General features: G+C 34.5%; 4 protein-coding genes across 5 annotated transcripts; 1 reads left to right on the top strand and 3 right to left on the bottom strand.

Moving 5' to 3' along the window:
- Positions 1–6219: 6219 nt before the first annotated feature.
- Positions 6220–10500, bottom strand: LOC117924192 (putative E3 ubiquitin-protein ligase LIN). The gene is made up of 7 exons (XM_034842772.1): positions 9303–10500; positions 9057–9204; positions 7989–8959; positions 7756–7903; positions 7293–7556; positions 6882–7191; positions 6220–6694 (listed from the first exon to the last, which is right to left on the bottom strand). Exons 1-7 carry the CDS (start codon positions 10385–10387, stop codon positions 6507–6509), a joined length of 3114 nt encoding a protein of 1037 aa, XP_034698663.1. The 5' UTR covers positions 10388–10500; the 3' UTR covers positions 6220–6506.
- An 11312-nt stretch (positions 10501–21812) lies between these two features.
- On the top strand, positions 21813–23138 carry LOC117923917 (probable 3-ketoacyl-CoA synthase 21). Its single transcript, XM_034842406.1, has one exon. The coding sequence runs from the start codon at positions 21813–21815 to the stop codon at positions 23136–23138; it is 1326 nt and encodes a 441-aa protein (XP_034698297.1).
- Positions 23139–23336: 198 nt separating this feature from the next.
- Positions 23337–44607, bottom strand: LOC117923441 (eukaryotic translation initiation factor 2 subunit gamma-like). Of its 2 annotated transcripts, none has more exons than XM_034841724.1 (9): positions 44502–44607; positions 29661–29852; positions 29439–29500; positions 28847–28959; positions 28657–28759; positions 25296–25523; positions 24988–25206; positions 24280–24540; positions 23337–23957 (listed from the first exon to the last, which is right to left on the bottom strand). In XM_034841724.1, exons 2-9 carry the CDS (start codon positions 29764–29766, stop codon positions 23655–23657), a joined length of 1395 nt encoding a protein of 464 aa, XP_034697615.1. In that variant the 5' UTR covers positions 29767–29852; positions 44502–44607; the 3' UTR covers positions 23337–23654. The 2 variants fall into 2 exon arrangements, with proteins under 2 accessions (XP_034697615.1, XP_034697617.1); XM_034841726.1 differs by lacking the exon at positions 44502–44607 and adding an exon at positions 44227–44251.
- Positions 44608–50826: 6219 nt separating this feature from the next.
- Positions 50827–56028, bottom strand: LOC117923813 (protein argonaute 2-like). The gene is made up of 3 exons (XM_034842280.1): positions 55259–56028; positions 53237–54425; positions 50827–52602 (listed from the first exon to the last, which is right to left on the bottom strand). The coding sequence occupies exons 1-3, from the start codon at positions 55854–55856 to the stop codon at positions 51159–51161; spliced, it is 3231 nt and encodes a 1076-aa protein (XP_034698171.1). The 5' UTR covers positions 55857–56028; the 3' UTR covers positions 50827–51158.
- Positions 56029–72089: the final 16061 nt, after the last annotated feature.

Raw genomic sequence — 72089 nt, 5'->3', positions numbered from 1 at the left:
AAAAATACAATTACAGCTATTACATGATATTTTGCCAAATTCCTAACTTAAAAGCTAAGGAAATCTATCATTGGAGACCTACAAGGAGAATTTAGGCATTTAGGCAACAAAAATCTAAAGAAAAATATCTCCAAGTGTCGGTTACAAATATCGGGAAGCACTCAGGACCACTTCGCAGGAGAAAAGTGAGGTCTGCGAAATTTCGCAGGTGCACAAGAAGGGCTGCGAAATTTCTTCATAGCAACCAGCTGCTTCAACACCTTCATAAAGTTGACTTCCATCTTGTGGTGCTTGGCTTCCATCGCGGCGTGAAGCTTCAGGGGAACTCCATAGCACTGTGCAAAAAGGCTGCGAAATCACTTTGCAACAAAAATGGTGATTCCGCAGCACTTTTCTGAAGCCTTCCTTTCTTCAGCTTGGAGCAGTTATCTTCCAAAGGCTGTAACTTCCTCATTTCAGCTCTAAATTGCACACGGCTTGAGGCATTGGATTGTTGACTTCCCAAGCTTTCAAATGACATATTGTATGCATAATTTGGACTCCAGGAAGTGCTCCAAAAGTGGCTGCAGTGACTGTCATCAAGAGAGCTCCATGGCTGATTTCTCTTTGCTTCCCCTTTGCATTTCCACTTTGCTTATGGCAAAAGAGCTTCAAGGCTTTGATTCTTCATGCCTCTGAGCTTCCCATAGCTTTCCAAGGATTCCATATAACTCTCCTCAATCTTGGATTGCTTTGGTGATCAAATTACTAACAAAAACACCAAAACTTACACAATTTGGTTAGAATTGATTGCAAGGGGCCTTAACATGCTAATTGGGTTAAAAGGCACTAACTACTACTCAAAAGTGTTTAAAAGGATCAATTACAAGCTATAAAATAGCACTTTTTGAGTAGTAATCAATAGGGGTATGTGAACAAGTAATCAATTATGCCCCATTTTGGGTTAGATTAAGTGACCCAAGCCTCTAGTGAGCTCAAGTCACTTAAGCCCAATAGAAAACCCTATAAATATGCCTTTAAGGATTTGGACTCATATAGTTTTTTTCTAAAGAGTTGTATTCCATCTGTAGAAAGAGAGAGAAAGAGTCATAGCCTCCATCCTCGCTTCTATTCCCACCAGAAGTGTGTCAAGATCAAGGTTCGAGTCATTGGGTAGAAGACTTCGGGTTTACAAGACTTTTGTGATTTCGTTCTTCATCTTCACCACATGGATTTGATTTGGGAACATTCGAATTTGAGGTATGGTTTTCATTAGCACTTTCTGAATCCCTTTAAAGTTTAAAAATGCAAATTTTCCGTTGTGCATAAGGATTAGAAAAGGCTTAGGATAGTTATGCATGTTCTTAACCTGATTTAGGCTTGGGAAACCGAGAGATTCGAGTTTTTTCTGTTAGTGTTCTTTTATTTGATCAAAGGCATGACTGGATCTCTTCTAAGTGATCAATTTCGACATAAATAACTAGAGAGTAAGTTGTATGCCCTTGAAAATCAATACTTATGTTTCTATGTGGGCTCTCTTATACATTGATTATTATGTATTAGGTTTCAAAACTAAAATTATGATTAACTCTGACCTTTGAACTGAAACCTCATTCTTAATGGATTGGTGTATACGATCTAAAGTAACTTACTTGATTTATTATTGATTAAACTAATATTGAGAGTTTTTGAACTGATGATTTGCCTGAGTTGAGTGTTCATCATTTTTACTTGTTTCAAATTGATTACTCTTAAAATTCTAATTCTCTTGGCTTGGTTGATTCTTCCTTTAAAATTGTCCTTAAGCTTCAAGCACTCAAGCGTTGCTCCCAACACTCAAATGCTCCATCTAGAGCTCCCCACACTCAAGTGCTAATCTACATCGAGTGTTCCAAATGGCTATACAAGGGCCATCAAGCGCGCCCAATTCATTTCCAACCTCTATGTTTCTCTTCAAGTACTCTAGGTTACTATCTTTTACTCATTTGAGGTTAATTTGCTTCTCATTTCTCACTTTCGTTCGTATAGAATTGTTTTGCACATCAAGTTTAGTGTTTCTAGTGGCTTTGTTTTTCTTCGTTTTTGTTTTAGTCTTTTTTGTACTTTGTGACCTTTCATATTCCACATAGTAGTTATGTCTAGTTGTAGACGTCAGAGGAAGGTGACCCTCTTGGGTCACTTGAGCCCATCCAAGGTGTTCCATTCTAGGGTCTTTTTGATCTGGATGCACTTCCAGATGAGTGTTTCCATTGCCAAGAGGCGCGTGAGCGTTACTATCACTCTTTCTATGACTATCGAGTTGAGAGCGAGTGTGTCGTTAACCTTTGATCTTTCCAGGACACCGTCCTTCCTATTATTGTTTGAGATAGGGGTTAGGAGACCTTGTTTTCTCTCTAGGGGACTTACTATCACTATTCAATTCGCATGTTCTATTCGAACATGCATTTGGTCATGTTTGTGGTCACCTTTTAGGTGACCATGTATTGTTAGTCTTTCTCGGTTTCTTCTCACTCTATTCGACGCGTACTTGGCATGTTAAGATTAAAGGCCCGTGTTCCTTTCGTCTTGAGCTGCACATGAGACTTTTACATTTGCCGACCCGATTGCCCGAGAGTCACAAGATTCCATGGCCCTCATCCATCAGAGGTTAGACTCTCAGGACCTCCAACTCCAAGAGATTAAGGGACATCTCAATTACAAAATCGCTTGGATCCACTCTTAAGGCACTTCAAGCTCTACTCCTCTATCACCATCGGATGCATAGTTGTTTAGTTTCTTTATCTTTATGTATTTTTGTTGATTTGGATTGTTTTCATATTGCTTATTTGTGTATCAAGAATCGATTCTTTTAATATATATATATATATATATATATGTGTGTGTGTGTGTGTGTGTGTGTGTGTGTGATGCTTGCATTTCTCCTTATTTCTTGTGTGTTTTCTCGTGTTTATAATTCATTTATTTGGCCATTTTTGTGACAAAAATGGGGAGATCATTGAATATTTAATTTACTTTAAAAGAGGGAAAATATAAATAAGAGGAGATGGGGTGAGCATAGGCATGCACTATATTTTAAAAGAAACTCCTTAACATTTAGGGTACATTTAGGGGAGTTAATATTTTTAAATTCTTTAATTCAAATTCATACATTCATTAAGGGATTTATTAAGGGAATTTAATTGAAAAATTGAAGGAAATTAAACTTGAGACATTGGAGAAAACCAAATCAACTTATGAAAGTATAACTTAGAAAATTTAGAGAGATATCTAACAAGAATGTTTCCTACAAGATATTTATGTTTGAATTAACTATCTCTCTAAAACAATTCTGAGTCACAAAAGCTTCTTCCCATGTTTTCACTGCCTATTTTCTGGTTGGAGATAGACCTTTAGGCATCATTGTTGATCTATTGTGTCTTATCTAGCTTTTATTATGTATGTTTAATTTGCATACATCTATATTCCTCTCAAGATTTGCTTTGTACTTTGGTGTCATTATAGGAATTTGTTCTTTTTCATGCTTTCATAAATGCATCAAGCAAAGTCTGTAACTAACCTGTTCTGTTACTTTGATCATAGCTTATCCCACACATTGCTTTAACATTGGTATAGTTTTCTATATGTGTGCAGGTTACAAGGTTGGAAGAAAAGTACTACAAAGTAATGCAAAGCATTCCCTTAGTTTTTTTTTTTTTTTGCATTATTATGTGTTATGTAAACTCCTTTATGATAGTTTGGGTGGGTTTGTGTGACAATATTTTGTCACAAAATTGCCAAAGGGGGAAATTGTTAGGATAGTAAGTCTTGTATAATTGTTGAAAATTTTGTTCTTTTTTAAGTTTGGTCATAAAAGTTTTTTTAGATAGTGACTGCTCTCCATTGAAGATCAAGGGTATCTATTCGTCCAAGTGGGAAGTCACAGGTACATTTAAAAATGTTTGACTTGTAGCAAATTAGGCTATGTTAAGGTATTAAGAGGATTGGTTTTCGTTTTGAACTTAAAATGGTTTTAAATTGGATTTTTAAATTGAGTAGGACTGCTCAAGAGGGCCATGTCGCTCAAACACTCAAGGCACTCAAGTGGTTCATGAGTTGACTTGAGCGGTCATGCAATTTCTACCGAGTTTTTTCACTCAATTTCGATTGAGAAACCTTCCAAAACTGAGACTTTTCAGGTTTTTGCCTATAAATACCAACCTAATAACCCTAGAGGGGTAGAAATTTGGGTAAGGAGATTGGAGAGATTATTGAGAGACCCTTCATTTATGACAAAGGATCTCCTAAAGAGAAAGTCTAAAGTACCACATCATTTCCGATATCTCATTCAATGATTAGATCTTTGAATCTTGGGTTGAAGACCATCATCCTTTTGGACTGGCTAGAGGATCTATTAGGCAGTAATAGGAGGTTGTTGCGTCACAAACGTCAAGTTATAGGTATTAGAAAGTAAGTCTTTAGGGAAAAATGGTCAAGTAAATCTAGGTAACTTGATTTTAAATAATGAATTTAGATCAACGGTCTTAAACTTCATGATTTTTTTATCTTGATAGTTAGTGTGAGGGTTTTTCACGTAAAATCTAGTGCATCATTGTTCATATTTGTTTATGTTTGGTATTCTGCTTGAATTGGTTGTGATCCTTAATATCTTACAGGTTATTCCTAAGTAATAAAAATCATATTTTTGTATACCTAAAGATTTTCGGTATAATCCATTGATTATATTGAGTCTTCCTTATATCTCTTGGGATTAAAGAATTTGGTATAATATATAAATATTTATTTAAAATTTTTAAATCACCTATTCAATCCTAGTATTCTCTATTGGACTTTGAGTGGTTTTTCACTAACCTCTCCCATTTTTTAATTTGAAGAATAATTTATTTTTGACATAAATACCCTTCAACATTTCAATTATTTATATGTGTTATTTCAAAAAAAAAAAAAAATACAACATTTTTATCTTACATGAATATTTTTTTTTATGATGAAAAAAGGAGTGGAAGAATTTCAACCCCTTGAATCAAATAACTCTTACATTTTTCCTTGAAAGATTCTTCTTAACACGTTTCTTATCTAGGTGAATTTTTTACAAGGAAGTGGGCCCCGTTTCCCATGTTCTCCTCAATTCCAGGTCATTCCACATTCCCTGTCTCGTAGAAATGTAAGATAAGCTTCAAAAAGAAGTGGAGGAGACTGTAGGAAATTCTTTGGATTCCATTCTTTTTAATTTTTAAGAAAAAACGGTTAGGTCTGTGAAAGTGTATATATATATATATATATATATGCTTCAATGTTATATTAAATCCAAAATTGGAGGTTTGTAATTTTCGAATTGGTTGAAACTGTGGTCCATTTCTTGGAAGATGCAATATTGGAATATTTTAGATGATGCCAGAAATCTTTATTTTTGGCAATTTGGAATCCTAGACAAGCTAAAAGCATTGAAGGAAATATTAAATCGAATAATTGTAGTTCTATATATATTTATTTAATTAATGGACAAAATTCAATGTTCCAATGGTTTTTCACTTAAATATAATGCCCTAATTTCTGATTGTGGAAGTATTCAAAATTAGAAGCTGCAGGGTAATATTTAGTAGCCCATAATTCAAAGCCTATAGTTAGGAATTTGAGGTTTGCATCACGTATAGCCCTTGGATCACTCCCAACACTACAGGCCCTGGGATTTGTTTCCATCCCAGAACTTCTGCTGCGAACAGAGCCTTGATTGTATTCTTTCAGGTCATTAGTACACGATGGTGCCTACATTGTCCCCAATGAAACTGCTGAGACTCGAAAATACTAAGTACTGAACACAGTCCGGTCAGTTGATGCAGTCCAGATAGTCTGAATCCGATAAAATGCAAGTTGCCTGAACACCCAGCTACATGATTTTCTGGGTTTTTTTCCTTGGGTATTCAGTCTTTAGGTGAAATGGTGGAGCTGAAAGCCAACTAGGCCAACTGAAACTGCGCTAAAACATTACGGCCAAGTTCAAAAATGCTATTAGCTGCTACGTTTCTAGCGAGCCCTGTTGCTTCGAAACAGCAGAACACTGAAAATTCTTCTGATCCAAGAATGAAAAATGACCTCAATACTCTCTTTAGATCTCCTGTATGAATTCTTGAGTTGTTCAATGTTATAGCTTATTTGTTTGTGGAGACTGACTAGACATTGATGAGCAACAAGAACGTCCAAGTCAAACAAAATTTTGAGGGAGACAAGCACTGTAGAGGACACTGTAGAAATTCATTTTTTGGGTTACATAACCTTATCTGGATTTTTATGAGATGTACAATACAGGATTTGGGAGATTTGGCTGCAACATTACACTTGTACTCACATAACGCTCTAAAACAACAATTGAGACTAAAAAAAGGGAAAATAAAAGAGAACTATGGCGTATACTTGCATACAATAAAACCCAAAAAAAATGGAAAATTCCCTTTGAATGAACATGTGATGGCAATAACATGAGAAGAATCGCCACCCTTAGTAAAAAGAAAAAGAGAGAACAATTGGGGAATTTAGATTTTAGATGACTCCTTTCTACTTTTCGAACTTGGCACGGTTTCTCGGTCAGGAAACCGATGCCTTGGCCTGCTTGTGATGATTGACATAAGCTCGTTGGCTGTCCATGTGACTAACGATAGATTGCGAAGAGAGTTGACCAGCTCTTCATCATGATCCAAGGATGAGAGCTTTGAAGTGCATTCTGTGAAAAATATGAACCCAAATAGATCAATAAAGATGACTATTTTTGGTGCAAATTAATTTGAAATAAATCTCAAAGAAGAACAATTCTGATAAAATGTTTCCTATGCCAAGTTTATAATTTATAACATCTTCCTGGGAGTAATTCTTCTTTGAAGTTACTGATGATATGTAGTTGCATATTTTACCTGAATTCTTGGCAAGATTCAGCAATGAATATGAAGCAATCACTCTTTCCTCAACATCTCTGTTGTAACTCAACAACTCTATCAACTGTGGGACAAGGATTGAGCATGCCATCCACCGAAAACTTTCATCTTCCATGGAACACAAAAATTTGCTCATCCATGAAACTGTGACCAAGCTTGCTCGGGCCAAACATGGAATGCCATTGGCTATGGAATCTGAGAGAGCAGACAAGAATCTCTTGTTGCCGCTTCTGAACAATGCAATGGCTGCCTTCTTCTGCCAGTTTTCTGTTGCTTCTTCCTCGTCATTCTGATCATTGTTGCACAAAATTAGATGTGGGAGATTCAATTGAGAAATTTAGACCCACTCAGACTACCAAATGGAACTACAGTAATAGCCTAGCAGCGTACCTCAAGGCTTCCAGAGTTCATAATTTCATTGACAAATATTTCGGTGTTGTGGAGTGAATCTTCTGAGATCTCTTCTAAACCAGCTTGCTGTAAGAGCCATTTTTCTGCTGATGCCTCTCCTGTGTTAGAGAATCGGCCTCCCAATATCATGAGAGTTTTTGATGACTGTTGTTGGACCTTTTCATTACATGTTTGACAGTCCAAAGCTGCTATAATTGTCTCGACTGCTTCTTCTCTATATACGCTGCTCTTTGAAGGATCTCCCTGCAAAATAACTGCTACTCCATGTGGGGGCTGCTCAAGAGTCTAAAACCAGACTGTTTTGAACTAATGCATGCCCAGGTTGGTTCCCAAGAGAATTGAGGAAAAGGAAAGAAATTTTGAAATCTCATGGCATCCATTTCTTCAAATTCTCAGAAATCAAGTGGGGCACAAGTGAATGAACGACTAAAATTAGACTTACCAGAAGATCAAGCTGTAACAACAGAGCTGCAACTAATGGGCGTTCTTCAGGTGGAGCCCTCTGCAGATAGACTAACAAGATGTGCATTGTGTTCAAGTGAGCACCTCCATTCTGAAGACCATCTAAGAATTTCGTAATCTGAGTTCTTCTGTAGAGCGAAGCAAGCTTCTGACAATTACTTCAACTATTGTTGAAAGCGAAAGAAAGAAAGACAAGAGAGAAAAAATCGATACCTATTGAGGCATATCAACTCAGTCAATAAAGCGAAAGCACAAGAACTGGAATTCTTTTGATTGCCTAGAACAAGGAGTTCAAGAATGGAAGCCTTGTTCAGATTGTTCGCCAAGTAATGTCGGCAGCTTCCATCAGCCTGAATGCAACAGGAAATGATGGAAGCAGCATTGTTCCTTCCGCAGGCATCTCCAGTCTCTATTCTTTTCACCAACAAGCTCAATCCTCCAATTGAAACAACTTGTCTGGCATTCTCCAAGTTTTGGTCTTCATTGAAGCCCATAAGAAGTTGGTCTAGGAAGTAATATGCTGCCACTTGAGGACTGCATCTAACTGTGAATAAGGTCTGCAGCTGGTCCCCAAACTCCAACACCCGAAGGACCAATGGAATCCACTCAATTGATATCAGCTGTTTGGCCTTTGGCTTCAATAGATAAAGCAAAACCGCAGCTTTTAGAAATAGACTACTGCTTCTCAGGAGTCTCATAAAGATCTCAAGTTGTGGATCTGAACTCAATATTATCTGCCTATTTGCCTCCTTTCTCCATACAAATTCTGCTAAAATTGAGATCCCCAATTCTAGAATTTCATCGTCATTGGAAGCAAATAGAACTTCAAGAATTCCCTCTATCACAGGTGCCTTTGACAATGCAGATTCAGTGACACGATCGCCATGTGAGTCCAACCAAGCTTTTGTAATCACCCGAACTGCTCTTTCACAGTCAGTTAGGCTGTCTGATGAGGAAATGGTGGTAATTGCTCTAGCGAGATCACATGCAGGAAGGTAGCTATTTTCTTCCTTTCTGATTGAATCATTCCTGACTATGAAATTGCCGTTCACCAAGCATTCTGTCAGCTCCCTTTGGCAGGTAAAGAACCGAAAAAAGTCTATTCTCTGTGTCTCGGACCACAATTCATCTTTTGTGAATCTGTAATGTTGGCTTGGCGATCTTCTCTGAGCTCCTAATCCATTCTGCCAAGGGAAAAGAACAGATGAAATTTGGGAAATTTCTAAGTAACAGTTGCCTTATATAAAATATTCACCATCCTGAGGAGACGGAGTTACTCACATGAACATAATGATGTCGGGCGTCGCTATCTTCATTTGTACAAACTTTTTCTTTTTCCTCCACACTCCATGTATCAATTTTAGCTCCAGTTCGCTCACCATGTTCCATGGATTGCCGCTCAGAGGTGGGACCGAAAACAGCTTGATACCTTTCAAGATAGAGCAATGATGAAACAAATCACACAAACAACTTCAGGGTAATTTTTTAGAAGATCATGGAAAGTGATTAAAATACTTTGAAACTTACAAGTTTTTGTTGATGGAGAGATTCGAAGAGAAAGAGTCTGATGATCGCCTCATTGAATTCCCATAACTTGGCCTTGATGGTAAGGGCACAGAGGGTATGGGAGGTGCTTTGACCCCAACTTTGAGCCAGTCCTTATAGTAAAACGCAAACTGCCTAGTGCCCATGTCCATTTGATCGTTGTAGATCTTGCTCAAAGCTATAGCCCTCTTCTCTTTGTCCCCAAAATTTGGGGTTGACAGGAATTCAAGCTCATTAGCGTACCAAACCTTGAGATGGAGAAGATGGGGAAGGAAAAAATGCTCCCAAAGATCAGGAAGCAAGGCAGTCCGGGCTAGAAAAGGTGCATCACAGAACACTTGAAGCAAGTGCCTAGCTGAAATTCTATCATTTTTCTCAAGCTTATAGACTATGGACAAGTAGAGCTGAGCGCAGGCTGAGAGGTGGGAATTGGGAATCCCACAAGTAGAGCCGTTACGGGATGTTTCAGAATTAAGTGAGGCAACGATGCTCAAAAGCCTAATGGAGTTCCTCAGGGATTTCATCCTCAACTCCATGTGTGTCCCAGGGCTCCCAAGTACCAGCTGCTCAATGCTCTCAATTCCCAACTCCATGTTTGCAAACACCCCATTATCCGAATCCTTTTTCCTACTCTCCAAACAAGCGTAATACTTTTCCCTGACGCTTTCCCGGAAAGTTTCATCCTTGAGGTACCTCCCAATGTATCCACTGAGTATTGAAATCACAGCCCTGATGGCCACTTCATCAATGGCAGGCCCATCCCTCCTTGCACCCTCAGAACCACCCAAGGACTTAGAATTGGCCCTCTCTGAATCCGAACTAACTCTTTTGGAGGAAAGGAGGCCAGGGGCGTTTCGGGTGATGGCCTTGTCGGCCTTGTGCTTGACGGAGTGGAAGTTTCTTCTGTCATGGCAGATGTAGATGGGGAGAGCAATGGAATCATCTCGAGCAAGTCTGGGGTCTCTGTTGGGCTTGGAGAGGTGTGGAGGCTTTCGGGAGGTTTTGTGGTGGTTTTTCGTGCGCTCAAAGCCTTCTTCAACAAGAAGGTCGTGAAGAGACGCCATCATTTGTGAAGATGGTGCCGTTGGTGGGGAAGGTGGTGGTGGTGTGGTGGTGGAGCTAGCAAAGGAGCGATTCTGAAAAGCTTCACTGACATTCTTTCAAAACCTAAAGATAACAAAACAATAGCACACACAAGAAGAAAAGGAGAAAACAATGAGATGAGGACAATATTGCTTGGCCGTTCATCTTTTTTGTTAAATTATTATTATTATTATTATTATTTTAAATCATCTGCCTTTTTAAAATTTTCCTCTTAAAAACAAATGATAGGAATTGATAATTAGACAATATTAAGCAATTGAACCGAATCAAAGAGGAAGGGGAATGTTTTTTCCCATCTTAAGATGTCATTAGTGGGTGAGAAAAGGATAATAAAGAGAAAATTGCATTGGTTTTTGAGACTAGGATGGATGGATTAGGAGTTATAATTTTAAAAATATAATTTTTATATTATAATTAAAAATTCTTTTAATAAATTTAATTTAATTATATTAATTGATATTAATAAATTATTTTTAGCTGAATAGAAAAAATAAATTTTTTTTTTGTTAAGTCACTTTCCTCCCTAAATACCAAAAAATTTTGGTAAACCCGTTGAATTGGACTGGTCAGGTGATATTATAAAATATAAAGTTTTTAAGAAAAATATCAAACAGAAAAGGTTGCATTTAAGTTTGGGAACTCAGAACATGTGCCGTGCTTAGGTGAATGGGGCACACTAATCAGCGCATAGAGATTGCGAGATTCTTACTCCAAAAAATAATGTAAAAATAATAATAATAATAATCATATTCGGATGATATCATCTACATGCCACCGCAGCATAACCAACCAGGACCCGCTTGGATATTCTTAGGACTTTCGTTAATCGTGACGTCTTTTGACGTGGAGTACGTATTACGGTGATCGACTAGAATGTGAAATGGCGCAAATATCCAAGTCTTTGTTTTGAAGTGGAGAAGAGTGTCAAATGGTGCATAGATTGTGGAAAATTGTGGAGCATAGGGAAGACCCGCTTTAATATTGTTAGGACTTTGGTTAATCGTCACATCTAAATCCTATTTTGATGTGGACGATCTTACGGTGATTGAGCAGAGTGTCAAATGGTGCAAATATTGCAGAAATTTGCGCTACGGAAATTGACAGTTGGATGGTGTCCCTTCCCCTCTTATCAAAATTGGAGATGTGGAGTAATTTTTTAATCCAAAACTACTAAAATAATAACTTTTATTTTATAGAACAAAAATACTACATCGATGAATCCTTATTTTTTTATGGGTCATTGCAAATAATTTTATTATTTTTTTTTCATATATTTTTACCCTAATTTTCAACATATTATATGCCATTTTATTATAATAAAAAGTGAAATATCAATATAGGAAAGATAAAATCTTACATACTCATTATGTTTATAATCTTCTATGAAATAAGAAAAAAAATATATGTTAATATTTTATTTTATTATAAAAAATATAGAAAAAATTTAAATATAATTAAAATTTTATATATTTTAAAATTATTTAATTTTTATATAATTAAAGAAAATAAGTGAAATAAATTTGAAAAAACAATAAATTAATTTATTAATTTTAAATTTATCGAAAATTGAAAAAAAACAATTGTAATAATTAGTATTTTTTTTATTAGATGATTTATAAGTGTGAGATAATAATCGCTTCAATGATTTCTTTTATGCTGCTAAAAATTAGTCCTATTCTTTTTTTTTTTAGTGGGTAGTTAACCTTCCAAAAGAAAATAAAACATGTGTTAAATTGTATTTGGCATTAATTTCAATAAATCTTTTTAGATTTTTTAATATTTAAATAATAAAAAATTTTAAGTATTAGAAAGGTTTTTTAGAATTATTGTTAGAGTTCTTAATCTTTTTAAATTAAAAAAAAATCACAATTTTTTTTAGAAATTTCCGGGGAAAACCAGCCATGAAATATGGTTAGAGTTTAAAATTGGGAAATGAAAATAAGAAATGTTTGAGAAATGGGCGTTGAAGAAGAGCATGTGTAAGGATTTGAATTTGTGGGCTCACGCAGTGGATGGTGGCTCCGTGCCAAATAACAGGTCAAGGTATAAAACGAAGGAGAGGGGAAGGACATTGGGGCTGTATAGATATATTCAAGTAGGCCTTAACGTTTTCTGACCTTGTTTCTTCTCTCCTTCATTCTCCTCCTCTCATTTTTCGATGCCCTCTCTTCTCGTCTTATTCTTCTTTGCCGCTGCCAATTACTTTAGTTGGTGTCTTACTTTTTACCTAATTTGAACTCATGCTTCAATATCTTCTCCTCACACTTACCCTAAAAAGTAATGAATAATTTAATTAATATCCAAATTATTATATTCTAAAAATATATTTTATAATGATTTTAAAAAATATTTTTAGATTAAAATTGGATTATTATTTTTTTTTGAAAAAAAAGGTATTTAATGAAATTTATAAATATTTTTTAAAAAATCTCTATACAGTATATTTGATAATAATTTTAAAAACCATTTTTTAAAAATAAAAAATTTTAAATATTAAAAATACTTTTTAAAATCACTTAAAAAATAATCAATATTCTTTTTTTATTTTAAGAAACAATCAAATCATAATTGGAATGAAAACATCCAAAGGAGGAAATGAGAGATGTGCATAGGTGTGTTGGCTTTCTCATCTTTCCTTCTTTTATTTTCTATTTTGTAATTTTTTTTTTGTCTTTAATTGAAATTAATCGATTTCATTTCATGCATATCTTTCAAGGAATCTCGGAAGCCCGTGAGCTGTTGACTGCGACAAACATTGGTGGGTATGTGCGTTGGAAATTGGGTCACCTTGGATTGGAAGAGGCATATGGATTCCACCGAAGACTTTTTCTGTCCCTTTCTTTTTATCATTCTAATGATGCAATTATTATTAAAAATTAAATCCATGTTGAAAAAATAAATGAAGGGATTTTGAAAATTAAATATAACAATTTAAAAAATAAATTTTAAAATATGACAATTGAAAATTTATTTCGAATTTCCTGTAATTTATTAAAAATTAAATAAAATGTGATCTTCCGAAGAAACAACAACAATTTAAATATTAAATTTTGAAAAAAAAAATTTTAAATTTGAAATTTATATTGAAATTGGTTTCAAAAGACAATTTGTAAATATAATTTTTCAATTGTTATAAATCTCAAATTATCTCTCCCCTACCATATTTTGCAAATAGTAATTTCAGAGTGAAGAGAGTGATAAAAGTAGAAAAAAAATCCATAAATAAATATTAAAGATTATAGATTCAATATGATGGGGGGGGGGGGGGGGGGGGGGGGGGGCGGGGGGGGGGGGGGGTGAAGCAACCACATGATGTTTGGGAGTTAATTCTCTGGATCTTAATTCTAGATTGTTAATATAAAGTAGATTTTATATATTTTATTAATGTTTATTTTCCTATTAGCTCAAGTTGTTTTGAAGGTAATCATCTTAATCTCAATTGTAAATTATTAATATAGAGTAGATTTTGTATATTTTTATTAATGTTTATTTTCTTCATCTAAATTACATTATATACAAAAAAAAACTATTAATAAATTATTTTACTTTATCATAGTGAAAAGTTATGCACAAATAGTATTTGATATCATTATAAGTAGAACTTATGTGACAACTATTTTAAATTTTCTTATAACAAAATATATATATATATATATATATATATATATAAATAATTTTATAATTTATTATAGCCAGAAGTTATAGTAATATTATTAACCTACAAATTACACAAGTTTTATTTTATATTGAAGCATACTTTTATAATGATAAATACTATTTATGAAATTTTGTTGGTTACACCTAATTAGTAATATAAATTTAAATATTGTTTGGTAATATAGTTTTGAATTTTTGCAATTGATTCTAATAATATTATTTTATTGCATGTGAAAAGTTTCTAATAATGTTGAATTTCACAAAACTTGAATGTGTTATTTGAAATTTCAAGAAAAAAAAACTATTTATCTTGGATCCTTGATGCTGCAATATATCTTGAATATGTGAGATCGGTAATTGGTTTTTCATTACTTCTCGTATTCTTTTGGAGATATGTCTTAAAGATTATGTAATACTTCTTTTTCTTAAAGGTATATTAGTTTATGAGATATCCAAGATAATTTCAAGGGTCACTTCCTTTATAGTCAAGATCATTAGAAGATGTTTGATATTACAAATGCCAGATTTCTTATGAAGATTATATGATAAGGAATAAGGTAAAGAGTAATATAGATTGGAGAATACACTAGAAGATAATCTTACATTGCACAGGATACTATGAATCTAGAGGTATAAAGACATATCATTCATATGACTTTTAATATACCACTATCTCATCATAGTGGGGAGTTTATATCCCACAGATTATGAGGAAGAAGTGAGCAGTGTTTGTTCTCACTTATGGCAAGGTGTTATGAAGGGATAGTTAAAATCGATTCATGGATTTGAGAAATTTAGTAGAGACTGTAGCACACTACCTCCTAATTAAAGGAATGACTTATCTTGGTTGTGGGGATGAGTTTCCCATGGTGAGTGCATTAGTGTATTTAATGTACATTGGACAAGACCTATGGTGAATCATGATATGAGGTAATTAATTGTCATGATTCACCAAGCTACTATGTTGTATTGACTCTCAACCTTGAAAGGATATTGAGCTTGTGCTGAAATTAATAAGAGACTTTAACCTATGAATGAGACCTTAAAGTGATAATATATCTCTATGGATTAGGTAACTATTGATGAATGCATGTAGCAACAAGTATTCTCAATAGAGGCACCATGATATCTCATGGGATTAAAACAGTATGTCCTTTTAGGTGATCCAAATAACATGTGATCAAAAAAATTGTAATTGTAGTAATTCCTTTGGTGGAATTTGACATATGCTCCTTAGAGGTGGAGCATGTCAATTGATCACATAATAAGTGAGATTTGTAACTCAATGATTGAAGATGTAATCTTAATAGATGATAACACTACCTTGTTAGATTGCGAACATCAGTTCATGAGGAGTTTGCATGTAGTAGACAGTAGGTCACAAACCCGAACTTCGTCTTAATTTTATTTACATAGGATATTGGAGTGCAGTTAATTATCTCTAGTGGGATGTTGAAATAACTTTAGAATTGGATTATGAGGGAGTCAATACTCCTATGGGTCTTAGTAGTGTCATCTCTAAGCTCATATACAATGATGACATGGTTTATGAGGGTTATATAAAGGTTTTTTGGTGATCACGCAAGGTTGCATAGGAGACCGTGAACAATGTCTTTAGATTGGGTTAGCTGATTAATTAAATGGGCTCGTGTGGTTAATTAATCAATTATGACATATTTTGGGTTAAATTAAGTAACCCAAGCCCATATGAGTTCAAGTCACTTAAGCCTAATAAGGAGGGCTTCCATGGATTTAGATAGTCATTTTTCACCTTTAGAGAAAGAAAGAGAGAGACTAAGTTTCTACCCTTCCAAAGCCTACACTTTGGAGTGCCAAGATCATAGTTCGAGTCATCGAGCCCAAGATCTTAGGTGAATGAGACCTCCAAACTATTGAGGCTTCATCCTTATCGAATGGATTTTCAGCTAGAAACATCCAAATCATAGATATGAGTACTATAACTCTAGTTTATAGTTAATAATGGTTTTTATTGTCATTTTATTTTGCTACAATGGTTTTAGAGATGCCCTAGGGATAGAAACATGCACCTTACGAGATCCAAAGCCTATGAACAAAGTCATTTGGGGTTCCTAGTAACACACTAGTGCACTTACCATAGGAAACTCATCCTGTTAGCCAAGACTAGTCATTCTAACAAGTAGGAGGTAATGAATGCACTATAACCTTTAAGGAATTGCCTAAATTCATGAACCTATTGTAAACAAGTCATCTATTCGCAAGGAACTTATAACTTAAATCTTCTGTACAACTCTTAATGCACCCAATTCATGTACAATGTAAGAGATGCTAGGTGAGAATGCTCATAAAATACAATGCATGGAATAAAGATAGGTAAAAGTAAACCTTGAATATCATTAAATAAATAATGAATTTTAAATTTGTTATATCATGTCATGCTTTTAAGGGATATATCGTAACAACATAGGAGCTTGTGATTAATCTCTTTAGATTAGTTTGATTGACTAATTGAAGCTCAATTAGGTTACTTACAATTGAGTAAACTAAGTGATCCATGCCCACTAGAAGCCTATAAATACCCCCTACCCCCTACAGGTTAGGGCTTCAATCTTACTTCTTATTCATTTTGAGAAAGAGAACCTGTAAAACAAAGGTTTTGTTAATCTATATTTTGATGATAATAAAATAAGGTTTGGAATTAATGATTATATTTCAAGTGTGATTAGGCAAGAAGATTTTCAAAGTGGCAATCACAAAAACAAAATCAAGTAAAGAGAAATCAATAAGAAGATGAAGACCTCAAAGAGAAGTGTTTTTCAAGACCTAAGCTTCATAGGATCTCTTTGTAAGGTTGTTGGTGCACTAGATTTTTCATGTATTATAGTCTTTACTTATGCACCAAAATCATCCAAGAGTTATTTTGTTTAAAATCTTTTAAAATATTTCATGTTTTCAACTAAAATCTTGTGTCAAATGCTTTCCAAACTTGTTTAAAAGGTTTTAAGTTGAAAAAAAAAATGGTTATTAAACCACAAAACGGCTCAACAAGTTGAACCGAATGAGGAACCAGTCGACCTATTTAGCTCAACCGGTTGAGGGTTGCAGAACCTTCTCTTTCTTCTAGAATGCTTGTTCAAATGGTTGAGAATCGGTCGAGGGGCATTCAAGGGGTGATCGAGGTTCAACGGTCACCTGTCATGCATTAAATGCTAACAATTAGTCAACCGATCAAACCGAATCTCAACCAGACGAACCCCCAATGGCTAGTTTAACATTTTTCCTCTGTAAAAAGGCTTCAATCTTCATTGTTTTAAGAGTTTAACCTTCCTAAACATTTCTTGAATATATTTGAGCCTTGGGAGAGTGTTTTTTAGTGTACCATTGTTCTAAAACTTGCATATCATTAGTGCACCTTTCAATCTTAATTGTTCTTGTACATTTGAGCCAAAGTTTTTTACTAGGATTTTGTGAAATTATTTCTTATCTTCATTTGTAAATATTTGAGAGGAAGAATCTAAGTGTGAGGTATCACTTAGGGATTCTTAGGTGTGGCATATAACTTAAGGGATTATTCAAGAATGAGATATCTCTTAAAGATTGTAAAGGGTGCTTAGAGCCAAAAGTCCAAGAGGGTGGATTGAAACCATAATCCAATTATATTGCTTGAAGGCTTGGTTTGGAAGTCTTGAATTAGTGGAACCTCAAGGTTAGGATTGAAGCTAAAGGAGAGTAGACACAGGTTGGGTTGCACCGAACCACTATAAAAATCTTGTGTTTGCATTCTCTCTTTCCCATTCTTTTATTTTATATGCAATTGTCTTTATATTATTTTATTATATATTTGCATATAATTTTCTCTTACATTCACATAATTTAAATTTTTAAAAAGAGACCATCACCCTATTCACCCCTCTTCTAAGGTGATTTTACCTTAGGTTAAATTAGCCCAATTTTTCTAACAGAACCCTAGTCACCAATCATCCTAAAGGCTTCCACCCCTCCACTACCAAGATTCAAGGAGATAGTCATTGTGATAAAAAAAAAATAATAAAATAAAATAAAATCAATGGGTTCGTGAGATCTATTGCAACTACTACACCTTCGACAAGTTTTCTCCATCAACTAGATTAGATCTAGAAACATTCAGATCTTGGTAAGCACTAAACTTTAGATCCTAATTTTTTATATATATATATATATATATTTACTACTTTAGGTGCTAGAATCTAGAAGCCCTAGGAAGAATTGCATGCACCCAATTGGTCCTCTGATAGGGAATGAAGTAATCCAAGCATTCTCTATAGTTTTTAGTTCCACATAACCATTTTCACTTATTGGAATTGATTTCGAAACATTTAGATCACATGTATTGTTTTTTGAGCACCTAGATCTAATATTTTTATTAAAAATTGTTCCCTTGCTTAGGTTTAGTATCCCTATAATGTTAGTAGTATGCACCCCATGATCCAAGGCTTGGAATGGATTAATCTAGATATTTCAATAAATTTCATTAGCTTTTAAAACAAAAGGAACACATAGAAAAAGTTAAAAAAAAAAAAACAAACAAAACAAAATCATAAAAGGAAAATAAAGTTGAATATGGTATTTTTCTTTTTCTCTCTCTACAACCCAATATTAATACCAAAGATCTTAAAATATAAATTTTCTTTGAATTATATGTGTTTCTTTAATTTCCTTTAACTTCCCTAAAAAATTTCATTAAGTAAATAAATTTCAAATCAAACTATAGATGATATATAAAATTTATTAATTTTTAAAAATAATGTGAAATTAAAAACCAACTTAACTAGTATTAGAAAATCATGAAAACTCAATGACATTAGAAAGCCATAGACTAAAATTCATTTTGAATTACTTAACTAGTTTTTTTTTTTTTGTATATAATAGTACATTTGTAAAATTTTTCACTAGGAGAATAAACATCAAATGAAGAAAGATTTAATGTGTTGGATTTATTAATGAATCTAATCATTTTTAGAAATAACTTGAAACTCAAATAATGATCCAATTAATACCAACAATTTATAGACAAAAATTTATTTAAAATGACTCTATTATTTCTCTTCTACGTAGGAACATATTTTTTCAAAATTTTCACTAAATAAATAAATTCCAAACTAAGTGACACTTGTATTAAATCTATTAATAACCCAATAATAACTTAAATTTAAAGATGACTTTTTTTTAACAATGACTATTATTTCTTTTCTACATATAATTATGTTTTTATAAATTTTCTAGAGATACCACATGGTATAATTAAAAATATATACCATATTTTTAATGTAGTTGTAATTACAAGTCTATTTTCATTTTAATAACACTTGGATTAAATTTAATTAATATTATATAAATTGATTTACAATATTTTTATAAAATCAAAATATAAAAATTATTTTAAAAAACAACTTATCCAAAAAAAAAATTTAAATGTCTTTAAAAATAATTTATCAAATACCCTTGTTTTTATAAAATACTAAAAAAAACAATTTTTTTTTAAATGAAAAACAATTTTTAAAAACAAATATTTTCACCACATAGAAGGCAATGGATACTTTCCCAAATCTACCATTATTTTTCTTATTTTTGTAGGTCTTGAATGTTAGTGGGATTAAAATAAGAGATTAGCCTAATGCAACTACTGTTAAATTATTATTTGCCCAAAAATGTACAAGTAATGCTCAAGAAAAAGACTCTAAAGAACTATTGTTAAATTACAAGTTATATAAAAATCCATTTGGGAGTGATTTTGAGAGGAGCACAAGTGCTTCCTAAGTATTTGAAAACACTTTCTTAAAGAAATTAGTTTTGAAAATTGAGAAAGTTATGTAAAATGATTTTATGGACAAATTACATGGAAGATGATGCTTTCAAAAATCACTTATTCGTTATGTAACATGATATCAAAAACATTACAAAAGTTTGTTTGTATATATAGTAATTCTCCTTTAAATTGTTTCTAATGAAAAAACTAAGTTTTTAATAATAATTAAAAAAAAAAAAAAAAACTAATAACAAGAGAACTATAAACTAAAAGCATTTTAACTGAAATCGTTTTTGCAATACTTCCTAAGTATTTATAAGGTCATGTATCATGCGACATTCGTACCATATTATCTCATATGAATATAATACCTATCCTAGCTTTGGAAAAATTATTAATAATTACTAATAATTAAAATATTTAACATGTTTATAAATAAATAGATATTATATTATATCATCAAAATATTATAAGGCAGATGATATATTAAGTATATGAATAAGGATGAAAATATCAGTTTTGACGAATATATTGTTAACTTAATTCTATGGATATATCGAGATATATCGGAAAATATTAGTAGATAGTTTGATACAAAATATTAGTGAAACGAAAATTGATCAAAACTCATTAAAATGTTGAGAATTTTTAAAAATAAAAATGATATAAGAAGTAAGAATAAATATTTTGAAGTGGTTTTGTTATATAAATTAATATATCTATAATGTACTTTGTCGTATTCAATAATAATATCATATGTGTTGATAAAAAATATAAATTTTATAAGTATATATTTATTATTAAGTTACATTAAATATTATTGGACAATAATATTATGACATTTTATTATAGTATGTCTAACTTTAAAATATAATTAATATTAAAATTATAATCCATTTAATTCTCAATTATATTAAATAATATAAAATAAATGATAATATATGTACAAATTTTATTAATATTTATATTTATTATATTTAATTAACATATATATGATAAAAAAAAATTGTTAAGAAAATTATCATGATAATTTTTATATTTTTAGTGATGAATTAAATGAAATTTAAAAATAAAATAATTAGAATTAATATTTTTATTAAAATATTCTTTTAATATTTTGTTTTTATGACATGTTTTGGTATATATTTATTTTGGTGCATTTGTATAATGAAAGGGCCAGCATGTTTGCCTAGTGGTAAGCCAATGTTGTGTGTGGATGTTTTGTCTAGTTTCATAAATTGTCGAACAATCCATGAAATTTCTAATAAATTATCAAAATATCGATAGATCGATATTTCTATGTCATAAATCTTGTCGGAGATACCAACACCCGTTATATCAAAGAAACATCAAGATATTTTCGTCCTTGTATATGAATATATATATATTCTTAAATTCTTTTATTGTTTAGTAAAAGATTTCACATTTTTCGTCATAATTTCTAATATCACAAAGTGATTTATACGAGAGAGAAATTACTTAAAAAGAAATGAAGCAGAGTGATGGAGAAAAGAAATCTAGTATACCTGTGTTTTATATGTCTCATCCCGTATTCTAATCCTATTTGGTAAATGTTATATGTCGATAGAGAGAGAGAGTATACACAAAGCATAAATGAAGCCTCCTGAATTCTGCAACAAACAGTCTTCTGAGACCATCTAATCCAATGCATCATCCCAAGTCAGTGACACACAAAATGGGAGTTTTGAAAATGCAGATTCAAACTGTGGGTATGGCAAACCCATTCAGCCGTGCACGGCTTCATGCCTTTCGGCAAGGCACCAAAAGGATGTTCAATTGCCTACTCATGTTCTCCTCCCCTTTTTAGTTCCCAATTCTGCAGTCTTTCTCCCGGCGATGCCATATATTATTCCAGACACAAACAACTCCATATGCAACATTCTCAGGTGCCAAAGCCCCACATCTCTCTCCTTTTCTTCTTCATGGCTATCGTCCTCGAAATCAATATGGGTTCCTCGGAATTCATTTTCTTCGTTATCCACCATTTCGCGGTTGTGGTAGCAGCAGCCTTGGTCATTATTTATCTTGTGCACAAAAGAAAAGCTCCCATCTACTTACTGGACTTCACTTGTTATCGGCCACCGGCTTCTTGTCGCGTACCTATCTCCATGCACCGCGAACTTGTGTCTCTTGACACCCGATTTGACCCTGACAGCATTGCTTTCCAGATCAAGATCCTGGAGAGATCAGGATTCAGCAGCGAAACATGTGTTCCTCCATCTTTCTGTGAACATCCCATAAGAAAGTCACTCTCATTCGCCCTAGAAGAGGCCTCATTGGTGATCTTCTCAGTTGTTACCGACCTGTTCAAGAAAACAAACATTAACCCGAAATCCATAGACATTTTGGTATTGAATAGCAGTATGTTTTCTCCTACGCCCTCTCTCAGTGCAATGGTGATAAACAAGTTCAGAATGAGAAGCAACATCAGGAGTTTTAATCTTTCTGGCATGGGGTGCAGTGCAGGAATTGTCTCGGTTGGTTTAGCAAGAGACTTGTTGAGAGTTCATCGCAATTCCTTGGCACTAATTGTGAGCACGGAGGTCATAAATCTGAATTGGTACACTGGAAAGAACCGATCCATGTTGCTGACAAACTGTCTCTTCCGGATGGGAGGTGCGGCCATACTAATGTCCAGCCAAACCCAAGATATGAACAAGGCAAAGTACGTGCTACAACACCTCGTCCGAACAAACAGGGCAGGTGATGATCAGTCCTATGCTTGTGTGTTTCAGGACATGGACCTGGAAAACAACGTTGGAGTATCAATATCAAAGGGCATAATAAATGTGGCTGGAGATGCTCTCAAGGCCAATATGGCCTCCACTGGACCACTGGTGCTGCCATTTTCTGAGCAATTCTTGTATGGTTTGTCCATCATTTGCCGGAAGATATGGAGGAGAAGCATCTACGTTCCAAACTTCAGGCGGGCTTTTGAACATTTTTGCATACATGCAGGCGGAAGAGCTGTGATCGAGGCAATGGAGAAAAGCCTGAGATTGAAGAAAGAGGATGTTGAGGCCTCTAGCATGACTCTGTACAGGTTTGGAAACACGTCCTCTTCTTCCATCTGGTACGAGCTTTCTTACCTGGAAGCCAAAGGGAGGATGAAAAAGGGAGACAGGGTTTGGCAGATTGCATTTGGAAGTGGCTTCAAGTGCAATAGCGCTATTTGGAAATGCATTCATGAGGTAGGGGTTGAGCCGAACGTATGGAGCGACAGGATACACTCATATCCCATACATGTGCTCGATATTCTCAAAGACGATTGATATAATTAATGCCATTCAATTGTCTAATGTTGTCAACTCTCCAAATGAATCCCGAGGTAAACCCCAGTACAAAGTTCAATAGCGTGTTTTGCTCTCTATTGGTCATTTTAGTGAGAAACAGAGGCAAGTATCTTTCTTTAATTTACTTACAAGTAATGGAAAAATCAATTAATGAAGATAACACAGCACGGACCCTAATGAAGAAGCAAACCAAGGCTGCAGAAGAGGGTTATCAAACAGCTGACACTCAAGACAATGTCTTTACCCAACATCAACCATTGATATAAATGTAAGTTCAGTCGGAAACATACTGAAGCAAAAAAAAAAAGAATCAGTCTGGGGTACTTTCCTATCACAAAGCAAACAAATATCACAACCACAAGCATCCAGAACTTCTCCACCTTAAAAAAATGGTTCCTAACAGTTGTCTGCCCTCCCACATTTTCCTTAATCCTCTTCTGCCGTATTAGTCCTCTTTTCAGCCGCTTCTGTTTTACCTGTTGATTCAGTTCTCACTCAAATGGGGCTGGGTGGGACATCGAGAGTGGTTCCAGCTTGAATTTGGCCCCATCCAATCAGACGCCAATGCTTCTCAACTCTCCGACTAAGTGCAATCTTCTCCCCTCTGCTGGTGCACACAGGAGATGTGAGTTGCAACTTTGCCAAATCATTCCTAACAGCAAGGACTCGAGCACCTGTAGACATGGACCCAATATTCAACATGAGGATCTCTCCCTTAGTCAGCTTTGAAACCTTTCCCTGCTTTTCTGTTCCCTTAGTCCTTACACCAATAAGCCGTCGCAGCAGGAAGAAGTTTACCTGCAGAATTGGAGAACAGAATGATCAGCAACAAAGGTGTGCTTCATAATATGAGAATGCAAGTATTTTATTTTCTTTTCCACGGCATTTGAAAAAACAAAATGAATTCTTTGGCTAGCATTTGCAAGGTATATTTCTTGGTTGCTGGTAACTAAAACCAATACAAGCGCTGATAAGCAAGAAAGGAAGAACAAATAATGAAAACTTCCAAATACCACCTAAACTATATAGAAGAAACAACAATTGCTTTGATGTGTAATGTTATCTGGGCATCTATAGGAATAATACAAGTTTAATCAGTCCTGCAGGTTTAGTTGGTTACCTCCAGTTCAACAAAAACATCAGGGAGTGATCCAACCTCTCCAAGAACTTGCCCCACCAGGCGATCAGCTCGTGTTAAAGTGGGGTCCATGGTTGTGCCAACCCCAATGAGGCCTCCTGGCACAGCAAATTGCAGCTCATTTTGTTCAGCATACAATGAGACTATCCTAGAATATATCGGTGTGCATTTGATGTTCCCATTCTCATCTTTAACAACAATCCCAGGACGAACCTCAATAAACTGATTCACTTTCAAAACACCCTGCCAAGAACATAATGTCAAATGTGGTATTCAAAAATAAAAGATATCTGAGATGCCCAATTCCTAAAGATGTCTATTTCCCCCCCAAAAAAAAAAAAAAAAAAAAAAAAAAAAAAAAAGGTTCTAGAAGGTAGTTTATCAATACCAAGGCTCAAACAAGGGTCTGTTTGGCCTATTCAAAATGCATCTCCAACAACATGAATTTGATTTTTCATAGATTTGTGAACAATCAAGGAGTTGTAGCCAACGGTGAGAACAACAGAAATCACTAGCCCAATATGAAGTGTTTTTTTATCTTTTTTTTTTTTTTTTTTTGGCTTTCTGCTGGAATCCACTCTTCCAGTTTACAGTTAAGAAATATGACTCAAATACACTCTAAATCTCTGAAGTGAAGCATTTACATAGTTCTTACTTCTGAATCTCTGAAGTGATAGAGGAGATACATACCCTGAGAATGCTTCCACCAGCAACACCACCTCTTATCTCATCAACCTCAAACCCAGGCTTATTGACATCAAATGACCGAATCACAATCATATTTGGTGGTGAAGTAAAGTCTCTCTCTGGAATGGGGATCTTTTTCACAATATATTCACACACAACATCAATATTATACTTCAGCTGCGCAGAAATTGGTACTACTGGTGCACCATCTGCAACAGTTCCCTGGTATAGTACAAGTTCAGCAATACAATTCATTGAAGTAAATTGACACATAACATATAAATTCAACTAGTGTGGTCTAAGGAAACTACCTGAATAAATTTCTGAATTGCTTCATGCTGGTTGATGGCTACATTTTCCTGAATGAGATCAACTTTATTTTGAAGGATTATAATATGCTGAAGACGCATTATTTCAACAGCAGCCAGATGCTCAGCAGTTTGCGGCTGTGGACAGCTTTCATTGGCAGCTATAAGAAGTAATGCCCCATCCATAATTGCCGCTCCATTAAGCATTGTAGCCATGAGAATATCATGCCCCTAGATGGGAAGATGAAAAAAGAAAAACATAAAAAAAAAATCACTAGACAGTAGATTGTTGACTTCTAAAGGAAAAGGGTGGTGGACTATTGTTCCTTGAGGCAAATATCCAAAATCTGAAGTTATGTCTGATAGAGATACTTAAATTAAGAAAGGGTTGCCTTAGTTTGAGATTTGAAAAAGAGATTAGGAAAGTTATGGAAGATATTGATGATAGTATGACACAAAACTACTTATCAAAGTTGGTACCCCTTTGTCATTTTCTTTATTGGAAGAACAGCAACAGAGACCAATCTTCTCATATATGAAGATTCAACTTGTGATGTGTGCACAGCAATAACCCATTATGTGGTTTATTGGAGATTTGTTCAGCAATAGCAGGATGTTGAAAGTAGTATATATGCCTGGTAAATTTTGGAGCTTGTTTCTGGATGGCATGGTACTGGTTTAGTGAGGTAGTTATGGTTATTATTAGGGATGCCTTTGTTGATGGCCTTTTCTTTCCATTTATGTCATTTTTGTAGATTGCTGTGCAGTGATATTGCACCATTGGATTAAAGAAGGTGGCTTTAAGATTCTAAAGGAAAAGGGTGGTGGAACATTTGTTTTTTGCTAATGATACCCTAGTCATTTGTGAGGCTTCTCACTCTCAAATGATCTATTTAAGTTGACTTCTTATGTGGTTCAAAGCTATCTCAAGTCTGAAGATCAACCTTGAAAAAAGTGAATTAATCCCTATATGCAAGGTTGACAATGTTGAGTATCTGGCTGCAGAGTTGGTTTGTCATGTGGGTAACCTTCTGTCTACTTACCCTAGGTCTTCCTTTGGGCGCTTATTTCAAAGTGGATTCAGTGTGGGATAGGGTGGAAGAAAGTTTTGAAGGTAAGCTCTCAATGTGGAAAAGGTAGTATATTTCGAAAGGAGGGGGACTTACATTGATTTGTAGCACTTTATCCTGTTTGCCTATTTGCTTTATGTCTACATTCACCATCCCTAGTAAATCAAAATGAGGTTCAAAAAGATCCAAAGGGATTTCCTATGGGGAGTGAGCACATTGGAGAAAAAGTTGCACTTGGTGAATTGGTCGATCATATGTAGAGCTGCATCAAAAGTCTTTCTTCTCTTAATGTTGGAAAGTGGAATTGGAGATTTGCCTCTCAAGAAGATGTCTTTTGGAAGCAAGTTATTTAGCAAAAACATGGAGAGGAAGCTAAGAGGTTGGAGATCTTATGTTGTGAGAGGCAGGTATGGAGTGAGCCCTCAGAAAGCTATTAGAAAAGGGTGGGACATTATGAACTTCTAAAGTTTCTTTTGACGTAGGGGATAGGAGAAGGATGAAGTTTTGGGTGGATGGATGGTGCAGGAGGAATCCTTACATGTGTCTTTTCACGCCTTGTATGTTTTAGCTTTGAATAAAGTGGCATAGGTAGTAGATGTTATGAGCAAGGGGAGGGGGGGCATCATTGTTTTACTAGACATTTGAACAACTGGGAGTAAGACATCATGAAGTCTCCTTTCTCAAGATTGCATGGGAAGTTTGTGAAGATGGGAAAGAAGGATAGGTTGTTGGTGTGGATTGGCTCAAGGAATGGTTCTTGGGAAAATCTCCCTATTCTGTTCTAGAGCCAAGGTACTCAATTCCTTTCCCTTAAGGCATTTTAGAAATTTATACTATATGTCCCAACTAAAGTAAGTTTTTTTCACTTGGGAAGCTTGTTAGAGGAATGTTTTGACTTTAGAGCAACTTCAAAGGAGAGGTTGGTCCTTGGCAAACAAATGTTACCTTTGTAAAAATGAAGTGGAGCCTACTGATCATATCCCTCTTCATTGCCCTAAAGCTAGGGAGATATGGCACTTGCTTTTTGCTCTATTTAGAGTCACTTAGGTTCTTCCTTTGTCGGTTAAGGAGGACCTATTAAGTTAGCATGACTCCTTTGTGGGAAGAAAGCGAAAGAAGGTTTGGAAAGTTGTCCCATTGTGTATTTTGACTTTGTGGAAAGAGAAAAACCAAAGAGTGTTTGAAAATACAAACAAACGGTTCATTCTTTGAAGAGTTCATTTGTGATTAATCCGTAGTTATGGGCTAGGATGTCCATTGCAGTAGGAACTTTGTCCCTATTTGGGTTTGTAAACTAGGTGGGGTCTAATTGAGGGAGGGAGTAGTTTTTTGCATTTTCCCTCATTTTTGCTATGCCTTTTGATTTCCCTTGTATGCAACGTATGTACCTTGGTGTATAGCCCTTTTCATTAATATATTTTTCTTCTTGCTTATCAAAAGATGAGTTTTTTTTTTTTTTTTTTCCATGAGGGATGAAAATCCATTTTCTGTAAGTGAATTTTTAGCCTTTAGTATATAGACTCAAACCTAGAATGATGAGGATGAATCTCCAAGATCTATTCAAGAGAAGGAAAGAAACAAATAAATGATAGGTAGGATTAGTATTAGTTGGAATTAAATTAGGGTTAGCACTTATTAGAGTCAAATTAGGAGTAACTAATAAGGTTATAAAAGAATTAGAATAAGAGTCATAATAGGTTACTAGAATTCTAGCAGAATTTATATTTTTTAGATTAACCCATATAAATAAGGCTAATTGATGTAAACCAAACTATTGATGATTAATAATGTTTTTTAGTGCCTCTTTGTAATACAATACTTTTGCTTATTTATCAAAAAACAAATAATGTTTTTAAGCATACTTTGTAATTCTCAATAGTAAGATTCCATTGATTTTCTTCTAGGTCAAACCCCCAACAGGCTTTAGTGTGGCTCTAAGTTTCCTATCCCTTGTTATCCTTACATTTCTTCTCTACATTTTATTTTATTTTGCTGTTATAAACTTTATCCTTTGTTCCTCTCCTTAAACCCTAAAAGATAAAAACCCTAGTCCACCTATTCAATTGTAGGCAGTCCTAAGGTTGTCCTACATCATAGAACCTCCCCAGTTTCCACCCCAACCCTTGCCACCTCAGTGAGGCCTCAGGAGCTTTATTAGAGGAAAAACTTGCACAACTGAAAACCAAGTATAACCACAAGAAAACTATTAAAGTGATTTGATACTCATCATAGAGAAATAATTCATACATTACAAAAGACAGCATTTTCTAGATATTAGCATCTTAACACCTTACCGGGCAATCTACAAAGGACACATGTCGTAGCAACTTCATCCTGCAGTTTTCAAACCCAGGCACATCACAGAGAGGACTATCTTCCTTTCCACTTCCATAGGCCCTGCAATAATATTTTGAATATAACAATGAAAAGCCTGAAGTTAACATGAAAAACAGATATATATATATATATTAGACATCACCCTACTTGTAGCACATGGGTCGAGGGCACCGTTCATCTTCACATTTGTATATCTTGGCATTTGCATATCCAAGTTTGATAGTAATGTTGCGCTCCAGCTCATTTTTAAAACGAACAGTCTGTAGATAAATAAACCATAAAGGACCCACCTTTCAGATTTAAGCCTGTAAATATTTTTAACAAAGTAATTAGAGGATTACTATGGTCAACCATCTTCTAAGTCAATGCTTTTTTCTCCAACGAAAAACCCAGCAGTAAGGAATAATTTTCCATAACCTAGCAAGTTCAGCTAACCAAAGCAGGGACAGAAACACATTTGAATCCCCACAAATTCAAAGAAACAAGATAGATTTCATTTTGTTGTTGCCTGAAGTTCTCAAGGGGACTATCTTTATGTTAACTTAAGGCTTTTCATTATTATACTCATAGTTTGAATGTAACAATGAAAAGCCTGAGTTGGTCCAAAGGACTTGCTTCCTTTCCACTGAACAAACTAGCAAAAGAACGTGACAATACAAATTTATGCTCAACTCTTCTAAAGAAATAAAACTAATAAAAAGCAGTGTTAAATGCAAAAAAGAAACCAAAAAAAAAACACCTGAACACCAGATATAGCTTTTACAACTGTGGACTTCCCATGAGCCACATGACCAATTGTGCCTGAAAAGATAAAATCAACTGAAATTATCAACTTCAACTGAAATAAAAGATTAGGATTTACAGCTGACCATCACCTAGACAGGGATTTATAAAGCCTTCTGCAGTAAATATGATGACTAATCTAAGGTAAGGTAGTTCAAGCATTCCATAAGCTAATTACCGATATTTATAGTAGCCTGACGAGAAATAACTTCAGGTGAGAGCGGATGTAGTGTTGTCACATCCAGCTTGCTCAAATCCTGCTCCATCAACCCTCTTCGAGACATTTTACCTGCTCCTTAGGAAAGTTGTACTCCTCCAGAAAAAATAGTTCTATTTGCAAGATTCAATTAGATGGGAACCTGGGTTCAACCTACATTTAATTAAAGAAATGAAAACTGTGTTATCCACTAAAACATCCATCAACCATACTTTAAGAAAACACACGCATTATAGTTCAAAACTTGTAGTTTAAGACACAAATTCCAATCCTTTTACATCTTAGTATTAAGTAAATTCAGACTTCCAAATTTAACACTCAGCATAATCCTTCTTCCCAATTTCATTTATCTCTACAGAAAGGCATTTCTTCCATTAAGATTGTAAATTGCTTTTTCATCCTTGATGCATTTTATGCAGTGGTTGTGCTCCAAGTTCTAGAGTGGGGCTGTGGCTGCTGTGGATTGCATCTTTTGTGTTCTCACATGTATACTTCCAATGTACTGTGTTTGCTACTTTTAAATGATGCTTTTATACATACATACATACATACATGTATGTATGTAACACACACACATGAAATTACTCGATTTTATAATTCATTGTTCTTCTACTTGCATGAAAATGAAAAATTCGACAAGATAGGTATCATAGAGTCAACTAACAATTACTTGGAAGTAATAAAATTAAAACCAACATCATATGTTAAAGAATTAGTTCACTCTATATATTGTGTGCACTTTAAATCACCAATTCCAATCACTTTACATTATGATACAAGTAAATCGAAACGCATAAATTCAACATCTCAGGATAACCCTCCCCACAATTTATTTTCTTGAAACTGTAAATTGCCATTTTCCCTGGATAAATAATGAAAATTTGAATTCATTTCAGTTATAACTTATATAACTTTATGCCAAAGAGCTCTACTAAATTTATGGTGCATCAAACTCATACTCAACAAGAGTTACTTTCTAAAACAATAGTCATTCAAATTGAAAAAAAAAAAAAAAAAAGGCATACAAATACAGCATGCAGAACCCAAATTAAAATCACAAATTCCAATCACATTACATTATGATGCAAATAAATTCAAACCAGGAATTCAACATCTCAGCATATATCTTTCCACCAATCACTAACCATCACATAAAGAAAATTTCTTTCACTTGAACTCTAAATTGCTAATTTTTTTTATCCAAATAAATTATGAAATTTTCAATGCTAATTATACTGAAACTACATAATTCTAAACATATAGTTCTCTTAAATCCAGTGTGCATTGAAGAAGCATCGAGTTACTTCCAAAAAAACTTAATATCTATAAAACATTCAAATTTGAAACCCATACTTAAAATCACAAACCCTTATCACTTCACAAAATCAAGTGAATCCAAGCTCATGAATTCACCATCTCAGAATAAGCCTTTCCCCCAATTTTAGTTCAATTTCTTTCACTGGAACTGCAAAAATGCTTTTCTTTCCAAATCAATAATAAAACATTTTACTTTAGTTCCATCAGAGCCACATAGTTTTTTGCAAAGAACTCTACTAGAACACTCAGCAATGAGCTAATGCTAAGTTACTTTCTAAAGCTGTAACTATTCATGTACAACATTCAAGAAACATACATGTACAACATTAAAACTCATCTAAAATCTTGATTTCCAACCACTAACATTATAATACAAGTAAATCCAAACATATGAATTTAACATCTAAACATATAACCCATTCCACAACTTTAAGTACACAAAAGGAAATTTCCTTTCACCACAACTGAAAATTGCTTGCTTCTAGAAAAAGTAATGAAAAATGTAACAATAGAAATCTCTTGCAAATAGTTCCATCAAAATCCAGTCTCCACTGAGTTAATGTTGAGAAATTTTCTTAAACCCTAATTATTGAAATTAAGTAACATACATTCAAAACATCCAAAACCTTGTATTTAGAATCACTTCACTTCTATTTCTCCTTTTGGGCCTCTTGTATCAACGCATTTAAAGACATTCCAATCAATGTTATTGGGTTCACTGGCTTTTGGTTTATAATTCAAAAAGGTTACAATATTGACCTCAATTGGCTTTTGGTTTATAATTCAAAAGGGTTGTACAACAATGAGAGGAGCTTTGCCTGGAAATCGATATATATCCTCAAGTTGACTAAACCTTTTGTTAGGTCTCCTTGTATAGTGGAGGAGTTTAGCCTCACTTTGATCAGCTTCTTTTATTTTGTGGGGAGGACCCCTCATCCTTCTCATGTTTTTTTATCCATAATTAATACATCTTTCTTTCTAATAAAAATAAATAAAAATAAAAAATTGATAGGTAAATATAGCTTGTATTAGAAGTGCCTAGAAGCGGTGAAAACAGTACATACGAAGTATACAATCAAAATGCCAAAAAAGCTAGGCAAAGAAGACAAAAAAAACTTTCCCCTATTTAGACATATAGCCATTCTATAAAGTCAATCATAGACAAAGTATAATCCTCTATAAACACCCTAGCCCAATTTACAAGAGTATACAAAAAGGAATGTTCTAAATCTTGGTTCGACCGTTTGATATCATTGAACACTCTTTCATTTCTTTCCTTCCATAAGGTCCACAATAAGCATAAAGGGGCAGCCCTCCAAGCCTTCTCCCTCCTCTTACCCACAAAGGCACCATGCCAACCAAAAGCAAATTCCTTTTAATTGAAGAATGCAAAACCCACTGCACACCAAAAGGGGAGAAAATCAAACTCCAAAGCATTGTAGCCTTTTTACAAAACAAGAATAAATGATCACTAGTTTCCTCTTTCTCTTTACACATGTAGCACCTATTCGGCATATTCTATCCCCTCTTTTTGAGCTGCTCAATGGTCAAAATTCTGTTCCAAGACGCTTCTCAAGCAAAAAAACTCACCCTCATAGGAGCCCAAGACCTCCAAATAAGACCCCAAGGAAAAGGGTCACTATAGGCCCTTGTGAAGGAAGGGTAGAGGGATCTAACAAAGAAAATGCCATCCCTACTTTCTTTACAGCTCAAAAATATCCTCCACTTCTCCTCACTACCAAAGGATTCAAATTTCGAAACAAGCCCTCCACCTCTTCCAATTCCCAATCATTAAAATGCCTTAAGAAGTGAGGATTCCGACAACATGACTCCCCATTCCCCTCCCAAGCATTTGACACCCACTCGTCTTTGTTAACCGCCAACCGGTATAGGTTAGGGAAAGCTTCTTTCAATGTTTGGTCCTTACACCACAAGTCCTTCTAAAACTTGACCTTTCTCCCATTCCCAACAATAAAACGAGATCTACAACAAATACCCTCCCATTCTTTTCTAATGGCTTTCCACACCCCCACACCATAGCCTCCCCTGGCTACTCTCAAACACCACCCTCCTTCCTCTAACCTTTGTTGATGATGACTTGTTTCCAAAAGGGCTCCCTCTCTACCGCAAATCTCCAACTCCACTTCCCAAGTAAGGCTTTGTTAAAATCCACAAGTCTACGAATTCCCAAGCCTTCCTCCTTCTTATCAGTACAAACCAAGTTCCAATTCACCAAGTGGGGTTTTTTCTCTAAGGCACCACAAACCACAAAAAGTCCCTTTGAATCTTTTCAAGTCTTGCAAACACCTTCCACAAAATAACACAGAGAGATAGGAAGGAAATAGAGAGACTTGATAATGTGCTTTTTATCAAGGTGAGCCTCCCCCCTCCCTTAGAGAGATATAGCCTTTTCCACAAAGACAATCTTTTCCTGAATCTCTCTTCCACTGCATCCCACACTGTAGAAGATTTGGAGGCACCCAAAGGAAGTCCCAGATAAGAAGTAGGGAGTTTCCCATCACCGAAACAACATCCTCCAAAGACTAAATCCTTTCTACGGGGATAACCTCACTTTTATCTCAATTCACTTTTAAATTGGAGATCACCTCGAACCACAAAAACACCCAACTCAAGTATCTTAGATTTTCACTATTGGCGTTGCAAAAAATTAGTGTGTCGTCAACAAACAGGAGATGGAGCAAGTCCTTCCCTTCCCCACTGTTTTTTCCCATCTTAAACCCCTCAACGAAGCCCCCACAACTGGCTTTAGTCAGCAGCTGACTAAGAACTTCCATGACCAAAATTAAAAGATAGGGGGATAATGGGTTGCCTTGTCTCAAGCCCCTAGTGCTGCGGAAAAATCCGAAAGGAGTTTCGTTGATGAAGAATGAGAAGCTAGCAGTGGAGATACACCACCTGATCCAGCTAATCCACCTTTCTCCAAACCCCATATTAGACATGACAGCAAAGAGGCAGTCCCAGTTGACATGGTCAAATGCCTTCTCAATGTCCAATTTTAGGAGTCGTCCAAGGACGTTGGCCTTTAACCTAGAATCCACAGCCTCATTTGCGATCAAGGCAACATCCAAAATTTGTCTACCCTGAATAAAGGCATGCTAGTTATCTGAAACCAACACCCCCACAACTAACTTCAACTTGTTTGTCAGAACTTTGGTGAGAAGCTTGTACAATCCCCCCACCAGACTGATCAGTCTAAAGTATTTCAACTCTTCTGTACCCTTTTTTTTGGACTTAGTACTAGGAAAGTGGAGCTTAAGCTCATCTGGAATGTGCCAAGGCAGAAGAAATCTTCAAAGAGAGCCATAATCTCAGCTTTAGTGAAATCCCAGCAGAAGTGCCAAAACGCCATGGTGAAGTCGTCTGGGCCTGGCGCTTCGTCACCAAAAAGGCTGGAAAGGGCTTCAAACACCTCATCTTCCGAAAAAGGCTCTTCTAAGTTTCTAGACCTTTCTTCTCCCAGCACTCTAAACTGAAGACTCCCAAGACTCGGCCTACAGTCCCCATTTCAGTCAGTAGAGTCTGGTAAGCCCTGTACACCCCAACCTTGATCTTTTCTTCGTCAATCAGTGTAAACCCATTAATTTTCACCTTAGGATGCCTCCGAATACTCCCCTTAGCATCAATTGCACCCCAGTCCAAAAATCTACCAACACCCAGACTTTTCACCACCTTTAACGACATTCTCTTGCATTTTTGTCTCAATAAGACAAACCATATGTCTTCTGGGACCTAACCACTGACGCAACCTGGCCCAACTCAGAAAAGCCCCCTCCACTAAGCTCTAACCCATCACCTACAGGGGGCAGACTGGTCTCTGCACCAACAACTGCTCCCATCACATCAAGGATAGTGCCCTTTCCCTTTTGCAGAGAATAGCGAGTCATCCAACACCAAGCTAGTCCCCTTCATAGAAAGAACTTCAACAACTCTTCGAAGGTGTGTGACCCATCCACGCCCTCATCCCCTCCCCCCCTTCCTTTGCAACGCTGCAAGGGTTGCACCTCGCTCTTTTAAGGAGGAGTATCCCACCATAGCTAGATCGCGTAACCAGTGGAACCAACTACCACTTGCAAAAAACTAGGAAAGTTCCACCCTCTGATTTTAACGAAAATCCTAACCCACTGCTACAAAAACCTACATCCGACGTATCCTCATCAACAGCCACTAGCTTCCCCCAAACTTTTGAACTAACTATTCCCCCAAAGATGCAAAGGGAGACTCAGAATTCTAACCCACACCTCGCAAAACTCCTTGTCCTTAGTGAGACACCCAACAGAGGGGTTCCACCAATCCAAAAAGAGACCTTTTCCCCTAAACCACTTCACCCCTGTATGAAGCACCCACTTAGCTTCGCCAGCATCTTCAAACTCGAAGAGGATAAGGGGTCCTCCCAACAGAGCCAAGTGAAAATTTCCTTTCAACCTCCAAATGGGCTGAGCCCAGGACTTAAGAGAGACGAGATCAGGGGCGGGTCAAAGAGTCCCCCACATCTCCCCACTAAGCTCCTTTTCAGAACTTCCTCAATACTGTCAATCACTTCCTTTTCAAATTCCAACCACACCTCATTATGAATTTCAATAGAGCTAGAAGTCTCCACCTCCACTATGGAGTACTCCTTCCCACCAAAGGCTTTCGACTCCTCTCCCCTCTAGACCAAGGAAAAACCCAAACTTCTCAACTTTCCAACCAAGAGTTTCCAACCCCCAACCACTCCCCTTCGTTCGGGAAACACCAAGGAGAATCTCTTGCCTTCCACATCCCCAGCTGTACAAAACAGAAAACATCTTGCTTTGTTGTTGCGCAACTCCAACTGGTACCTTCTACCTCCCTCCATCCAAGATTTTCTGAAACGCTCCCCTACTTTGAGACTAATGCAGGTCTCAGCCCCTTCCAGCAGGAAGGCCAAACCTTTACCACTGTAGTGGACCCAGGAAGAGAAGTTTGGGCCCCTTTCACAGACTCTCCCACTCACTTTCCCTTTGACCTCACCCAACAAAAATCTCAAAGGTCTTCGAATCCACACCGAACCAACACTTGCTTCTGGGAGAAACCGCCGCCATTCTAATCATTGACATCATAACACAAGTAAATCCACAATCGCAAATCTCAGCATAACCCTTTCCCCCAATTTCAAATACATCTATTAAAAGAAATTTTCCTCCACTACGATTGTAAGTTGTTTTTTTCTCCAAGACAATGAATTTTTTCTCAATCCATTAAAACTACACCCAAAAGCTGTACTAAATCAATTGTGCAGCAAAGTCATACTTCAAAAAGTGCCACTTTCTAAAACCTAATCCTTTTGGAATCCCAAATTTTGTAAGATTGATCTTTGACTACCCTATATCAAAACTCAAACACGAACACAATCCATAACTACGAATAAAAAAATTAAAGTGTGCACAAATAAAAATCAATTGAAAACACAAGAAAAACACGAAATAAAGGGACCAAAAGCCCGAAATAAAATCAATATCTAAACTATGCAAAAGTACAAAAAGTTTGTGAACATTTTTCTTCCCAACGTATCCCTATTATATTACTTATAGCCCCTTATTTTTCACATCTTTATTATTTAACTATAACAATCAAAATAAATTAATCTTTAAGATCATAATAAATTCACCTTTTTTATTATTTATCAATTATAACTAATAATATTAAATTCATTTTATTTATTTTGTACTTTAAAGTTCTTTCTTTTCCTTTTTTAATATAGGAGTGCTTTATTCTTTTCTCTTCTTTTTTTTCCTGGTTGATCTTCCTTTTCTTCCAAATTGACATAGCTTTTCCAAAAATTTGCTTAACATTTGAACAATATGGGAAAGTATTGATTAACTATGAGATATAACGACCTGCTAATTAATTGTTGGTAAGTTGAAGGATCTAATAGAAATTCACAATAAAACCTTTTTTTTCTATAAATAAGAGAATGTATTAAAAGTGCAACTAACGCACGAGAGTACACATGGCATATACAAAGAGTACCAAGAGGCAAAACAAAAAGAGGGAAAACAAAAAACCACTCCCTTCCTCAACAAGAACACAATCCATCCATGAAATCAATTAAAGGCATAGTGTTTCCATCTATGTACAATGAATCCACAAAGATAGATTGTTAAGAAAAGAGCTTTTGAGTCTTTGATTTGACATCTACTCATCTTCAGACACTCTTTGATTTCTTTCCTTCTTAATAGTCCAAAATAGCATTTCGAAACTTGGAAACTACTTTTCCCATCACTTTCTTGCATCTATTGGCAAATACGTTCATTAATAATTTATATAGGGCTCCTACCAAGCTTTTAGGCCTAAAATTCTTAGATCTTCTGCTCCTTTCTTCTTAAACTTTTTACAAACCTACCATGCTCATGAAACTCATTAAAAAAACTTAACACTTCAATTTTCACAAACTACCAACTAAAGTGCCAAAGGGCCATAGAAAAGCCATCTAAGCCAAGGGCTTTGTCACCATTCAACTCTAAAACGCACCAAACACCTCCTCCGTGAAGGTCTCCTCCAACTTCCTAACTTCTTGATCATCTAGACCTCAAAGGACATAGCATCAATGCCATGCCTCCAATCCTCTTCTTCAAGAAAAAGGGTTTTAAAAGCTTAAGCCACCCCCTCCTTTATATATATATATATATATATATATCTCCCTCTCTCTTTCTTTTGTAAGTCACACCCCATTCACTTTAATCTTAGCAAGAAAAATTCTACTTTTAATAGGCACCAATGGAACTCTCTAGAACCTTGGAGGGTTCCTTACAAATCAAGAAGATTCTAGAATACCCTACACAATTCTATGTACAACCCTATGTACAAGAGATCTCTAGAATTCTCTAGAAAGCCTTGGACTCCTCTCATACCTTCCACCATAGTGTAGAGATGTGTGGACATCTCTAGGCATCTCTAGAACCTTCCACACTCTTCCCTCCAATGGCTTAGTGTAGATGGCTCCAGGAATCTCCAGAAGCTTCTTGGGCTCTATATAAACCCATGAGGAGGCTCATTTGAAGCATCTTGTGACAATAGGCCATCTTATGAAAAAAAAAAAACCTTGGTATTTCTATCTCCTGTCTTAAGCCAAATTTCCCTTCATTTTTGTCTCCAAAATGCTTCTTCCATCAAATCCCATATTTGGTAATCTTCGTTGGAAAAAAATCTTCCTAGCTACTGCCTCAACAAGAAACAGAGCACTTTCCCTCTCCTTGGTACCCCAAAAACCTAATTGCTTAAAAGCCTCCTCCTTCCTCATCAAGACATCATCAAACACCCCTTTATTTCAATAATAACTTCGGGGATTTTAACTTGGAAGCCAAAATGAAATTGGCAGAACAAAAAATGATTAAGACACCCTTCGACAGCTCTAAAAACCCTTCCTCCCTTGACCACATATTTTCAAACCTAAAGAGAGTAGGACCTTTATATCTAGCAAGATAGGCAAATGGTCAAAAACAAGTCGTGATCAAGCACTTTGAACCACCCCACTGAAGTGACTTTCCCACTCCTCAAACACTAGGAAACGATCCAATTTGGAAAGAAAAAGATTGTTTTGCCTACCACACCAAGTTAAAGGACCCCCTACCAACAAAAGATCCCTCAACTCTAACTCATTGATAATATCAAAGAATCTCTTCATTGAAGCAGTTAATCCGGTGCCACTCTTGCACTCCAAAGGGAACTAACAACATTGGAATCCCCTCCTACACACCACAGCTCATCCCATAACCCTTTGATGGCCTCTAACTCCAGTCAAAGATCCTCTCTATCCTTTCCATAAGAAGGTCCATATACCGCTATGAAAACCCAAACAAATTCATCCTCCCTATTCTTAAACCTACACAAAATGGAGAACTCACCTACCTCCAACCCTATCAAATCTACCAATCTATTGTTCCAAAAAACAAGAACCTCTCCAATAGTACACCTAACATTCACAAAACCCCACTCTAAGAACCAACCCATACCTAAACTTCTAACAATCTCCATCGTCATAGACTAAATTTTGGTTTCTTGAAGATAGACCACATTTACTTTCTGCATCCTTGTCATGGAATTGATTATTTTCCTTTTTTTCCCTATCATTAACCCCTCTTAACATTCCAAGATGAAATTTTTAATATCAAACCTCCAACCCTATCAAATCTACCAATCTATTGTTCTAGAAAACAAGAACCTCTCCAATAGTACCCTTGACATTCACAAAACCCCACTCTAAGAACCCACCCATACCTAAACTTCTAACAATCTCCATCGTCATCGACTAAATTTTGGTTTCTTGAAGATAGAGCACATCCACTTTCCGCATCCTTGTCATGGAATTGATGATTTTCCTTTTCTCCCTATCATTAACCCCTCTAACATTCCAAGACAAAACTTTTAATATCATTGACCAACTGGAACAAGATCCCACCCAACCTTGTCCCTACCTCCCCTCCCAGAGGCTCCTCCACCATAGTTAATGGAGCTTTCCAACTTTTTAAGCTCCCTATCAAACTTAGATGAGCCAACCTTTTTCTTCCCCTTTCTAAGCTTTCAACTCTTCGACTCCCTTCTCTGCTTCATCTTAATTAGAAACGCCAAGATCTCCTCTTCAAAACCCATTGTAGGCATACCTAAAAAGTTGCAAAAAGCAGCCAAAGAACTGAAGGACGACTCATCTTGCGTAACCACCCCTCCTTTTGGAGCCCCCTTTAAGACCTTATCCCCTTATTTCTCTCATCCTCAAAAACCTCAGCACCTTGATTTCTCAAACCTAGCCAAATCCACTTCTTACATCAGCTAGAACCATTCTCAGCAGGCCCTACTTGAGAAAATCAGAAAACTTGCCTCCCTCCTCTCCCACACATTCCACAGTTGCATCCCCCCTCAAGGATCTCAGTCATCACCCCAACCCCAGATGGAGAAGAAGTAGAAGAAGGCCTTGACCTCAAAGAGGAACCCGTAGAAGAAGCACCTGAGAATCTTGACGCTTCAACTAGGAGAGCTTCGTCGGTAGGAGATTGTTCAACCGTTGTTGTCAACATGTCAGCTTCAACATCTGGAATGAATACAAACTCTTGACTGTCTCTTCTCTCTGAAGTAGCACCATCCATTGAGAGCTTATAAACCAAACCCTTAAGACACTCCAACCCGGGCCCAATTAGAGGGTAATTAAACCTCAAAGTAGTAGTTGTCAATTTAGACAAAATTCCATACATAGCATGTTCTTGACACTAAGAGCCTTAAGCATGGCTCTTCTCCAAATATTATAGTTTTCTCCTTTTAATGTATAAGAAACTAAAATCTTTCCTATTTGATAAATGCATAAGGTAATAACTCATGGAATTACATTTTTCCAAAGTGACTCTATGACAAGGGATTAAATTTCGGATATAAATAGTGACAAATGATGCATGAAACAAAGAAAAAGAGAAAAAAAAAATAACAATGTGATAAAACAAGTAAATCAATTAATATTATTAAGTTATAGTTATTTATCAAAGATATATATATACATAGTTACAAATTTGAACATATATCATATTGATATTTATACACATGGAATGCTAAAATTTTAGAGAGAAATATTCAATAAAAAATAGAAACAGGGCTTATCCAATAATTGGCTTCATATTTTAACACTATGGGAGAGGTTTGACTAAGTGACGATCAAATATACAACCTACCAAGTAATCATTGGTAAAGTTAGGATCTAATAGAAACACACCAAGGAAAACTTGAATTAAGCATGCTTTAAGAGCTTGAAGCATGGGTTTACATTAAACAACATGGTTTTCTCCTTTAGTGTGGAGAAGACCCAAGAGCCCATCTAACTCGTGTGTGGTACAAAACTCATGATGCAGAACTTTTTTAGTTCATCCTATTGACTCTGCTCATTACAAATAATCATCTAGCTATTTTGATTTGAATGAGTTGGGTCTCCTAAGATACATATAGTCAGCCCTTTCGGTGTCTTGGTGATACAAACCATTCCTATTTGATGAATGAAGATGGTAATACTCATGGAATTAGGTTTTAAAAAAGTGACACCATGACAAGGATCAAAAGTGGGATATGAATAGCAATGAAGTATACTTAAAACAAAGAAAAAGAGAAAAAAAAATCATACACCATGATAATATGGGTAAAGCAATTAATATTATTAAGTCACAGCTACAAATTATTACATGTACCATAATTATTTATATACATGGAAGACTAATTTTAGAGAATAATATACGATAAAAATAGGAATAGTGAATATTTTTGTTGTCCAATATAATCCTAAAATTTAAAAGTTTGAGGTTTTATTTCTTAATTCCTTTTTATTTTTAATGGGCAATAAGAAAACACACACACACATACATATATACAAATAGGAATAACAAAACAGAAAGGAGCCTGTAACAAGGGCACAACAAGGACAAGCAAAGTATACAATTAACGTTGGAGAAGAATTTGGCGTTGATTCTAATTCCCAATACTTCATGCCTATGCGAATGTGAATTGACTCATGGAAAGCAAAAAAATATTAAGAACATTAATATCTATTTCAGTAACTGATTAGAAAATTTTTTAAATTGAAAAAGCCAGACAAAAAGCATGAAAATAATCTCAATAAAATTTAATTTTTATTCATGCATAAAATTATTTCATATTTCATAAAACTTTATCACAATTAGAACTAAAAGTAAAATATTATTCCAAATCTAACCTTACTACAAAATGAGTTTTATAAAGCATTGTTTTGAGATGAAGCAAAGGGATTGACAAATTTACAAGATTATCATCATAAAATTAGTTATATTTAGCATATCTCTAAGTGAGCATTTGGATTTCTTGTATCATCTTCAGATTATCTAGAGATATTATAAGTAATCATGTAAATGTATTTCTATTTTCAGATTACCTAGAGATATTATTCCAAATCCATTTCTGTAAATGTATTTCTATTTTCATTTTTTGTTTATTTTGATAAGTAATCATGAGATATTATAAACATGCGTCAAAGAAAAAGTGCGACAAGGTATACAAGAAACATACAAAGAGCACCAAGAAAACAACAAAAAAGCCAAGGAACAACCAAGGCAGGAAAACTAAAAAACAACTCCCTCTCTTACCAACAACCCAACCGATCAACAAAATCAACTAGAGACAAACTGCATCACCTATATACATCTTTACCGATAAAAAGGAAAATAAAAAAAATAAAAAAATAAAAAAATAAAATATTACAGAGGAAAGTGTTCTTCTGAATTTGGATAGACTGCTCCTCATTCTCAAACAACCTTCAAATTCTCTCTTTCCAAATAGTCAAAAAATACATAAAGGAGTAACTATCTAGACCTTCTTATGCTTCTTACCAATGAAGGACCCATGCCACCCTAACAGAGTTTCTCTCACTATGGCCAATAGAACCCAAGGAACACCAACCAAAGAAAATAGCAATTGTCAAAGATCCCTTACCAAGGGACAACGAAGGAGAATATGATCTATTAATTCCTCTTCCACTTTACATAAACATCTATTAACCAACGTTCATCCCCTTTTTTGCAACTAATCAAGGGCCAAAACATTTCCTAGACAAGCTTCCCATGTAAAGAAAGTCACTTTAGATGGAGCCTAAGACTTCCAATGACCCCTGCTGGAAAAGAAGGTGAACTCCCCAACCTTAAGGCAGCATAAAAAGACTATCCACACTACCCTATCCTCTCCTCTATTCACGATCTTTCCTTAAAATCTTGCAAAAAATTGTTCTATATTATCAAGTTCCCTATCTTTCGTAGTTGTTAAATTTGCTTTTAACAGTTCAAAATATATTTACCCTCCAAAACATCCCCATTTTGAACATGTAATATGTTAACTAAAGTCTAACTTCAATACGACAAATAACATCAACACAAGTTCTTGATTGCTTTTCCCCCTCTTTCTAACGTAAATCAAACTAGATTATGGAAATTAAGTTCCAACCATATGATCATAATAAACACCAAAGACATGAGAATCTTGAAAGAAACAAAGGCATGAGAAACTTAAAGAGCCTAAATGCATGAGAAAAGGAAAACTAGGGCATGTGTGGTCTTCCCTATGGATATAAGGAAACTGGAAAAATCATTGCCTTGTTTCCTAAGGCCTTGTTTTTATTGTTCATGGAAGCCCACAAGTTCATTTTCCATCAAGTGAACACAAGCCATTGAGTTTTTCAACGTTCGAGGACCTTTTAATGTTTTGGAGTATTTATTCTTCATATATACTACATATCATCCATCAACTTTTATCTGTTTGTCAACCACCAAATATGGCTAATTTAATTATCAAAAACATATTGAAGTTGCAGCTTTTGGTAAGATTTAGTCTTCATTATGTGTATTGAATTAGACTATTGGTATAATAGGAATGCAAACAATTCTGAAATGCGTCAGACACATTCATAAGAGACTAATACCACTAAAGGGGGAGACGAGGACCAAATACATGTAAGACAGGCATAACTAAAAGAAAAATGGTAGAAGGAAACAGAATGTCAACTGGGGACATAACATACTAAGAAGAGCCCAGGATTTTATGTGTATTCCTCTAATAATTAAAGGAACATTTTACATGAGAGCTCAAATCCTATGAATATCTGGCATCATATATGACTCAGATTAGTCACTGTAGAGTGACATTGGAATAGAAAAGGACATGGTGGATAAGGCAAGGACTGCAAACTTCAGATTGGTAATTGTGAAAACCAGGGAGTGCATAAATGAAAGACATCATCATCTTGTATAAGGCTTTGCTTCAGCTTATATTCTTCTTCTCAAAAATGTTTTATTCTTATTGAAGCTCCAGACAAAAAAAAAACAAAGAAAAGAAAAAATCAGCACAACTAAGCCTAAACGTCACTGAACTTTAAGTAAAGTGGCATTTTCCTGTATTCACAAATCATCGCTGGAGTGAATTTTAAATTCAAAATTTTAATTAACTTCTTCACATTTTCTCTGTATTTAAACTATATCTGTTTTTATACAAGAAAACATTCCCAAATAGCAACGACCATTAATCTAACAAAATATTCAGTCTGAGCTGTAATCCAAAGTGGGATTAGTTCCACTGCTGTTCATAGAAAACCCCTCAAATTCAAAACTTCCAGCATTGGCATTCCCAAGTCATAAATTCTCTGTTTGGTTGCCAATAAAATGAAGAAAAATAAAAAGAATACCACATTTTGAGTTCTATGTTATCTCTCTCACTTTCCTTGCTGCCAAAAATCCAAAAACAGAAAAAAAAATTAAAAAAAAATTAAAACTCAGATCAACTAAGCCAAAGAGTCATGATTTTTAGGAAAACAGTAATTTTATGTATTCTAGAGCGTTATATGGTCAAATTTAAAATTGAAAATTTTCTTCCATTTTAACGTTATTTTCTCGGCATCCAAACAATTGTATCTAACCAACAAGTCGATTGATTGAACGGGAGTAGAGATTGGAACAGTACCTTGAACGGAGGGATCCACCGAAGCGCAGCGTTTGGAGAAGGAACGATTGAATGCCTATATGTAAGAAAGATCGGCGGTCCTTGTGCTGCAAGCAAACCCTAAAGCAGTGTGGAACGTGAGTTCAGTCCGGTGATAATGGGCTGATGCTGTGGGCGGCCCAATTCTTGAATTAATAAGCTCTAAGTGGGCTGATTTCTAATTCAGGACCAAATTTTGTAACTCATAGTTTGGGCTAGTTTTTTTTTTTTTTAACTTGTACAACAACTTTAAAAAAATTAATTAATTAATTAAAAAATGGCAATAATAAAAATATTGACAAATTTACTGTACTTTTTTCCACATAAGAAGATGTCTCTTCAAAAAAAAAATACTTTTCACGATTTTCTTATCAATAATATACGTTATAAAAAAATAAATTTAAAGTAAAGATATCTTTTGAAAAAGTAATTTTTATAATTTCAAAAAATTGAATTTTTACTGAAGGTGTCTCTTCAAGAGACACTTTCCAATATGGCAAAAAATCATAGATTTTGAAATATCTTCCAGCATACTGTATTTTAAAAAAATTATTTTAAATCTACCATACTTTTATCAAAAATTCATTTGCACTTAATAAAAAAGTTTCATTCAATCTTAATTTGCTGGTAAGATTTTCAATCCACGATGATTTAATTAGACTTAAGCCGCTTTGAATTTCAAAAATTCTATAAATAATTCAAAATTTCAATCAATGATCAATTCAATCACATCTAGGGTTTCACAAATTTGATAATTAATTCTCATTAAGATTCACTTTTTTTATTTTTTTTAAATTAAAAAATAATAGTAATTTTGGTATAAAACACAAGAACTCATAGACACTTACATTAATAAATTTAAAAATTATTTTAAAATTTTAGCTATTAAAAACTTTTTACTGCTTAATTTTTATTTTTTAAAATAAAAAATAAGAAGTGTTTCCAAATGGATCCTAAGTTAATTCTTTAAATTTATGCAGTTTATATTCATTAATTTATTAATTTTATTATTAATTTTTAATTTATATAGCTTATTCTCATTATTGTATTAATTTTATAATTGATAAGTTAAATACCTCACAATGACTAGAATTTATATTATATCATTTTATTTAGAAGATCAATATCTTTTTTATATTTTCTTTGTCCATATATAAAATACTTTTTATAAACATTTTGATTCACTCTTTACTATTCTTATCATCCTAGTTCCAAAATAAAAAATTTGTTTCACAGTAATTTTAAGAAACGTTTTTACCTTAAAAGTGTTTTGTCAAAAAATTGAGATGTTTAGCAAAATTTAGGAAATACTTTTAAAATTTTTAAAAATCACTTATAATGTTGAAAAATCACTTGTATTTTTTGAAGAAATGATGATTCTCCTAAAAACACTTTTAAAGCTAAAAATACTTTGAGTAAAAACACTTTAGTCAAAGTATTTTTAACCAAACACACTCTAGGAGAATCACTGTTTCTTACAAGGTTTTTAACCATTTTAACACTTGATTGATAAAAAATTTCAAGTATTAAAAATAGTAAAAGCACTTTTTAAATTCACTATCAAAGGGGCTCTTAGAGTGTGTTTGACAACAATTTTAAGAAATGTTTCTAACATTTCTAATATTTGAAAAATAAAAATTTTCAAGTGTTACAAAGGCTAAAATCACTATCAAACGTACTCTTAATTATCTTTTTCTTTCATAATTTTATATCTCATAACCATAACCATTAGAAATAGTTAACATTTTTCCTTATTTAAATTAAATACCATAAATGAAACTATTCATATTTAATTTTTTTTCTCATTAAAATTTAAAATATTATTTAATTACATTCAAATTATCTTCAAAATCATTAGATTGTTATTATGTCAAATTTATATTATTTTATTTACAAAACCAATACCTTTATTTCAACTTTCTTATATTCTCTTAATATGAATATATAAAATATTTCTTGAAATATTACATCAATATTCCAAAAGGTTTGATTCATTTTCTATTGATCCTTTCTTTTTTAATTCAATAATAAATTATATTAATTTAATAATTCTAATTTTAAATATTGATGTCAAGTATATAAAATAAAAATTCATTTATTAAAAACCATTAAAATTATTATTTTATTGTAATTCTAATACTAATATGATAGTCCTAAAATACAAAAGTTAGAAGCCAGCATAATAATGATTCCAACAAGTACCACCTAAACTTACTTAGAATAGTAATACGACTAAAATAAAATGTCATACAACATAATGATTAAGTCTCCAAATCTAAATTAACAATCTCCCAAAATAAGATAATCAATTAATAATTGATATAAAAGTGAATATCTATTAAGTAACTAATTTATAAATCAAAAAAATAATCAAGCCTAAAGAACTTAAGAAAATGTCTACCTAAACCATATGACTTCTTACAAATGTATAAAATACTTGAAAAGGGTTTTAGAAAAGGGTGCTCAAGTTTCTTAGTAAATGATGATATGAGTCTTGATCAAGTATATATTATATATTATATATCGCCTAATAAAAACAAGGATATCATGTCATAAATTTCAATCATGTAATAAGTAACATAATTTGAATACATGTGCTTACTTTGTGGAAACTATACACATTGTTAGACAAAATAGTTCATTATAAAACTATTTTATATAAATAAGAGGGGAACTATGATATTGAGTGGAAATGCTCAATTTAGTGAGACTTACAAAAGTGGCTAGTCTCTAATGTTTTTTAGTGTGCTAGTTGAAATCAAATCCAATAGGATAATATATCATTTATTAGTAACTACCCTATTTACTCCATTACATCCCTTCCTCCATCAATATAAATCATATATGCGTTCATAGACAACATATATTTCACGTAACATATTGTCATATAGAGATAATACCCTTACATCTCTCAGCACACTTCTCATACAAACTATTTCAATGCCCCTTCATCTCTCAACTCAAAATATCATAAGGTTAATCAACTATTGTATGTCTCTCCATCTTTATGGCACAATATTGGTCCGAGGCCGGTGACAATCACATCCACAATAATAATGTAAAGTACCATAATGATAGTAGCAATGATTTTTCAGTGAGTAGTGCATACTAGGTAAGTTCCCATAAAAGACTAGAGGGGTCATAATGGTCTTGCTTAAAACCATGGCTCCTTAGATATGACTTTCCTAAACCATGTTTATTCCTTCATGATCACCAAACCATTTTAGCTATTAATATATATATATATATATATCAAGGCATTATAAACATGACATTTAACCAACGCATTTTCAAAGTATATCTCATAACATTTTATAAATAATGAACACATATAACATTTGAAGTATGAGATACATAATTCTAAAACCAAATACAATCAAGCATTATAAAGATCACTTACCATTAGAACTATAAATTAGAATTTTCATAGTACTTTTGTTATGATGATTTAAAGATCCAACCTTTGGAATAAAAACAACATAGGAGCTTTTTCACACTTCTTTTCTTTTCTTTCTTAGTAGATGAAGACTCATATTTATAAGTATGGATGGAAACCTAAAGCAAGTGAGTTTACAGGTGACTCATTGCATGGCTTACATGGGTGTCGATCAAAGGAAAATTATTAGTGTCTTTCTCATTGCATGGAAATGACATGTAGTGACGTGCTTTATCCATGCAATTGCTTGAGTAGATGAAGTAGGTCCATGAGTCAACATGCTTGACTAGGTCTCATGTGATGAAGATTTATAAGTATGGATGGAAACCTAAAGCAAGTGAGTTTATAGGTGACTCATTGCATGGCTTACATGGGTGTCGATCAAAGGAAAATTATTAGTGTCTTTCTCATTGCATGGAAATGACATGTAGTGACGTGCTTTATCCATGCAATTGCTTGAGTAGATGAAGTAGGTCCATGAGTCAACATGCTTGACTAGGTCTCATGTGATGAAGATGACTTAGTGTCCTCTCGGTTGCATGCATTCCAATACCTCATGCTTGGTTGCATGCATTTTGACACCTCATACTTGGTTGTATGCATTTCAACCCCTCATGCTTGGTTGCATGCATTCCAACACCTCATTCTTGTTTTCCTACATTTCAAAACCTCATGTTTGGTTGTATGCATTTTGACACCTCATGCTTAGTTTCATCCATTCCAACACCTCATACTTAGTTTCATGCTTTATGTTAGAAAATTTGGGCTAATTTAACCCAAGGTAATCACCTTAGAGGGGGGGTGAATAGGGTGATGATCTTTTTTTGCAAAATTAAATTACGTTAATGTAATAGACAATTATATGTAAATATATAATAAAACAATATGAGGATAATTGCATATAAAGTAAAAGAGTATAGAAGAGAGAATGCAAACATAAGATTTTTATAGTGGTTCTATGCAACCCGCCCTACGTCCACTCTCCTCTAGCTTTAATTGTAAGCTTAAGGTTCCACTAATTCAAAGCTTCCAAACCAAGCCTCCAAGTAATACAATTGGAATATGGTTCTAATCCACCATCTTGGTTTTTTGGCTCAAAGCACCCTTTATAATCTTCAAGAGATATCTCACTTTTAAACAACCCCTCAAGTGATACCCACACTTAAGAATCCCTAAGTGATATCTCACACTTGGATTCTTCATCTCAAAGATTTACAAAAGATAAGAAATAATCTCACAAAATCCTAGTACAAAACTTTAGGCTCAAATATACAAGAAAAATTAGGATTGGAAGGTGCACTAATGATATGCAAGTTTTAAAATAATGGTGTGGCAAAAAACACTCTCCCAAGACTCAAATATATTCAAGAAAGGTTTATGAAGGTTAAACTCTTGAAACAATGAAGATTGAAACCTTTTTTATAGAGGAAAAAAGTCAAATTAGTCGTTAGGGGTTCGTCCGATCGAGGTTCAATTCAACCGGTTCACTAGCCATTAGCATTTAATGCATGACAAGTGACTGTTGGACCTCAATCGCCTCTCGATTGGACCTCGACTGATTGAACAAATATTCTAGAAGAGAGAGAAGGTTTCTGCACCCCTTGACTGCTTGAGCTGAACAAATCGACTAGTTCCTCATCTGGTTCAACCGATTGAGTTGTGTTTGGCTCAACAACTATCTTTGTCAACTTAAAACCTTTTAAACAAGATTGAAAAGTATTTGACACAAGCTTTTAGTTGAAAACATGAAATCATCCAATTTTAAAAGATTTAAAACAAAATAACTTTTGGATGATTGTAGTACATAAAATAATGTAATGAATGAAAAACCTAGTGCACCAACAACCTTACAAAGATATCTTATGAAACTTAGGTCTTGAAAAATATTTCTCTTTGAGGTCTTCTTATATATTTCCTTTTGACTTGATTTTGTCTTTATGATTGCCACTTTGGAAATCTTTTTGCTTAAATGCACTTGAAATATAATTATTAATTTCAAATCTTATTTTGTTATCATCAAAACCGAGATTAACCAAACCTTGGTTTCACAATTTCCCAATTTTTTATGATGATAAAACCAAGGTTGCTAAAAGAAGTTTATGCTAGAGTCTTAAGTGGCTTTGACCTTTGGGTATGACCTTATAAGGTGGTCATATGTTCCTCATGGATTATGTCATTGCCGATGAAGACCAACTATACTCAAGATACACATTATGATGTTACGTTTTTAAGGGTTCTATCATAACGAAAAACTTCTATTCTATCATAAATTAGTTGATAGAGATTTAATATCAAAACCAAGGCTGTGACTCTATTTGAAAAGAATTATCAAAAACAATTTTTGAAAACTATTCTATGAGGTTTTTAGGAATTTGAAATGTTCTTAACCCATTTGCGATGTTTTAAAAATAATTTTTATCTATATTGCTTTATTTGTAACCATTTTCCAAATTTGTATAATGATATTTTAAAATAGCCTTTGAAAAACAAGTGAAAATTGGAAATTTGGTTCTTAAGTTATTTTCCATGTTTCAAAAATAACTTTTATTTATAGTTTTTTTTTTTAAATTTATGTACAGTATAAATATTTTCATTTTAATTAAGTTTATTATTAGTAAATTTTAAATCTTGTTAAAAATAAATTTCTCTTTTTATTTTTAAATTGATTTTATTTTGTTAAATTTTTAATTAAAAAATTATTAAACAATTTTATAATAAACATAATTAGGAGCAGTTTTATTTTTATAAACTATAAAACCCTTATTTGAGGCTGTGTTGCTAATGCTTTAAAAAGATGATATTAATAATAATGAAAATACCCCGAAACAATTCACGTGGACTGGGAATTAGATTGGGTAATATTCTAAGGGGTAGTGTAGATATGGGATTTTTTATTTTTATTAAAAATGGTTAAAATGGCCCGAAACAAAGAGAGAAATAACATTCCTCCCATTGCATGTCCAAAATGGATCAGGCATATGAGACGACGCACTATCCGGAGATACAGCCTGACACATTATCATGTCTAGCAACCGACGCACTAACAGGAGGTACAGCATGACACCTTATCATGACTAGCAACCCATTAGATTCACGCACAAACTCCATAAGTTTGCATGCATAGGAGCTCTACGCTAGAGGGCCTTTAAGTGAAAAATAACGTCAAAAATCTTCTTCCCTAAAAAAAAGAAACAATTGGACTTTCAAACAAAAAACATCGTATTTTCCAGATCCCCGTGCAAGCGGTAAAACCTCTCATCAAATGAAGCTGCAGAGGCTGCAGAAGCTGAAGCTGGGCGCTCCAACTCCAGGGCGTCATGGTAGAGCCGTCCTCTGTATGCAGCAAGGTCGGCATAGTATACAGGAGGAACAAGGGAGACAGGTTTGGTACACCGCACAAAGGTGAAACACAAGTTGTAGATAAGCTTCTGGAGTTGGTCCGAAGTGAACCTGTGCTCGTCATAGAGGACATGGTAGTGTGTTGGCTTGCTCGTCCCAATACCACCATAATGGCTACAAAGATAAAAATCAAACTCGAAGGGGTGAACCACAGTTATGTCTACAACCGTGCCTGGAGACACATTCTCATTGAAGCTCCTGTCCTGACCCCTTTCCCTCTTGCTTTCTGGAAACAGTCGAGTCTGATGTCTCTTCTGGGTTATAATAAGTGTGATTGTTGGGTTGTAATTTCCCCTCTGGATAGCCCCCTTCAGATCTACTAATTCTTCATTAAGCACCATGTCAAATTGGCCCTCGCTCACCCCATCCCTAAACACCACAATCTTATCCGGCTTGGCTCTATTCACCCGAGCATAGGTCTCAATAAGCTCCAGGCACATGTCCCCAAAATTTAGAATCTTCTCAGTTCGATGGAGCTGGGGGCGTACACGAGCAGCATAACGATTTACAGCAGGCCAATTTACAGTGGCAACAACAGCAGCTATGGAAGGGCTAGCTGAGTTCCAAGCACCAGGATGATTGACATCAGCACCTACAAACATTACATGACCTTCATTCTCAAAATGAGGAAGCCGGTCAATGAGCTCCACGTTGCTGCCTCCAAGCTTGGCATTCATCTTGAGAGCCAAGTTTGCAAGATACTGGTCATTTGCTTTATTTGCAGGGCTGGACAAACAACATTGAGTAACTATCCCAATGTTGGTTTCACAGAACCACTTGAGATAGTTGTAGCCAGGATCCTTCCTAGCCATCACACATACAAGAATTTGCAACTGGTTTTTTGTACTATCATGAGCTCTGCCAGCTACTCCTAATAGCAGTTCACGAAGCATGGCAACATTGGAGAAGGCATTCATTCCAGACGACTGATACAAAAGCGGCTCATCCATTCTAATTCCAAGACTTGCACAGCGCCTGATAAATTTGGGAATAAAGTGGCCAGGATTCAGTCTGTTGAATCCTTCATATGCACTGAAATCAAGTACAGCCCACCGATCAATGTGTTTGCCCTCCACCACAGATTTTCCTACAAAATTCCAGTGACACCTGTTCCTGTCCACAGTAATCTTGCTCATCCTTCCATTATGAGCCCCTCCTAGCTTTAATTCAGGTGCCATAATCACACGTCCTGCAACTGTAGTCATCCTCATGTTGACTTCAATCCCAAAGTTATTGATCATATCTCCACTGCCAACAATGAAAAAAAAAAAAGATAATAAGAAAAAAATTCAGAGGCATAACTCAAATCATGCATGTAATGTAATAGAATCCATCAGCATATTGAGTTTTTGGTCTGTTGATACTCATAATATTTGTGCACCTATGCATGATGCATATTAACAATTTGGTAATCTACACCTCTCTGAGTCTATCCCTAAGGGATAAGTAGTAATAGTAGTTGATGCTAAATATGAAAATCAATGCCAATAACAGACTGGATTCAGGACATGTCAAAATGAAAATGTGTATTGGGGCTTTAAAATAAAAGGAAACTCTAAAAGAAATGATACAATCCCAACCATTCAATATTGGCATGAGATCTCCTAAGTACATGCAAGCCAAATGCTTACTAAGGATGTCATAACATATACCCCAGTGGTGGCCAAGCTTTAGGTAAGTGTTTACCTATTAGGGAAAAAAAACATATATGAAAATAATCAAATCCTACTGATAATGAACAAAGGAAAAAATGGCCAGCTGCCATATGTGAAATGAAGCAACCAACTTCAGACAATGTGGTATAATCTTTGCAGGAGAAATTAGAAAATTTTAGAACACAACAATTATATTAAAACAAAATTTACGCCTCATAATCACATACCCACATGGTCCAGTCTTTGATCGCACCATTTCACATATGTTGTTCTCTCTGACTTTAGGGGCAACCAGTGACAAATTTTTCAACTTCTGAGCCCCATTTCTATCCAAGTTCTCTTTGAGAAACCTCTGTCCCTCAGTCAAGATGCAGAACTCCATGGGTACATAGTTCTTCCTATTGTTTTTCCCCAAATCTAAGCACGGAATATCCTTGTACTTAATATCCTTCCCATATTTTTCCCTGAAATAATCAATAATCCCAACTTTCTTTGCTGGAGATTTGCCCTCTAGGTCTTCAGCGATAAATGAAAGATACCTTGTGTCCTCACCACTTAATCCTGAGATAGTGTATTTTTGTTTGCAAAGACGATGAATGACTCTAACTTTTAATCCTTTTAGAGCAACCTCAACTTCTTTCCTTACTCTTCTTAAATCATTCAACTTAAATCCATTAACATGCTCCTCAAGGAAATCTATAACCGGAATTGGCTTTCGAAATGCTAAGACTGAGTAGTCCAAACATAGGGTTAAACCCTGGGCCGTGGGCTTGAGGCTATGTAAAAATCCTCTAGAAGCTACAATGCCATGTCCAAGATCATCATCTAGAGAGAACAGAGTTGGGTAAAAGCTCCGTCCAACAGAGATCATATGCCTTGCAGGATTCTCCTTCATCACCACATCCATCCCTTGCAATATCTCACGAGGTATGGAAAAAAGTTTCCCACTTAAATAATCCTTCAACTTGCGAAGCTCTAGTTGATTCACAAGCTTTATGGTGAATATATACGAACAGATCTTCATGTCTTCGCTCTCAGAGAACTCCACCTTAAATTTTCCAGTGGGCAGCTCAACAACACTAAAAATATTCTTCTCACCATCAAAAGCCGTTCTTGACAAGGGAAATCGTGAGGGATCATCAGAGAACAACTTCTCTTTTATCATGCAGCGATTAGACTTTGATAACTTCAAGGTACGACCATGCTTGGGTAGCACCTCTGGTTTAATATCAACATCATAGTGCAGAATGATTTTCTCAGAGTTGAATTTCACAGGAAAATGATTGACACGAACCATGGTAGATTGGATTGCATTTGTGCCACCTTTGTCAGGTCGCCTTATAGGGAGAACTCTGTCCATGCGTTCCAAGGAGGATGTTGGTGGCAAGCTACCTAAAAGTTTTGATGGCTCCATTTCTGGAATAGAAGGATCAGTATAAGTAATAAAAACAAAGCTTCCAAGGCCATCAGACAATGTACGTATATAAATCATAAAATTTCTAGGGCACATCGTTTACGATGCAAAATCATTTGCTTACAAAAAATGATAATGGAAGAAGACTTCCTACTAAAAAGCTTTCAGCTTCCATCCCACTCAATTAAGAAATGAATCAAGGGGGGCACATTCCTGGAGAATTTAACATTCTTATCTCAATCTTACAAAACCATTCATCCACAGGAGGTACAAACTATAGTAAATACTTATGGTTTGTAATCATATCAATCTAAACCAAACCCACTAAACACTTGAACAAACAAACGTATACTAAGAGCCAGTTTGGCAGTGATTTTAGGAAGTGTTTATAACATTTTTAATTCTTAAATTTTTTATTATTCAAGTGTTTGAAATATTAGGAACATTTTCTAGAATCACTACCAAAAGCGCTCTAATATTGTGATCATAATCCAGTTTGAAGGCTTATTGAAGATGAAGACACCCAACAAGGGCCCATTTGGCTTCTTAGCAAAAATATAGATGAAGGGTTTATCCTCTTTCATTATCCTCCATTTCATCGGCAACCAGAGGACAGAAAATAAAACCAAAACTTCAAATAAATACAAAACATTGAAGAATTCAGGTATTTTGAATCTATGAGTATCCGATCTAAAAGAAAACACAAAATGGTCCAATAATGCACTTTCTTTTCATTTTCCTCCACCTCTTCGGCAGCCAAAAGAGGGTTAAAATCAAGCCAAGATCTAAACAAATAAATAGACAAAACAAGAAAAAAAAAATCCCATTTCAATACCTGGAACAATATCAGGAGACCTCCGGGACTCGACAAAAGCGGGCATGGAAGGCAACGGGCGCCGAGGCGGCGACGGCGGAGGAAGTGGGCGCCGGGGGGGCGACGACGGGGGAGGATGGCGCCGCGGGGGCGAGAGCGGAGGAGGATGGCGCCGCGGGGGCGAGAGCGGAGGAGGATGGCGCCGCGGGGGCGAGAGCGGAGGAAGAGGGCGCCGGGGGGGCGACGGCGAAGGAAGCGGGTGCGACATCGGAGGAAGCGGGCGCCGCGGCGGCGACGGAGGAAGAGGGCGCCACGCAGGAGAATTTCTAGGGCTGAGGCCAGAGCTCCGCCACCCCCCGCCACCATTGCCACCATACCCATCACTGCTTCCGCCATAGTGGTAGTAGTCTCGGTCGTGACCCATATCGGGAGGCCCTCTCCACCGGTGCACTGGTGGCGGCGGTGCGTCTTCCTCGTACCCTCTGCTGTACCCAGGCCTTCGACCTCCTCTAAAGCCTCCTCCGTGGTGATGGCGCGGGTGATCACCGCCGCTTCTTCCCCTATGGAGACCGCCATCTCTTCCTCTATAGCCGCCGCCGCCTCTCCGGCGATCTTCCATAGCAGAGACTCAACTCGGCGGTGACTCAATTGACTTTTCACTAGGAGTCTGAGAGCTAAAAGGAGAAGGGAAAAGAGGGTTTGTAGGTCAGTGGGTTTGTGAAATGAGGGGAAGGGTTTGTGAAATGCACTAAAGCTTTTCAATCATTTAATATGAAAATTTATTCTTGAATCATTGGTAATAAAACTGCAGTCCAAAGAAAATGTAAATTCGGTAGAAATGTGACTGTCGATTGGATGGCGGTGGAGTTCAAACAGGACCTATTCAAATTGCTTTCTTCTCGGTTTTACTCCGGAGGTTACCCCCTAAGTCAACTTAATTACTTAAACTGACTTAATGACATAATTATTTCATTAATATGAATTTCAAATATCTTTTATAAACATAATTTCAAATTCAAATAAGAATAAATTAATTCTAAGTATCAAGTCAGAATAATTAATTTGTTTTTATTTAAATTTTAAATTATGTTTACAAAAATAATTTGACATTAATATAAAAGTCCTTACATTATTAAATCACTTTAAGTGAATTCATCAACTTTCTTCTTACTTCCAATAAATTATTTCTTTTTTTTCAATGAATAAATATATCTAATTTCACATCTATAAGAGTAAGTTGTCTTTCCTCGACAGTATGAAATTATTGGTTCAAAAGTGCATAAGGTTTGAATCTATTAATTTCTTTCATTCTTATTCTTAGAAATGAAAATAAAAGAAAAGTGGAAGGACTACTTTTTATTCCCATCTGTTTCATAAACGAAATCTAATTTCTATATATAATTTAAGATTTTATTTTATAAATTCGCATTAATCCTTGTATAACTTATTAGTTAATTAACATTAAAGCTATTGAGATCAAATTTTTATATCCATTTGAAAGTTCTCCCAAAAATGTTAGGTATGTTTGGATACCTTCTTTTAAAACATGTTTTAGCAATAGTTTTTTGAAAAAAAAAAAAAAAGATTTATAAACTTTTCATTCAAAAATATATTTGGTCAATCACATATCATTGTTAAGAAAATAAAAAATACTCACAATGATTTAGTTGTACAAATTAAAAAAATTGTTCCCAAAGTAATAAAGATAAAAACATTGTTGGGTACAAATGGAATATCATGTAATAATAAATATTTTTTATCGACTATTGTTCGAACTAATAAAATTGAGGAAATAGTTGAATAAAGAAGATACCGGGTATCATTGAGACAGAATTATTAGTGCCATTGATGCTTAAGGACTTGTTTGGTAACTATTTTCAAAAATTGTTTTTGAAAATTGTTTTATGATGTTTTATAAAATAAAAAAATTGTTTGAAAATTTAAAATGTTTTAAACCTATTTTTATTATTTAATTTTTTTTTTATGTCTAGTGTTTTATTTTTCATTATTCTATATATTTATATAATTATTTTTAAAACAACTTTTAGAAAACAATCGAAAACAATTAAAACATGTTCTTTAAAAATAGTATGTTTTCTCAAAAATAGAAAATTATTTTCGAAAACAGTTACCAAATAGACCTTAAGCCTCTACTAAACTCTCTCACTCCTCATTTTCAAATAATTATGTACTTACTACCAAACATTAGGCCATACTATTGGTTACTATACCTCTTTAACCTCTCAACCTTTCATATCATGCATACAACTATTCCTTCACTAGTTGATTATGACTTGATTGATCTCAATGTTGACATAAGATGACATACATATGGTGCCTTAAGCTCATAGTGTCGATTGGTCAATTGGGAGAGGCCATGCTAGAGCTAGTTTCTATTATTGTGTCCTATCATAGTTTTATGGTGCCAAAGTTGATAATCCATGTCGAGAGTCTTGTTATTGGTAAGTCTACTTTTGCTTTTACCTATGATGAATTCATTGATCATTTTGTAACAACCTTAATTTTTTGAATAATTTGTTTGAGTTTTCCCTTCTTCTTGCTAAGTAAATGAAAACATCACCTTCTTTCTTATCCTTTGCCAAACAACCAAGTGCACCACCTTCTTGCTTATCTTTTGCAAAGAAACCAAGTGTGTCACCTTCTTGCTTATTCTTTGTCCAGTAATCAACTACATCACCTACTCTATTTTGTGAGAGATTTCAACCATACGTTCCTAAGTAGCTACAAGGTTCATGTAATCTAAGCACGAGGTTTCATAATACATGCGATCACTTGCTTAAAAAGCTGTAAGGCTCAAGCATATTGCCACATGTCATCCCCATGAAAATCCTTTGCCTTTGATCAATACCTAGATAAATCATGCAACAAGTCACTTATATGTTTCACCTACTTATGTAGTTGGAAGGCTTAAGCATATTGCCACATGTTATTTCCATGCAAATTCTTTCCCTTTATTTGATAATTAGGTAAGTCACCCAACAAGTCACTTGTATGCTTCACCTACTTAAGTAACTACAAGGCTTAAACACATTGCTACATGTCATTTCCATGTAATAAGAAAGATAGCCATTTTTTCCATTAATAGAAAGAATATGCTCTACAGTCACATCATCTATGAATTATCTTACATAAAAGGTAGTACTTCCTCTCAATTCGTTTTCTCTTCTAGTGGTACTTTGGCTCTTTAAACTATGCTACCACCCTACTATTATCACATAAAAACATCTTGGATGATACAACCAAGGGAACTACCTCTAAGCCAAAAAGGCTTCCTTTGTTGCTTTAAAAGTAGGAACAAATACCACTTAGAGCTTACAAATACCTAAAGGTAGACCTGCAAAAGTCATTATCAAACTAAAAATCTAATTCCAAATACCTAAAGAGTACTAATTTATAAAAAAGACTCACAAGCATATAATCCCTCATTCTCCTAAGATACTTGAGTATATGCTTAACATTCACCTAAAGCTCTAATCATGGATTAAACTAATATCTACTCACTATCCCTATTACAAAACAAATATTTAGTCTAACACATAGCATCACATACATAAGACACCCACTCCAGAGGCATATGGTATTACCTTGATGTGATTTCTCTTCTTAAATATCTAAAGACATTGATCTTGAGAAAGACAACTCCAAACTTAAAGGGTAGCAAACCTTTATTGGAGTTCTTCATCATACACTTGACCAAATGCTTGTCATTGTAGGAGACATAACACAATTTTCCTATTCTTGCAGTCCCAAAGGACCATAATCCTAAGAATATATTATGCCCATTCTATATTTTCATCTAGAACTGAGTAGACAACCTGATCTTGATCAATAGCAATATCCCTACTTCATTCCAAATGAGTTACCTACAAGATCTAAGAGAATCACCATGCTTCCATATGCCTTCTTAATTAACACTCAAGGCCCTTTGCCAAAAAAGAGCACCAACACTACTCATTGCTCATCATAATTTGTGAGATACAAACCTCTCACTAGGATAAGGTACTAATGTACTATGAGTCATAGGGATAGGATGTTTCTAAACCTTTGGATCCATAGTATCTTATGCAAAAGTGTGACTATCCTCTAATGTGTTCTGGTTTATATTACTCTTTGCCTTATTACTTATCATATAGTATTTATCAGAAAACTAAATTTTGCATTAATAAACACCTTATGATTATCTTGACTATGAAGAAATAACCCTTAAATCCTCTTCGATATCTTATAAACTAGTTACCTCTTTAGGTAAAGAAGGTATAACACAATATTTAAGACAAATCCCCAAAAGAATATGGGAAGTGATGAGAAACAAATTATTGATCTCACTATGTCTATTAAAGTTTGATTTCTTATTTCCATTACTCCAAATTAGAATGGAGTCTCGGGTGTACACAATTGGGATTTAATCTAGTGCTCCTTAAGGAAAGAATCAAACTTACTAGACACACCATCTCAATCTAATCAAAGTGTCTTGATATATTTACCCGGTAGGTTTCCCAATTTTGCCTTAAATTGAACGAATTCATCCAAGGTATCAGATTTCCTAGGTGCTAGGTACACATATCCAAACCTAGAGTAATCAACTTAAAGTGATGAAATACACATGCTTCCCTACGAATGAACACTAAAAGGCATATATGTGATTGGAGCCAAAATATGCGCTCCAATGGCAAAAACATGACAAAACTTAATTCATCAAACTTAACTCAAATTGATGTTATGACCCTAACTATATATCTAAATTCTATTTTGAACATAATTCCATGTTTAAGGGATGAAAAAAAATGCTAAGTACAAAATCCATTCTCAATCAAGAAAGTAGAAGGGGTTGAATATGCATAAATGATAGACTCAAAACTTTGGAACCATGAAGAGTCTAAGTAAAGGCATAAAGTGTAAGCCATAGGCATGAATTACTAGCAACAAATGTTTTGGAGTGAGATAGAGGGTAAGCAATGATAATGAAGGAGGTTTGAAGCAAATGCAATCAAGTTCACATGGAAATTTGAACTCAAAATTTGAACGCAATATGTACTTTGAATTTGAAGTGAAATTTAGAGTACTTTTTAATGTAATTTTTTTGGAATTCTATATATCTTTTTGAAGCTTAAGAATCCATGAGTCCAAAGCTTCAAATGGTGTGCAAATTGAAGTTGAAATGAGGAAGTTATGGGCATTGGAAATAAACTAGTAGTGGGTGAGTTCGAAATTCACATTGACTTTCAAACTCACCTCCTTGATTTTGAATTGCCCACTTTTCTTTCACTTATGAGTTCAAAATTGATTAGAAAATCACCCTAATTTTGAACCCAACCATTGTTGATCAAGTTTTGAGTTTTGAAACATGTCAAAATAAGTTCCAAGTGCTTCCATCCAATTCAAAATGCTTAATACTCATGTAGAATTCATAGTATTTTAAGTAGTTTAGGTTGTTTATGACTTTTCTTTGTAATAAGTGACCAATGAGTTGTGCCACATGTTAGGTTTTTGAATTTATTATATAAACTCTTTTGGTTCTAGGGTTTTTGGGAGGGGGAGAAGAAAAAGAATGTAGGGAAAGAGATTGATATCTCATCTTGAAATTCTTTAATAAAATTTTAAGTTTTCTTTTATTTTCTTTTATTTTCCATCTTTTTATTTTATTTGCTTGAAAACCAAACATAGAATGTGAGGGGAAATCCTCTATCATGTTTAGCTAACTTGATTGATCTGGAGATGCTAACATGAAGATAGAAAAAAAAAAAAAAGTAGTAAGAACACGATAAATTTATGGTTTTCTTTATGTTTTCAAGATTTAATTGATAAAAACAAATCCTCTATGTGAGATCACTCTAAATAAATTATAAAGGGTTCTTATTGAGATACTAGTGATTCTTTGGAAGACCTTGATCACTAGTAACTATAATTTGATCTTACTTTTTACAAATCTAATAGCCAAATCCAAAAATATGGATATAGTCTTTGATTGAATAAAATTAAAAATCAAAATTAACTACACCTATCATTGTGAGTTGCATGAGGGAATGATACGATAGGTTATTACTTGATACTAGTATTTCTTGGTAACTTTTGATCATTAGTTATCCTAGACTTCCCTATCATTATCTCTCCTAAAACAAAGTTACTATGAGTGGGAAGTGTTAAAAAGCCAAACCTTTAACCATTGATTAATATTATCTTAATGGTTTTAGGAATCTATCTTAAAAAGGAAAAATCTAAGTTTTGGATGCAATATTAATTTTAAGATTCAATTTGGTTACATGAAGTGTCAAAGAGCATGCAACCAAGTATGAGGTGTCAAGGGCATGCAGTGAAGCATGAGGTGTCCAATCATGTAATAAAGCACGAGGTGTCCAAGGCATGCAACCAAGCATGAGGTGTTCAAGTATGTAAACAAGTATGAGGTGTTACAATTCATGCAAACAAGCACGAGGTGTCAAAATGCATGTAACCTAGAGGACACTAAGCTATCTTCATCGCTTGACACCTAGTATGATGTGGTGACTTAGTAAGCTGTTGCACATGCCAAGTAGCTACAAGGATCAAGCACTTTCCATGTGTCATCTCCATTCAATAAAGGATACACTAATCACTTCCCTTTGATCGACACCTAGTGACAAGTCACCTATATGTTTACTTGCTTTGATTTCTTATAAATAGGGTGTTCACCTACTAAGAAAGAAAAAGAAAGAAGTGTGAAAAAGCTCCTATGGTGGTGCTATGTGGAAGGTTGGATCTTTAAGTTGTCATAATGGATGTAGTACAATAATTCCTATCTAAAAGGTGAATGATTTTATTATGTATAATTTTACTTAGTTTTAGAATTATGTATCTCATGCTTAAAATGTTATATAGATATATATTCATTATTTTTTAAATATCATGAGATATGATTTGAAAATGTGCTGACCAAATGTTATGTTTATGATAAATATGTGTTCTTTATATCATTTATATATATATGTATGTATGTATGTATGTATGTATATAAATAGCTAAGATGGTTCAATGATCATGAAGGGATGGGTATGTGTGGACCCGCATTTTTCACGTGCGTCCCCACTTGATCGGCGAGACTCGCTTTTTATTTGTGAAAAATTATTTAGTTTTGGAAAAGTTGGAGCCGCCACTTATTTTATTTTTATTTTAAATGGAAAATAAAATAAGAAAGAAAAACCCTAAATGTGACTCCATAATTTTTGGAAAAAGCATGTCTTTGAAAAACCCGAGTCTAGGTCCGGGGATCAGGTTACTTATTGGGAAGGTACCTCTAGGAGGTAGCACCCCTCTAAGCCCTAAAAAGGTCTCTACTAGCTAAGTTAAGGGGAATGTGGCAATTAATCGGTTAATTATGGATACCTAAGTAGGCTAGGTGGTTCCAAAAAAAAAAAAAAAAATAGCATGCTAAACAATATCAAATCACAATAAAGGAAGGTTAGGATGCGTACCCGGACCGCTTCTCAAGCGCTATCATAAAACATCAGAGTTAGTATAGAAGTATAGCACACAACATGCATTTAATCATAGCGAATCAAGCATACATCTAAACACCTAAGAATTATCAAACATATGCATATTTCATAGTGACATGATTGTTTACAAAATTTAGAAAGTAGGTGATAGGGGGGCATACCTGGATAGCATAGATAACTTACAATGCGCTTCCATAAGACATGAGGGATTAGATAATAATAAAATAAAGAAACCCTAGCATGCTTGTTATCTAATTAGCATAACAAAAATTATCAAAGTATATGAAAACATTAATTATCACACACATCTTGTATATAATTCCTAAAAAAGATAGACATAATTTCAACAAGTGACAAAGGTGGCAACAAAAATAATTTTTGAAAAGATTTTCTTATGTAGGGGTTTCACCAATTCCCCAATCGATATACACAAATTTAGCTTAGAATTATCCCATTTATTTGGGACCACAAGCTTTGATTCGTGTTTTATTCAAAACTGTAATTTTATTTGAAAGACGCGAACCGATCAAAACATGGTTGCACATTATGTTAAAAAATGAGATTTTGATTCTAAGAACTCTAAATGAATTTTTGAAATGGATTTCTAAAGGGAATGAGATTTTGATTCTAAGAACTCTAAATGAATTTTTGAAATGGATTTTTAAAGGGATCTTTTGAAAACAGTGTTATGTTTTAAAAATGAAAGAAATTAATTTGAAAACAATAAAACGTGTGAATCAAATACCAAGCAAAACAAAAGAGAACAAAATCACAAAGTAGAATTTTTTACAACCGAGAAAATTGAAGTGGTGAGATTGGAGGCCAATCTTCATAATTTTCCGATGGCCTCCAAGAATTAAATTTAATGAACAAATGTCAAAGAAAAAAATAAACGACCTTAGATCAAATAAAGTCAACCAAATATCAATCGATAACTAACAAGGATTAATCAAGCGCATAAACTGAGCATATAATCAATAATTAAATTAGATTAGTTGAACACACAAACCTATGATTAAGGTAATGTAAAAATAGTACCATAAAAACTTACAAATCTAAAACACCCAAACTGAGTAAGGATCAATCAGGAACTAGAGCTTAACACACTTAAAACATGGACATAATGACAAGGGGTCAGATAAATTAAATAATTAAAATTCTAAAAACTGGGAAACCAAATATGATCAATCCAAAAAATAACTGAAATTAATAACATAGTGATAATGATATAGAACCAAATGAATTAGTCACTTAAAAATCTAAAGCATCAGATGAATTAACTAAGATGAATAAAAAAAAAAGAATAAAATAACATGATGATAATGACATAGAATCAAATAAATTAATCCACTAAAATTTTAAAGCATCACACGAATTAATTAGGACGAACCCATGAGCTAAAATTAAATAAAAACAAGATGATGATGACATAAAACCAAATAAATTAATTAACTAAAACTTTAGAGACTCGAAAACTTAATAGAGTAAAAAATTAACAAACAAAGCTCTAATTTTCAATCTAATAAAGAAAAACAACTAATAAACTAATGGATAAAAAGAAATCAAAAACTCAAAAACAAGGAAACTCACTTACCTTTGGAAGATGCAGCCTACTCGCTTTGGATCAGTGGCGTGCATGGTTCTCTCGAATATACCATGAAGATCTTTATGGAAATTGAGGTGTAGACCCCTCAAACTGCAACATGCTGCCACTTTTCTTTCAAAAGAAATATCACCCTAAAGTGCAACCTGCTGCCACTTTTCTTTCAGAAAAATCTCACCCCTAAAGTAGCAGCCTGCTGCCACTTTTATTTCAAAATAATTTCACCCTAAAGTGGCAGCGTGCTGCCACTTTTCTTTCAAAAAAAAAAATTCACCCTAAAGTGGCAGCCTTGGAGAATCCCCATTGTACGGTTGTGTTAAAATAAAATAAAATTTGAATGCTGCCACTTTTCTTTTCATCAAACTCATAGTGCGCCCATGGAGATTAATAAAAATCTCTTTTCCTCATTTTGGATGGCCACACCCTCTCTCCTATAGTGCATGTGCAGATCCAAGGATGCAGCCCGTGGAGGTCTCCCTTGTGGACTGCTTTTTCATGTGGAGTGCGTGTTGTGGATATTGAAAGTGGCAGCCCTTTTCCAATTTCCAATATAAATGTTTCCCGAATTCCAAGCATACTTACCACAACCTTCATGTACTCCCTTTTTCCACAAACCTTCATAAACGTCCGAGTTACGATACTGTTTTTTTCCCAGCCCATGCTGAATGTTCATTCTCCACTCAAAGAACAATATGATCAGCCCTCATTCCTCTCTAGGACCGATTGGTAGCCTTCTCGTTCTTTGGCAGCGTACTGAGTGTGTGAGAGAGACCTCTTGTGGCTGGTTTCTTTGTTGAATGGCATCCATAGCAAAGTCTAACCCCACCCCAGCATGTCGACCATCCTTGAAGAAAACTGATGGTGCATGTTTGTTTTTCCAAAATTCTGATGGGGGCGTATTCCTGGAGAATTCTAACATGCCACCCCCATTTTCCTCCCGTGGTCGAGATCTCCCTTTTTCTGTGGTCGATGCATCAATCTTCCTCACTAACGTGTTGTTCCTTCACTTTCTTCTTGGAAACCAAACTGAGCCCATGAGGATGGATCCAAACGAGAATGGGAGAGGAAGGATATGTATAGAAACGAAAGACCATCATTCTGAGAGGAAGGTCCAGTGGCCTCACCCTCAAAGCCCTTTTTCAACGTTAAAAGAAACAAAGATCTCTCACCCCTCCTCTAAGAGAAGAACTCTTGTCTTTCTTGATCCTTTTCACTTGCCAAAACCACTTTGGTAATTTTCCCTACAACCGGCTTCATTCATCCATCAACCCGTGTGTCATTCTCCTTCTTTTCTAAAAAATTCTGATCCTTCTTTGTATCTTCCCCAAAAAACCATCCTCATTCATCCATTATTTATATTCCGCTTCCACGCCCCGAATCCACCTTTCCAAAAAAACAGTGTGGTCCCTTTCCATGAGCATCTTCTGCACACCTTCCCATTGACTCCACCTACATGGAAAAATAACAATAATAAAGTAAAAAAAAAATTCCAAAAAAGAAAGCAAGAATCCATGAAGTCAAAACCATTCCCGTCATTCAAAGTCAACATTCCTTTCATTAAAATTTCAAGAAGTCCTTAAATCCCAAATAGGAAAATATCAATACATAGATAAAAGGATACATACCTAAAAATAAATAAATAAATAAATAAATGCTAGATATATTTAATAATAATAATAAAAAGAATTAAACTAATGCAACATATAATAATAGTCGAAGTGTCAAACTCAAGCCACCAATAATAATAATAATAATAATAATAATAATAATAAAAATAAAAACTCATTTCATGCAATTATAAAATAAAATAAATAAACAAAAATACAAATAATAATAATGATGAAATAATATAAATATATCAAAACTCACTTAATCTTAAAAGCAATCAATAAAATAAATAAATAAATAAAACAAGAAAACAAATCTAAGTGAAACTAAACCTTGAAAAGTGTTTAAGTGGGCCTAAGGCGGTACCTAATGGGCCAAGTGTGTCTAATGGGCCTAAGGTGCACTAATTGAACCTAAGGTGTCTAAATGGGCCTAGGGTGCCTAAAAGCTATCCTAAAAAAAAAGTAAGAAAAGCCTAAGTCTAAGTTAGGGCTGCCAAGGGTCACAATAAGGGGTCAGATAATCCTTCAACCAAAGTCTCCGAGGTGGCTTAGAAAAGATAGGCTACACGAGTATTAATGGGCCACCAGGGAATTGCTATAAACGACATGTGCGAGGAAGACAAAATAGGGGGTCTACAGTACGACTTAGAGAAACTCTATCTAAGGAGGCTGGGTTTTAAGCGAGACCATTATGACCTCTTTAGTCTTTCCTAGGAGCTTACCTAGTACATAATATTCATTGAAAATCACTAGTATTGTCATTATGGTACTTTATAGTATTGTTAGGGAAGTGATTGTAATATACCCTGGACCTATATTGTGCTATAGAGATGAAGGGGCATAGTGTAATCGATTGACCTGGTAATCTTTTGTGCTGAGAGATGAAGGGGCATTGAATTAGTTTGTATGAGAAGCATGCTGAGAAATGTAGGGACACTATGCCTATATGACACCATGATATATGAGATATATGTTGTCTACGGGTGCATATATGATATATGACAATGGAGGAAGAGGTAATGTAGCAAATTATATTGCATGATATTAGAATGCGTCGAGAGTTAGAGTGGTACCACAATCGTGAATTATGAATGTGTTTGATATACTATACATTGGGTTGTCTGATGTTGTAAGCTTACTTGATTGTTTTGCTATATATTATTTGTGTTGAGTGTTACATGCATGATGAACCACTTTTTTCTAATTTGGATTGACCATCCTAAAACCTGCATTATATGATCATTTACGAGTTTATATTCGCTTTGTAGTTCTATAAAATTTTCAGATGAGGACCTAGTAGAACCAGATACCAAGTAAGTTTTCGAGGACATACAACAAGGCATATAGTCATTGTTGCTATTTTTATTAGTGTTAGGTTCACTTCTTTGGTGAGACCTGATTGTCCTCATTACTTTGTAAAATGATAATGGATCACACATAAAAAAGAAAAGTAATAACTCACACTAGCCTACATAACTATCCTTGCAACTGAAGCCAAAGTAAGTACAATCTCTTCATTTAACTTTCTCATCTGTTAAAAACCTTGTAAAGAATTATAGATAGTGGGCTTAGAATCTATCCACCATAATTGGTGAAATCCACCCACCACTAGTTATTCAACAACGAGAAAATGATGCATACTTTCATTTTTCCTTAGGCAAATCAAGCATTTATTTTCTAGTGTTCAAGAAGGACACAAATTAATCTCTTGCCCTTGAATTTTCTCTCTTACTCTTTCTCCTGAACTTTCCATATTTGGTGTTGTTATTCTTCTTCTTGGTAGAAGACCTTGAAAAACCCTTAACTTCCATATGAACACTCCTACGATCTTAAGGAATTCCTCCTAGCCATTTTGAAGGAATCTGGTAATTTCTTGTGATCATATAAAACTTGTTGTCCATAATTGTCTTAAGAGTAGTTTATCTAAGCTGACTTGCCCTTATCACTAAATAACCCTTGTAGACTAGAAAGAGAATATCGAAGTTCGTGGTAATAAACACGTGTTGCTTTTGCAACACATTATTTAAAGACTTAAGTATGAAACACTTAGTCTTCTAATTTGTTTAATTCCACCTTTAATATACCACTATTTTTTCTTGTGAGGTTAGTTCATAAGGAATAGTTAACTTTGTTGGGATTGAACCCCTAAAAGTAGTACATGATACAACGAAGTTAGATTTCATTGTCCCCTTATTATTCTTTTTATGCATTGATGTTGATTTGAGAATTCTACCTATATCACTTGTATTGTACATGACTAGGGTGCATAAAGAGTTGAGCAAAGGATATAAGTTATAAGTTCATTTTGTAAGATTGTAAGTTATTTGTGGTCAGTTCATGGATTTAAGCAATTGAGTAGGGACTGTAGTGCAATGTTAGGATTGAGCCTTAGAAATCATGACATGATGTAATAGATTGATATTCATTTATAAATTTATTTATTCATATTTAATGTTTCCCTTTTATCTTAAATGCATTTATTGGTTATTTGAGCATACCTGTCCATATCTTTTACATTATACATGACTTAGGTGTATTAAGAGTTGTACAGAAGATATAATCTATAGGTTCTTTATAAGTAGATAAGTTGTCTATAATCAGTTCATGGATTTGGGCAATCTAATAGAGATTGTAGTACACTACCTTTTAATTAGATGAATGACTTGTTTTGGCCATCAGGATGGGTTTCCCATGATAAGTGCACTAGTGTGTATGGTTGGACAAGATCTATGGTGAATCATAAAGCAAAGCTATCAATTGTCATGATTCACCAAAGTACTTTATTGCATGGATTCTCAACTTTGAGAGGGTTTTAAACTTGTGCCAAAATTAGCATGAGGCTTTGACCTACAACTGAGACCCTAAGGTGGTTACATATCCTTATGGAATGGTCACTATTAATGGAGGCCAGTGGAAAAAATTATTCTCAATAGAGGCACCATGATATCTCATGGTATTTAGACAATGTGTTATCGGGATTAAGCCCTAGAAAGCATGACATGATATAACAAATAAAAATTCATTTATAAATTTATTTATTTATATTTCTTGGTTTCCCATTTATTTTCCCTTTTGCATTAATAAGTTATTTGAGCATACATGCCCTACATAATTTGAATTGTACATGACTTGGGTGCATTAGGAGTTTCACTAAAGATCCAAGTCTTGGGTTCCTTATAGAGTGATGAGTAGTTTATAGTTGGTTCATGGATTTGGGCAATCCATTTGAGACTATAGTGCACTATCTTCTAATTGAAAAGATAACTTATCTTAACTATTGAAATGGTTTTCCCATGGTGAGTGCACTAACGTATGTGATGAATATTGGATAGGACTGATGGTTATCAATTGTCATGATTCACCAAGCTACTATGCTGCATGGACTCTCAGCCTTGAGATGATATCGAGTTTATGCCAAAGTTAACAAGAGGCTTTGACCTATAGATAAGAACTTAAAGTAGTCATATATCCATGTGGATTGGGTCACTATTGATGAAAGTTGGTAATAATAGATATTCTTAATAGAGGCACTATGATATCTTATGGATTGAGATAGTATGTCCCTTTGGGTGATCCAAAGGACATATAATCTAAGACAATATGACCATAACTTTTTCTTAAGTGGAAATTTGATATATGCTCCTTAGAGTTAGTGTATGTCAATTGATCACATAATAAGTGAGATTTGTTAGATTACGAGTAGTAGTTCATGAAGAGTCTACATGTAGTAGATAGTAGGTCACTGACCTAAGCTTTGTCTCATTGTAATTTATATAGGGTGCTAGAATGTAGTTGATTCTATTTAATGGAATATTGACTCAACTCTAAATTTGGATTATGAGAGAACTAGTACTCCTATGGGTCCTAATGGTCCCCATTTTAAGCTTATATACCATGATAACATGGTTTATGAGGATGAGATTGGTTATAGGTTCACCCTTATGCATAAGAGTGTTTTGGTAACTACACAAGGTTGCATAGGGGATAGTGAACAAGTTATTTGGATTAAGCTAATCGATTAATTGGATGACCTTATGTGGTTAATTAATCAATTAGTACTCGTTTTGTGCTAATTAAGTAACCTAAGCCTTGGTGGGCTTAATTGACTTAAGCCTTGTAAAGCAACCCTGTAAATATTCCTTAAGGGTTAAGAGTTAGGGTTTCCATAGCTTTAGTTAGCTGTCTTCCATTTCTAAAAAAAGAAAGCCAAAGCTTCCTTCTTTTCAAAGCCCACCATTTGAAGTGCCAAGGTCGTGATCAAAGTCATTATACGAAAGACTTCGGGTGTACAAGACCTTTGCAGACTGCAGGCTTCATCTTTATCGAGTGGAATTGATTTGGGAATGTCCAAATCAAAGGTAAAGTTTTATAACCACTTTTTATTGGATCCTAGAATGTTAGAAATTTTATTTTCACTTTTGTTGCATAGGATCTAGAGGCTTAGGGTAGTTAACATGTACCTATTCAATCTAGGGTTTGGGAATGTAGAAGTCTAATGTTCCTTGCAACTGGTATTAAAGCCCTATGATAGTTTTTTCATGTTAGATATGCTTTAAGATGTGCTAACGCTGTTTTATAGGTTATGGTTATTTATCCCATGGCCACATGGATAATGAATGTGAATTCTATATTATAATCTTATAATATCATTGTTATAATTGTAATTGATGTTAGGGTAGCATTGTTGGGTTGTTTGTTTTTTAAAATGGGTTGTAAGCTCCATGTTTAGGAACATAGAGTTTTTATTGATAGTAAAAATCTTGTTTTTATTAAATTGGTCATAAACTCCTTTAATGGAACATAAGATTTTTAAAAATTGTAAAAATATGTTTTTTTTTATCAATCTTATAACCTATAGAAGGCAAGAAAGTAATCCAGGATGTCAATCATGGCTATCGTGACTCCCACTTCAATCAAGGTAAGTTTTCCATGGAGAAAACGATTGAATTTTGCAAAAGTAACACCCTTGGGTGCATAGGAAAGGGGTGCAACACTTGAGCGTTGAGATAAGTGCTTGAGTGGTTCGGGCACTCAAGTGGTCACTTACAATGCTCAAGCAGTATGAGCAATCAAGTAATGCTTCTAGTAGTCCTAAAAAGTTTTTAGGCACTCAAGAGCAAGTGATGATAGATTGGGATTTTTGTAATAGATTAAGGTTTTTTTTTTTTTGTAAACAACCCTATTTTTGGTAATTTTGATTTTTAACCAAATTTAATTACCAAATATGCAACAAGATCCTTAAGGCCATGAGAAGCAACTAGTTTATTTTTATTATTTATTTTATGCTTTGTTTGTTGCTTAGCATGTGTTAAATAAATAATAAACTGGAAAAATAATTTTGGATTTCCTTAAGGAAAATAAATTTTCATGAGAAGTTATTTATGATGTAATTTTTCTTTGAATTGGTTGTTGTTAAAAGATATTGCTATTCCATTTTGGATTATCCACTTGGTTGGATAGGTGGTTCTCCATGCTTTCCCCCTTGAGAGAAGGAGAACTACACTAATCCCTAGTTCTCCAGACTCTCTTCCTTGAGAGAAGGAGGAAACTGTTTTGCATATTGATAGTCTGAGGATAAAGGAATGAGAAAACAATTTTTGTAGCACAGGAGTCCTAATTTAAGAAGTAAATAATGAATTTGAAAAATCTCATGATAGAAAATTTTGTTTTAAGAAAGGTTACCAAAATTACTAAAAGTCTTTCTTCTCAAAAGATTAAGTAAGAGAGGGCCCTAGCAAAGCCCATAACCCCATTGTTGATTCTATCTTGATTTGAGTTCATCACTACCCCATTAGTGGGTTGAACTCTAAGAATCGAGGGATATAGACTCTTCTTGAGGGTGAAATTAGACATGTTTATAGTGGGCTTTCTTGCTTGGTGACATTGATAGTTCAAAGAAGATGGTTATACACTTAACATGTGATATGGAGTGGTTCAATCACCCATTACAGTCTCACTTACATAGTCCAGGAGACAAATAAAAAGGTATGCTTATCTTGCCTTTAGATGCCTTTATGGTTATGGCAAAGTATCAATTTGAAAGGGTTTCTAACTAGTAATAAGGTCATGACCTGTGCATTGTAGGCTTGATTCTTATGGTACTAGGATACATTGTAAAAGGATATGTAGTTTGAGAGCACTACATT

The sequence above is a fragment of the Vitis riparia genome, chromosome 10 (assembly GCF_004353265.1).
Source record: "Vitis riparia cultivar Riparia Gloire de Montpellier isolate 1030 chromosome 10, EGFV_Vit.rip_1.0, whole genome shotgun sequence".
In the NCBI taxonomy this organism is placed as follows: Eukaryota; Viridiplantae; Streptophyta; class Magnoliopsida; order Vitales; family Vitaceae; genus Vitis; species Vitis riparia.
This window is presented reverse-complemented; position numbering and strand designations above follow the sequence as displayed.

What these genes read in the sequence shown, in the direction of transcription:
- LOC117924192 (XM_034842772.1), bottom strand. Translation starts at nt 10,387, where the DNA reads ATGATGGCGTCTCTTCACGACCTTCTTGTTGAAGAAGGCTTTGAGCGC. An exon ending in TGTTACAGCTTGATCTTCTG is followed by an intron (nt 7,557 to 7,755) that starts GTAAGTCTAATT and finishes GTTATTTTGCAG; the next exon opens with GGAGATCCTTCAAAGAGCAG. An exon ending in GAATCTTGCCAAGAATTCAG is followed by an intron (nt 6,695 to 6,881) that starts GTAAAATATGCA and finishes TATTTTTCACAG; the next exon opens with AATGCACTTCAAAGCTCTCA.
- LOC117923917 (XM_034842406.1), top strand. Translation starts at nt 21,813, where the DNA reads ATGGGTTCCTCGGAATTCATTTTCTTCGTTATCCACCATTTCGCGGTT.
- LOC117923441 (XM_034841724.1), bottom strand. Translation starts at nt 29,766, where the DNA reads ATGTCTCGAAGAGGGTTGATGGAGCAGGATTTGAGCAAGCTGGATGTG. An exon ending in CCTCGACCCATGTGCTACAA is followed by an intron (nt 28,760 to 28,846) that starts GTAGGGTGATGT and finishes ATATTATTGCAG; the next exon opens with GGCCTATGGAAGTGGAAAGG. An exon ending in TGTCCTTTGTAGATTGCCCG is followed by an intron (nt 25,524 to 28,656) that starts GTAAGGTGTTAA and finishes CTTCCCATCTAG; the next exon opens with GGGCATGATATTCTCATGGC.
- LOC117923813 (XM_034842280.1), bottom strand. Translation starts at nt 55,856, where the DNA reads ATGGAAGATCGCCGGAGAGGCGGCGGCGGCTATAGAGGAAGAGATGGC. An exon ending in GTCTCCTGATATTGTTCCAG is followed by an intron (nt 54,426 to 55,258) that starts GTATTGAAATGG and finishes CTTCTATTCCAG; the next exon opens with AAATGGAGCCATCAAAACTT. An exon ending in TCAAAGACTGGACCATGTGG is followed by an intron (nt 52,603 to 53,236) that starts GTATGTGATTAT and finishes CATTGTTGGCAG; the next exon opens with TGGAGATATGATCAATAACT.